The sequence below is a fragment of the Thamnophis elegans genome, chromosome 9, assembly GCF_009769535.1.
Source record: "Thamnophis elegans isolate rThaEle1 chromosome 9, rThaEle1.pri, whole genome shotgun sequence".
NCBI lineage: Eukaryota > Metazoa > Chordata > Lepidosauria > Squamata > Colubridae > Thamnophis > Thamnophis elegans.
In genome coordinates this window covers 68,337,620-68,396,326 of record NC_045549.1, presented here as the reverse complement: position 1 = coordinate 68,396,326, position 58,707 = coordinate 68,337,620, and the positions used below count along the sequence as shown (strand labels likewise).

At 42.4% G+C, this 58,707-nt stretch overlaps 1 protein-coding gene across 1 annotated transcript; it reads right to left on the bottom strand.

Annotated features, from left to right (window-relative positions):
* Positions 1-9,342: 9,342 nt before the first annotated feature.
* RBPJ (recombination signal binding protein for immunoglobulin kappa J region) lies at positions 9,343-51,083 on the bottom strand. Its single transcript, XM_032223839.1, is given in 13 exon segments — positions 9,343-14,813; positions 15,458-15,468; positions 15,470-15,562; positions 17,242-17,397; positions 18,455-18,562; positions 18,564-18,596; positions 20,889-21,001; positions 21,135-21,272; positions 22,623-22,800; positions 26,294-26,459; positions 29,386-29,481; positions 30,916-30,954; positions 51,002-51,083. Coding segments are annotated over 13 exon segments (1,467 nt in total). The 5' UTR covers positions 51,022-51,083; the 3' UTR covers positions 9,343-14,497.
* Between the last annotated feature and the right edge of the window lie 7,624 nt (positions 51,084-58,707).

The window sequence follows — 58,707 nt, the reverse complement described above, 5'->3', positions numbered from 1 at the left end:
CTATCTATTATCTATCTATCTATCTATTATCTATCTATCTATATCTATCATCATCTATCTATCTATCTCTTTCTATCTCAATCATTTGTCTATCTATCTACTATCTATCTATCTATCTATCTATCTATCTATCTATCTATCTATCTAATCTTAGATAGAAAGCAGGTAAAAATGCAAGTAGAAAAATAGGGACCACCTTTGGTGGGAAGGCAACAGTGTTTCATGCGCATTCGGCGTTTAGTCATGCCGGCTACAGGACCACGGAGACGTCTTCAGCTTTGAAGCAGAGGTTTAAGGTTTATTGCATTTATATGCCGCCCTATTCCCAGAGGGACTCAATCAATCATCACCAGATGAGCACCACCCCCTAGAGTCAGGAATGACTAGCACATATGTGCGAGGGGAACCTTTACCTCAGTGGTGAAATTCAAATTTTTTACTACTGGTTCTGAGGGCGTGGCTTGGTGGGTGTGGCAGGGGAAGGATACTGCACAATCCCCATTCCCACCCCACTCTGGGGCCAGCCAGAGGTGGCATTTGCCGGTTCTCTGAACTACTCAAAATTCTTGCTACCGGTTCTCCAGAACCTGTCAGAACCTGCTGGATTTCACCCCAGCTTCACCTTATCTCTTTGAAGAAACATAACCACCTAAACTCAAAAAATACACAAATCTAGATTTAGTTGACTTTTTATGCAACCTGAAATCACCCCCTCAACCTCCCCCCCCCAAAAAAAAACCAACCTTGTCTCAAAAAGAACATTGGACTTGCCTCTTCAGATAAAGGCATGTTCTCTTTCGCTCCAGTCTTTCATTCTAAGCCAAGAATTCATAATGTTTGTTTTTAGTTGTCCTTGGGATCTGGCACTGGAGTGGCTACATTTCGGTTTTGTTCTCAGTGAATGTGAGATCTTCCCACCTGGGCTTGCTTTAATCTCTCGGTAGCGGCTTAAAAAGTCCTTTGAAAGTAGAAAGAGGGTTGTCAAATCAATAAATGCATTGCTTTAATTTTTGGATGGACACACCTGTTCCCAAGCACCTGTGCAATGATGGAACCGATTTTTGCTTTTGGTCTCGTTTCTTGCAAACGCGGTTAGGTCATAAACAATTCTTAAAGTTCCAGAGAATTCTTAGATACAGGTTAACAGGGTTGGAAGGGACCTTGTAGGTCATCCAGTCCAACCCCCTGCCTAAGCAGACCCTCCACCATTTCTGAGAGATGGCAACCCAGTCTCTTCTGGAAAGCTTCCAGGGATGAAGTTCCCACAACTTCTGAAGGCAACTTCTGCTCCATGGGTTGATTGTTCTCACTGTCACAAAAATCCCTCCTTATTTCTAGGTTGAATCTCTCCTTGGTCAGCTTCCATCCATTATTCCTTGCTTGGCCTTCGGGTGCTTTGGAAAATAGCTTGACCCCCTTCCTCTCTGTAGCAGCCCCTCAAATATTGGAAGACTGCTATCATGTCTCCCCTGGTCCTTCTCTTCACTAGACTAGATTATTGAAAGGCTATAAAGATTCAGTGCAATCTCCCAATGTTACACTAGTTCAGATTTCATGGTCTTTCATTGGCCATTCATTTACTTTCTTATCAACCCCTTCCAGTAGATAAGTCTACCTTTTCCATCTGAAAGTATCCAAATCAAGGCTCTTCTATCCAACTAAACCCGGATCGGCAACCTTAAACAAAGAGCCACAAAGGTCCTAACCGGAAGCCCCCCGTTCAATTCTGGAGCCGACCGAAAGTCTGGTTCCCCAACCACAGAGTCTCCTCCTAGCACGGCGTCCTTTTTCTTCTACCTATCTAACCAAAAGCCCTATCAATTGTGGAACTGACCAGTGACAGGGAGACACAGCAGGGGGATGAAAGAGCCACATGCGGCTCCAGAGCCACAAGTTGCTGACCCCTGGACTAAGCACTCACAATGAAAGTACCTGGGTTCCCAACAAAGTTGGGAACTCACCGTAGCTTGAAAATGTTTAAACATCATCCATTCTGGCTTCCAAGACAGACCAGGCAACAGAGCTTTTATAACCACGCTTCAATTTGAGTGGTGGTGTAAATCCAATTAGTAAATTGGAACAGCCCAAACCACTCATCGTCTCTGAATGAATAGATGGAATTATTCCCATGTCCATTAACCATCTGGTTTTATATCCTTATTGGTAGAATTGATGGGAGGAAAGTAGCTTTTTCTCCCCAGCTACTATTAACTCAGTAATATAAAAACATCGGTAGTACTGGAAAAAATGCACTGAAATATTTACATGTGCAACATAAATGCTGAATTTTCACCATGTCTGACCTTTGTTAATGATTTGCACACTAAGAAATACACCTAAGTTTAAAATCTAATGTTTAAGTGTCTGTTTTGCAAGAAAAGGTAAAAGCAAGCGGAAGACATGGAAATATTAGCATTTAGAAAATGCAAAGGTACCTGGATGAAATTGACCAAGGGTATAAGAATCAACCATTTGTTGTTTGATTGTAACTAATTACAATCAATAAAGGGACGCTCAGTGGCTAAAAAGCTGAGCTTGTCGATCAGAAAGGTCGGCAGTTCAGCGGTTCGAATCCCTAGCTCTGTGTAATGGAGTGAGCTCCCGTTACTCGCCTCAGCTTCTGCCAACCTAGCAGTTTGAAAGCACATGAAAAATGCAAGTAGAAAAATAGGGACCACATTTGGTGGGAAGGTAACAGCGTTCCATGTGCCTTCGGCGTTTAGTCATGCCGGCCACATGACCACGGAGACATCATTGGATAGCGGTGGCTCTCCAGCTTTGAAACGGAGATGAGCACCGCCCCCTAGAGTCGGGAATGACTAGCACATATGTGCAAGGGGGACCTTTACTTTTACCTTAATCACAATCAATATACTGGCATGTAATTGTGTGCCTGAAACCTTAGATAAGATTAGACAAGGGAGTTAAGATTTTGGAATTCTTTCTAAATCTTGCAAGCTTTCAGTAAGAAAGTTTATTGATCTGGCAAAAAGTTTTTAAAAGATTGGTTTAATTTGGTACTTACAATTATTTTTTTATAACTGCTATGTTGGGCTTCAAAAACTTTTAATGTCGAGGTAAAGGTTCCCCACACACATACGTGCTAGTCGTTCCCGACTCTAGGGGGCAGTGCTCATCTCCATTTCAAAGCCGAAGAGCCAGTGGTGTCCGAAGACATCTCCATGGTCATGTGGCCGGCACATCTAAACACCGAAGGTGCATGGAACGCTGTTACCTTTCCACCAAAGGTTCCTATTTTTCTACTTGCATTTTATACGTTCTTTCGAACTGCTAGGCTGGCAGAAGCTGGGACAAGTAATGGGGGCTCACTCCATTACATGGCGCTAGGGATTCAAACCGCCAAATTGCCGACATTTCAGATCTACAATCTCAGCCACTGAGCCACAAGCCGACGTTAGAAAGAAATTCAGCAAGAATATTTGAAATTAACTTGCTTTGATAAGGGCATCATGCCTTAGCACAACCTACCTATATTGGCAATTGACTCATATTTATGACGTCCCAGGGTCACGTGATCCCCTTTTGTGACAGGCAAAGTCCACGGGGCAATCCAAATTCACCGAACGACCTTTTTAGTAACTTCACCACTGCAGCGATCCCCTTCACAACGGTGGGAAGAAAGGTCGCAAAATGGGGCAAAATTCACTTAGCAACTGCCTCACCTAGCCACAGACATTTTGGGCTCCATTGCAGCCGTAAATCAAAGATTATCCGTTATCTGGTCTTTTGAAACATTCTCTGAGCAAAGCCATGCTTTGCATGCAATGTGTGAACTCCCGCAATGTGCCAAGCCATAATTAAGGAAATACACACCGCCACCTTGTGGCTAAGCAGTGGAGTAGCTCTCTTTTATCATATCCTTCTATATGCCGGGGGGGGGGGGGCACATGGAAAATAGCTTTACGTTAGGCCCAGGGGTCAGCAACCAACGGCTCTGGAACCGCATGTGGCTCTTTCATTCCTCTGCTACGGCTCCCTGTTGCCAGTCAGCTCCACAACTGGTAGGGCCTTCGGTTAAGACAGGTAGAGGAAAAAGCACGCCACGCTAGGAGGAGACTCTATGGTGGGGGAACCGGACTTTCGGTTGGCTCCAGAATTGAATGGGGGGGGGGCTTCCAAATTTGGTACACAGATTACTCTCTGGAAACAAATACTGTGGGGGTAAGACACCCCTAACACGCCTTGGTGTGTATGTTCTGTGTTCTGACCACCCCTCTTCACACACCAAAGCACGCCGAGACAAAGATACTTCAAGGATTTATTAACACACAGACTAGACCTTGGCAGCAATCCAGCACAGACCAGACCTTGGCAGCAATCCAGCACAGACTGACCTTGGCAGCAATCCAGCCTGCCCAAATAGCCACGCTAGCCTCTCCAGCTCTAGTAAATATGTTGATTCCTGCGACGAGCGTGTGGAAAGTCATTCCTTTTATAGTCTTGAGAGGAGCCTAATTACCACCAGCTGAGTTCAATTATCTCCTGTAACTGCTTAACTGTTCTTTACGCCTATTAGCCCTCCGTTGCCGGGCATCCAGGACCAACTCCCTTGTCTCCTCCCCACTGCTCCAATGCATGATGTCAGGATCACACTCCCTTGTCTCCTCCCCATTGCTCCAAGGCTTGACTTCGGGAGCACGCTCTCTTTGGCTCTCACCGCTGCTCCAGGCCTCAGGCGCCTCCTGGTGGGTAATCAGCCTCTCTGCGCCCTGCTCAGAGTCCGAACCCTGTCCAGGGTCCTCCACATCTTCCAGAGCCAACTCATAGGGCTCCTCGCTGTCGGAGTCTGGTGGCAGCTCCAACGGCTCCTGCTGGGCCACAACAGTTGCTACGATGCAGCCTGTCGTGCCTTAAAATGGATTCTACCATACTGCCATAAAATGGCTTCTACTGTACCGCACAGTGGAGTTGCCATGGTGATAGCTTCACAGTACTCTACAAGGGGGCTCCCTCTGGTTAAGGGGGAAAAATCCAACATTAGAAATTACGTTTGATCCAGACATTTCCCCCTGATAAATAAATATCTGGGCACTAGTTATAAATAAAAGCGGGCAGAGAGCTCAGTCAAATGACGCGTTTTCCCAACATCACCTCGGATTCTCTTCTCAATTTTTCGCAAATATACTTCTTAGCTAACATCCAAATTTTGTCTTGTCATTCTTTCTCGTAGTGGACTGATTCTCATCACCTATACACTAAGGGCAAAGCTAATGAATGTATCGTAGAACCAGGGGTGGGATTCAGCCGGATCGGTTCACGCGAACCGGATGTTAATTTTAATCTGGTTTGCCAAACCGGTAGTTGCAAGGACCTACCACTCTCCTCCCAGGAGTCTCCGCACAGCCCATTTTGGATGCCAAGTGCAGGACCCACACAGAGGCTCTGGGAGGGCGAAAAACAGGCCTACCGGAAGTACTGGAAGTCTGAAAATGGGCCCGTTTGCGGCCTCTGGAGTCCAGGAGAGGCCATTTTCGCCCTCCCTGAGGCTCAAGAAAAACCTCAGGAGCCTGGGGAGGGCCAAAACATCCCACCCGCCGTGGTGCAGGAAGCCAACTAAGCCACGCACCCATGACAGTGAGAACGCTGAAAAGACTTGCCTCCAAAAGTTTTGGGTGCTCCAGTACTGGAGGTTTTTAAGAAGAGACTGGATAGCCAGTTGTCTGATATGGTATAGAGTCTCCTACTTGAACAGGGGGGTTGACTAGAAGACCTCTATGGTCCTTTCTAACTCTCTTCTAAGATGCTGAGTAACAGCAAAAGGTTCTTTTTAGACAAAGAAGCATGAAGGCGTTATTTCCAATCTCATAAAGCAAAGCAGATGTGGACATAATTAGTAGCCGGAGGGGGGACCACAAGGAAATCTTTGGGATTTATAATCAAGTGAAAAAATATTAAAAATATGCAAAGCCATGATAATTCACTTCTACTGTGATTTGAAAAACGACATGGACAAGTCCAGAAAAATACTAAGAACTACTTGTGAACAACTTTCCTTTCCGGGGAATTCCATGCCTAATCCAGAAAGTAAAAATGTAGACCTACTATAATAAAAATGTCTACCAAGAATAAACGTGTTAGTATAGAGCGAGTGAAAGGAATCCAGGTAAGAGAACAAGAATCAAGCAAATAGAAGCAGTAACTGTTATAAAATAAGGAAGCCAAGTAGAATAATGAAATGGGAGGAAAGAGGCAGACTCTTTACAGTATTCCCAGTTCTGAGCCACCTCAGGGGCACAGTGAATGCACGAAAGCCAGGTGGGTGACTTTGGATCAATCACCAGGAGACTGGGAGTTCTAGTCCAGCCCTAGGCACAAAAGCCAGTTGGGTGACTTTGGGTCAATCACCGGGAGACTGGGAGTTCTAGTCCAGCCCTAGGCACAAAAGCCAGTTGGGTGACTTTGGGTCAATCACCGGGAGACTGGGAGTTCTAGTCCAGTCCTAGGCACGAAAGCCAACTGGGTGACTTTGGGTCAATCACCGGGAGACTGAGAGTTCTAGTCCAGACTTAGGCACGAAAGCCAACTGGGTGACTTTGGGTCAATCACCGGGAGACTGGGAGTTCTAGTCCAGCCCTAGGCACGAAAGCCAGCTGGGTGACTTTGGTTCAATCACCAGGAGACTGGGAGTTCTAGTCCAGCCCTAGGCACGAAAGCCAGCTGGGTGACTTTGGATCAATCACCAGGAGACTGAGAGTTCTAGTCCAGCCTTAGGCACGAAAGCCAACTGGGTGACTTTGGGTCAATCACCAGGAGACTGGGAGTTCTAGTCCAGCCCTAGGAATGAAAGCCAGCTGAGTGACTTTGGGTCAATCACCAGGAGACTGGGAGTTCTAGTCCAGCCTTAGACACAAAAGCCAGCTGGGTGACTTTGGGTCAATCACCAGGAGACTGGGAGTTCTAGTCCAGCCCTAGGCACGAAACCCAACTGGGTGATTTTGAGTCCATCACCCAGAGACTGGGAGTTCTAGTCCAGCCCTAGGCACGAAAGCCAGCTGGGTGACTTTGGATCAATCACCAGGAGACTGGGAGTTCTAGTCCAGCCCTAGGCACGAAAGCCAGCTAGGTGACTTTGGATCAATCACCAGGAGACTGAGAGTTCTAGTCCAGACTTAGGCACGAAAGCCAACTGGGTGACTTTGGGTCAACCACCAGGAGACGGGGAGTTCTAGTCCAGCCTTAGGCACAAAAGCCAGCTGGGTGACTTGGGGTCAATCACCAGGAGACGGGGAGTTCTCGTCCAGCCTTAGGCACGAAAGCCAGCTGGGTGACTTTGGGCCAGTCCCTCTCTCTCAGCCCAACTCACCTCACAGGATAGTTGCGGTGCGGAAAATAGGAGGGAATATTGTGTATCTTCACCATCCTGAGTGCTTTGTAAAAATAATGAAGGTGGGATGCAAATAAGTCAAAATAAAATAAAGTTTAAGTTTATCCCAAGATAATGACATTTTAGGGAACTGCAGTGGCGCAGTGGTTAGAGTGCAGTACTGCAGGCTTCTTCTGCTGCTTGCCGGTTGTCTTCAATTCGGCAGATCGAATCTCGCCAGGCTGACGGTTGACTCAGCCTTCCAGCCTTCCGAGGTGGGTAAAATGAGGACCCAGATTGTTGGGGCCAATAGGCTGACTCTGTAAACCACTTAGAGAGGGCTGTAAAGCACCATGAAGCGGCATATAAGTCTAAGTGCTATTGCTATTCTGTAGAAGCAATTTATATTAGAGAGCCGAGGTAGCGCAATGGTTAAATGCAGCACTGCAGGCTACTTCAGCTGACTGCAGTTCAACAGTTCGGCTGTTCAAATCTCACCGGCTCAGGGTTGACTCATCCTTCCATCCTTCCGAGGTGGGTAAAATGAGAACCCGGATTGTTGTTGGGGGCAATATGCTGACTCTGTAAACTGCTTAGAGAGGGCTGAAAGCTCTATGAAGCGGTATATAAGTCTAACTATTGCTATATCAATACGTTTTTGCATAAAGAGATGAGAGCTTTAATTACAGACAGTCCTCAGCTTATAACAATTGAGCCCAAAATTCCCATTGCTAAGTGAGGCAATCGAGTCGTGCCTCATTTTACGCCCCCTTTTGCCACGGTTAAGTGAACCACTGCAAATTGCCGTGCATCATGTCGCCGTGAAGCCAGCCTGGCTTCCCCCGCTGACTTTGCTTGTTGGAAGCCGCCTGGAAAAAAGGTTATAATAATGATCACATAATCCCAGGACTGTCCTAAGTACATGCCAGTTGCCAACTGCCCAAATTCTGATCACTTGACCATGGGGATGCCAAGACGGTCGTGTGAAAGCCAGTTATAAGGTGTGGGTTTTCCCCCAGTGCCATTGTTAACTTTGAACGAATGGTTATACGCTGAGGACTACCTGCGTATCTTTACAATCACTGATGGTTAGGTAGCATCGTTTACTAAAATGCAGGATCTTTCCATTCACAGAAGTCCTTTAAGATTATCAGGTCTACTAAAATCTCATGCAAAGGTTCCCCTCGCACATGTGCTAGTCGTTCCCGACTCTAGGGGGCGGTGCTCATCTCCGTTTCAAAGCCCAAAGACCCAGCGCTGCCCAAAGACATTTCCGTGGTTATGTGGCCGGCATGACTAAACGCTGAAGGCGCATGGAGCACTGTTACCTTTCCACCAAAGGTGGTTCCTATTTTTCTACTTGCATTTTTTACGTGCTTTCGAACCGCTAGGTTGGCAGAAGCTGGGACAAGGAACGGGAGCTCACTCTGTTATGCGACGCTACGGATTCGAACCGCCGAACTGCCAACCTTTCTGATCGACAAGCTCAGCGTCTTAGCCACTGAGCCACCACCGAGCCATCTCAGGTACGTCTCCCCAAATTAAATGACCATCGTATTCATGCTCTAAAAACTGCCAGGATTTTCTTTAAAAAAATAAATAAATAAATACCTGAACTAGGTTGCCAATTCAAACTCCCCCCCCTCCCCATTTCATACAAAGCTAACTGCACTGGATTTAAATGAGATTAAAAGCAAATCTTTTTTTCCTCTTATTTAATAAATAATATCAAAAAAGTGAACTAGTCCATATTTACAATATAGGAATTAAAAACAATTTTGTCTAACATCTGCATTTTTAAAAAAATTTTATTTTACAAGCGGGAGGAGAGTTTTCAGATCCAGTTTACCAAAGTCCAGATTTTCTCGAGTTCTGGCATGGATTTTGTCTTTCTTCTACTTTGCACCTGGATTGGCTTGTTCCCTGTCAGGAAAATGCAACTGACTCCTGATATGGAGAAATAACATCAACATTTCAGCAAGTTTCTGATCATTTCAAAACCACTTTTTTTTTTGGGGGGGGGGGGGGGATATGACGAATTAAGTCACAGGAAGAGTAACATAACATTTAATTCATTCTTAACAAACTTCAGCAAATCTTTTTTCCCCCCTTCTTTAAAAACAAGCAAGTATTCAATGTGCTAATTTACACACCGTACACGTGACAACATACCTCTTATGATGGGGTTTTTTTTAATTCATTCCTGCAAACTGCTGTTGGGTTGCAGGCTTTTAATTTATTTATTGACTGACAAAACAGGTCATTTGAGCCGTTTGGGTTTTCTGTTGTTTTTTGTATAAAAAAATGACAGCGAAAACTTCTTCAGTCTTCTTATTGCTACGAAACTTTACAGGTGCATCATTTGCAAAATAAAAGGTTTTTAAAAAAAAAAAAAAAAAAAGAGGACTGCATGACCAAGTAACACAGACGAACACCAGAAATATGTAATAACTAGAAGCCTGCGAACTGTAGCAAATGGTTATGGGCGATTTCCTAACTGTCCCCGTTATGTTAAGGTTGCTTGGAAGTAAATCCTACGGAGTTCAGAGAGGCAGACTGTCGTTTATACTGCAGCCTATTTACCTATGCAAGCACACACACTATCTGTAAGGAAAAACTTCTCTCTCCTTCTCCATGCCTAGAGCTCTACGGAGCAGCTGAATGCCCACCAAATTAGACAGCAGACAACTGAACGTAAAGTTTTGCAGGGATTACCGATAGCTACGTATCCCTGCTTGGCCAAGACATCATGTGGAGTTGTAATAAAACCACTGTGAATACATCCCTCCACGCTGCGTGTGAATGCTTCCGAGTTAGCACTCAAAAGAGAGGGCTATAGATGTTTCTCTCTTCCTCTTTTCTCCTCTAGACCCAGAGCCATGCGTGAATTATTATTGAACACATGTTGGAGGGCCCAAACAACATATTGAAGCAGTTGTGCCAATTGCAGCTTCGATGGAAGAAAAACACGTAGATGAGGAGGAGGAGGAAGGAGAGGAGGAGGAGAAAGAGGAGGAGGAGGAGGAGAAAGAGGAGGAGGAGGAGGAGAGGAGGAGGAGGAGAAGAAGAATGGAAACCTATTTTTTGGACACAGAGTTCCACTCAATCCTACAATTACAGTGTTTGAAGGTAAAGAACGACGCAAAGTAGTAGACAATTCTGATATTCCATCATCTACACAGCTTTCGAAAAGTGGAAGTAAAACAGCAAGATCGATCAGTGAAAATGGGTTATTTCATTCTGCAGTGAAAGCCACCTTAAAGCTCTTTGGTCCAAATTGGACTGCATTGCATGAAAAGGACGCTTATTAGCCGCCTTATTTCGAAACCTTGACAAGTGAGAGGCTATCGACTGAATAAAAAGACAGACCTTTCTTAAAATGCAGCTGCGATGCTCGCAACTTAGCTGCTCCCAGGCAGAACAAAGCAAATTCACTGTTTTTTTTTAGGTTATCAAAAAAAACTTGTTTCCAACAACAATTCAAATTAATTATCCGCTCCGTTAACAATGGAAGCATCTGGATTGCAATTAGGATTGATTCACGGGTCACAAGACTAGGCAGGACCTTTTTAAAAAGGGGAGGAGAAAAAGGAAAAAAGGGGGGGGGGGCTTCATCAGACATGTAGTTTCATCATGAGCCTGATGAATTTAATAATATCCCCACCTAGTAGCTATCAGAATTGAACGGGTGCTGTAAAATGGACTGCTGGTTCTCAGCTAGTTCCGTCTTTATTCCGCGATAGCTAGCAGGTTAGCCAGTTGCTTTGTTAAGAGAACAGAGGATGATGGCAAGTTTCATTCTTGGGAAACAAATGCAACATGAGCTTATTTGAGGTTGCTGTTCTAAGAACTGAACAAATACTCCGATGACGTAAAGAAATGCAGCTGATAAAAGAGATAAGACTGACTCAGAAAGTAAAAACTAGGCCACATGAATTCTTCTCAGGGCAACAAGGCTCCGGAGCCTTCCCAAATCTACAACACCTACAAAGACAATTATTCCCCCAATAAATCTGTAAAAGCTAAGGTTAAAAGATGCTGTGAAAAAATATACTAATCCTCCGCGCCCCCTTTCTCCACAATGCTCTCATAGTTGTTACAGGTAAGATTAAAAAGAGTAGAGAAGGTTAAGTTTGTCTGTGTTCTACCAGAGTCCTTCAAAAATGCAAAATACCGAATGGTATTCTGCTCAACAAGGGCTGAACAGAACTAAACAAATCAGCTGGCGAGCCATTTGGAAAGAAGTTAATGCTGAATTATGGCAAAGAAATCCAAAAGTTTGCCAAAACGTCAGTCTGTGAAGGCTGAAAGGCTTACAGCAGTTTTAATCAATTCTGTACTAGACAATTAAGTTCTCTAAGGCTAAGGAAAACCTAGGATGCCATCAGTTTTTGGATCCTCAAAACAGTTGGCTAAAGGTTTAGTAGCCTATTCCACAAAAAGTGCAGCATTATACTCTGTAGAACTCTTAAGCATACACTACACAAGGGTTTCCTGTGTACATCACAACAAGGAACAATGAAACAGGAAAAATATGCAGGCTCCTGGGAGGAGGTTCAAGCAAGTGATAAGGCCACAATAAATCCTTGCCTTTGGTCATTGCAGGGAACAAGATGAGGCAAGGTGGAGATTGGTTATTATTAGGAACCAAAAATTAACAAGCATGTTATTTGGAAAGTATTAAATTGAATGGAAAAAAAATAGCAAGCAGGGAAGTCTGAGTTGGAAATAAAAGACTAATTTTTCGATAGTGGCACCGAATCGATCAACTGTGCTTAGCAGCTGCAGTCTTCAACTAAGCAGCCTTTAATTGGGGAGAAAAATCGAATTGTGCGTGGAAATCGTTCATGTACTTTGCAGACAAAGCTTTATTTTTAAGAAGTTTAACATCGGTTACTGTACTAAGTCTTCCGTCTATGGAACAATGAAGATTTATAATGAATAAAGGATATCCACCTTTTATGACAGGGGAAAAAAATGGGACTAAACTCCGATGATCCTAATTCTTTGCTTGCAAATAAATTTATAATTTATTAATTATGCAAAAGAGGGCAGGATAAAGACAGCACGTGGCAAGCGCCTAACCAAGTACCAAAACGGATGCATCTAAGTGCAAGTCAAAGCCCAATTAATGAATTTCAACACCCACCTACCCTGTTATGGCATTTGAGAATCCGCCAATATGTGATGCAAGATCTACGTAACTAGACTCAGCACGCAACCTTCTGGATCATCTACTTATCCATCGAATCCAAGTCACTAGATTTCTAAAACACATAAGTTTGAGGAGACGCCACTCAACGGAAGCTAAAACTCGTGGGACCCTTGAGGCACGTTTTGGAATTCTTCAGATATTTCTTGCAAACGGCTTCAGTCACTGGAAAATTTTTGAATACCAAGGAATCTTATCCATTGGGGGATTCCAAAATGATACAAGCAATTACACCAATGTTGGAAATTAACTGACTCTCCCATTAATGCACAGGTTTTAAAATACGTTAGTCGTATGGGGCCCATTGGTAGGGCGGCCTCTCTGCTGTTTAAACCTCAATGACTGTAGAAGAACACAATGGTCTAATTTGGTGCTGATTTAACATGCAACTGAGAGACGAATTGAACGTTGCTTTATGTAACTGGGGAGGAAAAAGGGAAGAATAGCCAACATCAGTGCTTTTGCAATCAGAAATTAAGGGGAGGTGGGGGACAATCTCTTTACATGGCAGGAAGGGGAGGGGAGGAATACATGGACATTAGTTCATTAAAATGATGTAACATGGGAGGAGAGCGAGGGTAATTTCTCACAATTCCCAGTATAAAATAAAGCACCCAACAATTTGTGACCCATGTTTGAAGTGAATGCTGACGCCTGCTTATGACAGAAAACATGCAGCCGGATAATGTTATTGGGAGCAGACTAGTTTTTTTTTCTTTTTTCTTAAAAAAAAAAAATTCAAATTATGCACATGCACACATACACGCACACATAACTTACAATTAATAGCAAATTATGTACAGGGGTAACCAAAAAAATAAAATAAAAAATAAAGCCACCTTGACAAAATCCTGAAAACATTTGTTTTTTCTGAGGCATGTATTGATGGCGGAAAGGGAAAGAACAAAATCCTTTTTTTAAAACACTCACGTACATTAAACACAAGGGCAGTTCGAATAACTGCACAAGAGGCCACATTTCTAATGTTAAAAACCTCGGGAATCAACGTTATAAATACATTTTTTTTTTAAAAAAAAAGAGAGAAAGAGAAACACGAAATAAGAACGATGCACAACGATGGGGGGCGGGGGGGGGGGGGGAAGGAAGGAGCTCCGGGGTCAACATACGTTGCAAGTATGTATTGCAGGCAAGGCAGAGGCATTTCTTTTAAAGCTTTTTGCACAAACTTCATATAACTCTTAAAAAAAAATATGCTGGCCTTTACAAGGTTCTACTTGCTGGAAAAAAAAAAAAAAATTCAGAATTCAGTTCATAAAAAGTCACAAGACTTCAGGTTGTTTTTTTTTTTTAAAAAAAATGCGACGGTTCCAGCCACAGACCGCGCAAATATATGGAAGAATATGGTAATTAGATTATACAAGCATGGTCAGGCTTGGGACCCAAATATACTTCAGAGCAAATGCTCAAGAGGAAGAAAAATAATAATAATAATAATAATAATAATAATATAAACTATTTGGTAACAAAAACGTACTATATGTTGTGATACAAAAAGGCATGGTGAAAATGTACCTTTTTCTCTACTAAAGTGTTCCTTGGTCCATAAAAACCATGTTTTGTCCATGTTTTACTAGTTCAATTTGAATCTCAGCCACTTTTGTTTAACTGCAGTCGCGTGTCCATTTTTGAAGAGACAAACTAAAAATAGATATTTTTTTTCCGTAAAGAGGGTTGCTGTCGCCCCCCACCCCCAACGCATTTCATTTTTATTGTGGCTTCGAATTGAGATCAGCACTTGTAGGTGATAAAAGTTCATACAGCGACAAAGAGGGGGGGGGAGTTGTATTATTTTTTTTCTCTTTTTTTTTCTTTTCTTTCTCCTTCCCCCTTGGGGGAAACCACGAAAGTTGTTCGGTTTCAGTCTTTGAAGCACTTGAAAAGTTGTGTGGGGTTTTTTTGTTTTTTTTTTAAAAAGAAGTTCCCGCACATAGAGCGGTGGGTTAGGAAACCACGGTGGCTGTGGACGACGTGACGCTACTGGGGTTTGTGCTGACATTTGTGTACCCCCCCTCACTGTTTGTGTTCGATTCGCTGGCGGCCAGGAGGCTCGAGTTGGCGCGGAGGATGGCCCCGGCGGCACTGCAGTGCGGTCGGGGGCCGGGCTCTGGGGTGTAGGTGAAGGTAAGGCTGGTGGAGTAAATGATGCCGTCGTTGCGCACTAACGTGACCGGAACCTGGACGGGCTGACGGACCCACCGCCATCCTTCCCGGAAGGCAGAGATATCTGGGACGACACACAGCATGCTCTCGGCACATCTAGAAAAAAGCGGAAGGCATTAACTTCCCCCCCAGGAAAAAACATCTGCTGTGACATTTCAAATTCGTATAATATTATTTTATTCATTATTTGATTTTCTTCCATTAGTTTTATTTTTTAGTAGCCGATAACCCGGCATTGCGTGGGTATTTATTTATAGGGGGAAAATATCTGGACCAAATGTAATTTCTAAGGTGGATTTTCCCCCTTACCAGAGGGAGCCTTGGAGTACTGGGAAGCCATTACCATGGCAATTCCACAGCGCTGTACAGTAGAAGCCATTTTACGGCAGTACAGTAGAAGCCGTACGTATGTATGTTTGATGTTTTCATATTCCTGTAAACCACCTTGAGTCACTGTGTGCGAATAGTTAAATATAAATTTAACCGCTGTGGCATTTGCTTAATGAGTGGTGGGGAAAAAAATGAAAAGCTGTAAAATTGGATGCAAAAACCTGCTCACCAACATGACTTACTACCATAATTCCAGGCACAACTGTGATCCTAGGTTGAGGATTACTTGTGTGCAAATTCATGTAATTTTATTATTTTAGTTAGGTAAATGATTGATGAATGTCTTCCCTTTACAGAGTCCCAAGCAAGCATCCAGGAGTTACATCAACATTGCAAAGGTTATACGACACCTGTACATCGTTTTCAGCTTCCACATCCCCAAACCAGACACGCAAATTTGGAGTGAAGTTCTGCCCGGTTAGTTCCAGCATTGCTACATCTCCACCACCATTGAGCTGTGAAAATAAAAGGAAAGATAATGAACTATGTTTATCATGTGAGACAAGCACAAAAATGCAGTGATTCCAGAGAACCCCTATTTCAATTAATGGAGCTTTTTCTTTTGGAGGGGGGGGGGGAGACAGCTGAATCTTCAGAAGGGAAATTTTCATCCTTATTACCAGTTGAATATTTTAAAAGGATATCAGCTTCTATTGGCCGTCCCAGGTAGACCAGTGTTCTGACCGAGGCTTCCCAAGAGCATGAGGCAAACTCCTTGTCCTGACAAAAAACCCTTTTATTAATTGACTGTGAATTCTGCTCATTCACAGCTGGCAAAGTCTTTCAAGGAGGATTTACAGTCACAGACCTTATCTGGCTTGGAGAGCTGCCAGGCTGATATCTGCAAAACTTGGCAAGGAATTTCGGAAAGTCACGAACCAATTAAGCGAACTGATTTTCTCCTGTAAACTCTACTCCCCTTTCGCTCCTCTTTTATTTCCTCTGGGAGGAGCCATTCATCATCCACCTGTGGCCTTACTCCCAAGTCAACCCCTGTCCTTTACCTGTACCCTTCGTCTGGCAACTCTGCGCATTCGCACACTGGGAACAGGCTCCAGTTGTTCGTCTGCCTCCCCAATGTCTGACTCTGAAGGCAGCTGATAACTGGCATACGGCTCTGGCCCCTCTCTGCCTCTGACACAGAGCCCTCATCAGAGCCTTCCCCAGACTCCGGGACTGGCCCATCTTCCTCCCCAACCTCCTCACTGTCCGAATCTTCTGTCAGCTCCACTGGCTGCTGGTGGGCCAAACAACCAGATAGGAAACACAATCAAATGAGCTAGCTGTACTTGTAAAGCTGCAATAATAGAGGGTGGCACAATGGCTCAGCGGTTAAGACGCTGGGATTGTCAGCTGGAAAGGTGGCAGTCTAGGTTTGAGACCTGAGCACCACACGACGGGTGAGCTCCCGTCCTCGCCACAGCTCTGCAAACCCAGCAGTTTGAAAGCAGGCAAATGCGAGCAGATAAATAGGTACCACTTTGGTGGGAAGGTAACAGCGCTTTGCGACATCATGCTGGCCACATGACTGTGGAAATCTCTTCAGACGGCGCTTGCTCAATAGCCTGGAAACGGAGATGAGCGCCACCTCTGAGAGTCGGCAACAACTAGTAGAGTAAAATCACAGGGACTCACCTTTTACTTTTACATCAATAGAATGTTGTTAAGTCACAAATCGCCTGCTATCTTTTTCACAGCTTGAGTAGTTGCGATTTCTTTTCTGAGTCCCTTTCTCTGCCCATTATTAGCTGAAGGCTATGCCCTCTCTTATTTGATTGTTTCCTAGCCAGCATCTCTTCCCTTATCCACCCTTCACTTCCAGATCACTCTCATGTACTATTATATCTTTGAAACAAGAAATAAGACTATTTCTTTCTTAAACTGAAAGAAAGACTGCAATACCCAAATAAAATTTGCAAAAGACAGAGAAAACTTCATGTTTAACAAATACAAACACCGTGCCATAGATTTGGTTCTCCTGGGTCTACTTCTAGATTCATAAAGATGCAAGTTTCAACAAATGTTTTCAAAATTCAGGTGACAACCAACCAACCAAATAAATGGCTAATTCTCTGTAATCTCTATTATACACCATGATCAAGCAGGAATAGCTACAAAGAAAATTCTGGCTTACCTGAAGACTTTCTACAACAGGCACAGGTGTTACAGGAGCATGGACGGGTCCCATGCCCTCATAAAATGTATATTCTGCTTTATCTGTGCTAATGATTGTCCACGAAGCTCCATCATTAATCATCTCTTTATTTGGTTCTTTGGGGCAAGGAGTGGCCTTTAAAAAATAATTGCCAGACACTTGAGAGCGCATAAATAAGGCAACAACAGAGGCTTTCAATAAGACATCAGGTCCAAAATGCAGACCATAGCTCTATATGTTTTCTTCAGACTTGCCCTTTTCTGAACAATTGTTCTTAGTTCCCTCCTATCAAAACCCAGCAACTTCCTTTTCAAGACTACCCTTTGCCCAACTTGCAGTTTCAACTGCAATGCTAAATTATATGGCAGGAAACAAGGAGGAGTGGTCCTCTCTCACATTAAGGTGCTTCTGCAAGTAAAGTATGCAGTACTTTGTTGTTAGATGCCAAGTCATGACCAACCCATTGCGACCCCAAGGACAATGTTCCTCCAGGCCTTCCTGTCCTCTTATCATCCTCTGGAGTCCTTGCGCCTACTGCTTCAGTGACTCCATCCAGCCACCTCATTCTCTGCCGTCCTATTCTTCTCTTGCCCTCAATCTTTCCCAGCATGAGGCTCTTCTCCAGTAAGTCCTTCCTTCTCATTAGGTGGCCAAAGTATTTGAGTTTCCTCTTCAGGATCTGGCCTTCTAAAGAGCAGTCAGGGTTGGTCTCCTCTAGGACTGACCGCTTTGATAGGCTTGCAGTTCAAGGAACTCGCAGGAGTCTTCTCCAGCATCAGAGTTCAAAGGCCTCTATGCTCCTACTTTCATTGCAACTGGAAAACCATAGCCTTGATTATATGCACTTTTGTTGGCAGAGTGATGCCTCTGTTTTTAGTATGCTGTCTAGATTTGCCATAGCTTTCCTCCCCAGGAGCAAGCATCTTTTAATTTCTTGGCTGCAGTCCCCATCTGCGGTGATCTTGGAGCCAGGAAAATAAAATCTGTTACAACCTCTGATTCTTCCCCATCTATTTGCCATTCAGTATTACAGTCTTACAAATATAAACCCTATTGCCATGTCATGCCATTTTAAGTTATCAAAAGGTTTGGAGTAGGTGCTATAGTCCTCATGGCCCTAATTTTTAGACATGCCCACTGTCTAAAATATCACAAAATAACATAGACTATAGTGGTATATGAAACAACTTACTTGGAATTGGATAATTCTCTCTTGGGAAAGGCACAAGTACATTCGTTCAGTATCTTTAAGGTAGAACGCACACTTATGGAGCTGGGATACTGGATCATCTGCGTCTAGTTAAAGCGGTTTGTTTGTCCACTTTCCGTATTATCTGTCAATAAATACAGTTCAATATTTAGAAAGTTTTTTTTTTAAAAAAAAAACATCACCAATAGCATGAATGTATCATTTTGGATGGCTGTTTCCTCATGTATTATCAGTTGGCAATGGATTTCAAAACTGTTGCTAAGGAAGTGTGGTTATTTATTTATTGTTATTGTTATTATTTATTCATTAAAATGAAACTCGGTCAACTGAACATTTAAAAATGTATCACAAATATCACTGACTGGCGCTGATGGTTGATACAGGTTGCTGCCAGCATCCTAGGTATCAACCAAGTACATTCTTAAAATGAACGATGTTCCGAGTAGCACAGTTTTTTGCAGCTCCACTGATGTTATTGCAGGAAGCTGCAATTTCTTGATATTTTGTAAATTCTTGGACATGGTACCAAGTGCCCTGATGACAATGGATATCACTGTCACATGTTTAATCCATAATTGCGTAGTTTCAATGGTCAGATCACAATATTTCGTGATTTTGTCCAGTTCTTTTTCTTCAACTCTCGCATCTCCTGGTACAGCAATATCAATAAATTGTACGCTTCAGTTTTCAACAACTGTGGTATCTGGGGTGTTGTGTTCCAAATGAAAGTCCCCCTTCTCATTTTCGACAACTTTTTCCACTTTATGTTCCCATGGCTTTTTAGATACAGGTAAGTTGTATTTTTTACATAATGACCACTGGATTAATTTAGCAATTCTGTCATGTCTAGCTTTGTAATCAATTTGCACAATTTTGCTGTACTCACATAGGAAATGTGAAACAGCTTCAACTTTGTCATTGCAAAGTTCACAGTTTGGATTGTAATAATAATAATAACAACAACAACAATTTTTGAATGTTTTTTTTTAATTTGAATAAATTTTGAATGCATTTTTAAATGTTCAGTTGACTGAGATCCATGTTTAATGAATAAAATATATATTATAATAATTGTTATTATTATTAATGTATAGGTGATGTCATATTAGACAGGGATTATAAAGCTATTGCAGAATAGTAGTTTTGCTGCCTGTTTGCCAACTCTGATGGGCACATGCTTATGCGCTTCCCAAGATACCCCACAGGAGGGCAAGCTGGCTTCACACCAGAAAGAAAGCAATAGCAGTAGACTTATATACCGCTTCATAGGCCTTTCAGGCCTCTCTAAGCGGTTTACAGAGAGTCAGCAATTGCCCCCAACAATCTGGGTCCTCATTTTAACCCACCTCGGAAGGAGGAAGGCTGAGTCAACCCTGAGCCGGTGAGATTTGAACCGCTGACCTGCTGATCTAGCAGTAGCCTGCAGTGCTGCATTTAACCACTGCGCCACCTTGGCTCAGTGAAAGACAAGTGGTTCTTTTTGCAGCAGCATCCGAGGCTCCCCTTCTTTCCCTCGGAGCCGCCTCTCAAATGGGCGTTACAACTGGGAAGGTTCAGAAACCGGCAGGAATCTGACTGCCTGCACAGAGCACCAACTTGTATCCCCACCGAATTGATACCTATTTATCTACTCACACGGAACACGCTTAAACTGCAAGGTGGGTAGAAGCTGAGGCAAGTGACGGGAGCTCACCCAGCCATGAGGTTCACAACAACCAAAATAAATATAAATATGCTGTGTACAATAAAAAATGAAATGAAATAAAATACACACGTGGCTGGAGAATTATAAAAACGCAAACAAGAAATGGACTCTCTCTCACAACTGGAATCTAGGTTTTGAGACGGGACCAGGTTTTCAAAGCTTAATAAAAACCAGCAGGATGTGGGTTGTGGGCCAAACTAATCTCAAGAGGGATAATGTTGCAAGAGTGGGTAGCACAGTATTATCCTCAAACACTATTCCAAAAATCTACATTTTAACAAATGGCACCGCCTGCTGCCAATTACCTCCAAAAGACCCATTAGATCACACAGGGTGGCCTCCTCCGGGTTCCGTCTACTAGCCAATGCCACCTGGCTACTACCTGTGGCAGCTCCGGCTCTCTGGAACGAACTCCCCACAGGGATTCGGACCCTCACCTCTCTCCAGGCCTTCCGAAAAGCCGTCAAAACCTGGCTTTTGCCGGCAGGCCTGGGATTGATGAGTTCCCTCCCCTCTCGACTTGTGTGGTTGCATGATTCTTGCTTATTTTAATTATCTGTATTCTGTGCTATGTTCCCCTTTTACCCTTTTGAGTTGTTCGCACCCTGAGTCCCTCCCGGAGAAGGGCGGCATACAAATAATAAAATTCAATCAATTCAATTTTTAAAAAATAATAATTCAGGACCATATACACTGAAAATGTAAATGTACCAATCTTGGGAGCGCCATGCCAGTAACCGAACAAACAAGTTTGACCGTCTGGCCATAATGGATATAGCCATCTCGGACTGTGAATTCCTCTCCTTCGGATTCATCATCGTCCACTGAAAAGGAAAGAAGAGGTATATCAGCACGCCAGGCAAACTTGAATCCGTTTCCAAAAAACATAATGCTACTTGTTTCCCAAACTCAGGAAAGATTACGCAAAAACACAGAAGGGGCTTCACTTTTACTCACAGAGATGAATGTAAAATGCTCCCCATTGTTGTGAGCTGGCATGAAAGTTCCCTCCTTCTACGTGCAAATATCTGGTGCTAACTGTTTGGGACCGAAGTCTATTAAACAGTGCCACTTTTGTCCCTGATGCGATGCATACTGCAGGAGAAAAACAAAAACAGAGCCTTTATACCAGCTTTAGCCTTAGACAGGAAAGAAGTGCTGGCAGTGAAATGAGTACTTCTACTAATCTGAAAATGCAAGTTTCTTCCAGCTATTTACACCCAGCTGAGGATATGCATCTTTTCTTTGGTTGTTTTTATAAAAGGGAATCTCCCATCCTAGTCAGTCAATAAATAAAAATATAAAAATAGAATAAACTAGTCTAGAATGGTATCCTTTTAGCTGTTTATCTTTAGAGCCTGTTTTACATGGGTCTTGAGTAGAAGTAGCGCTCAGCCTTATATACTACTTCACAGTGCTTTTACAGCCCTCTCTAAGTGGTTTACAGAGTCAGCCTCTTGCCCCAACAATCTGGCTCCTCATTTGACCAACCTCAGAAGGATGGAAGGCTGAGTCAACCTTGAACCTGGTGAGATTCGATCTGCCAAATTGCAGGCAGCCAGCAGAAGTAGCCTGCAATACTGCGTTCTAACCATTGCGGCACTGCAGCTCAAGCATTCTTTAGAACAGAGGTATCCAATCTTCACAACTATAAAACTTACGCTTCAATTCCCAGAATTCTTCCAGAAGTCCCCTGTTGTGGGATTTCAACTTCAAGAATTCCCTGCACTGGCTGGGGAATTCTCAGAGTTGAAGTTGACAAGTCTTAAAAAGTTGATAAAGTTGGACAACCCTGTTTTGAAATATTGTTATCTCTTTGATCAGGTACCGTATTTTTCGGAGTATAAGACGCTCCGGACTATAAGACGCACCTACCTTTTTGGGGGAGGAAAGCAAGAAAAAAAATCTTCCTTTGCTTCCCAGCATCTATCTCTATTCACCTGGCCCATTCACCGCAGCCTGTTTGCCACAGCAGCCCATTTACCATGGCCCATTTGCTGCCGCGGCCTGTTTCCTGCCACCCATTAGCCGCCATGGCCTGTTCACCGCTGGCGCAACCCATTCGGCACAGCCCATTTGCCATTGCCTAGAACCGGCCGAAAATTCGACACGCGAAGGATGAAGGACGGGGGCCGGCTGGCCTTCAGCAACATTCAGTGTTTTAAGACGCGCCACAATTTTCACCCACTAAGTGCATCTTATACTCCGAAAAGTACGGTAATCTCCAAAATACAACGCACATAATTGTTGCCCCCTTGTCTGTCCAATTACTGAGAATGTTGGAAGCTGAAATCAAAAACTTTCTTTGTTGCAATGCCTGGAAGTTATTTGATAATGGATTGCTCTACCAAAGGCCACAGTCTTACGAGATGAATGGGAAACTCACAAACTCACAGCACATATGCGAAACATGGACCACAGTCAATGAAGCTCGCCTGCCAATACTTACAGTCTGCATTTTTAGCGATTGTTTCTTTTTTGAAGGCTTGGAGATGACTTTGATCCGTTTACTAAGGAAAACACCGATATCGTCACTATTGCCATAGAACATTTTTACAGATAACATGAAGTGCTTTCGCTTGTCAGAGTCTGATATGTACAAGGTTTTAGCTGTGCAATAGTTCTGTGGATAAAGAGAGACAGTAGTTTAGTATTTTCAAATGAAGTGCCGTTAAAGGTAATTATGCATAGATCGGAGGTTTTTAGTACCATGTTTCCCCAAATGTAAGAGAGGATATTATTTTCTTTTGACCCTCAAAATAAGCACTTGGCCTTATTTTCGGGGAGGTCTTATTATTTTTGAGGTGCAGGAGGTGGCGGTTGTGGTCACCTTATGGCTGCTGCTGTGTTGCAATATTTTCGGGGAGGGCTGAATTTAGGGGAGGGCTTATTTCAGCGCATGCGCTCAAAAGCCCAAGTGGGCTTATTATTTGGGGAGGTCTTATTTTCGGGAAATATTTTAAAATTCAAACGGTATATGGCTCCAGTTTATTGAATTTCAGCAAAAAAGGTTAGCAGCATGGTGAGAATTGCAAGTATATGTGTGTTCCCGACTTCACAAAAAGAAAATGAATGAGTTGGATCAGCATCAAGTATTTGTAAAATAAATAAGTAGCTGGTACACATATTCCTGCTTTCTTTTTTTCCTACAAAAGGGAAAATTAAATGGAAATATATTGCTTTTTCTGTCATTTAAACCCAAAGCTTTAGTTGATTTCTTCCAAATAAGACCGGATTGTACCATCCAAACATGACAACATGTTCAGCTTGCTTGGGAACAATCAGAGAGGATGTAGAACTTAACTTCCCTTCCCCCTCTTTTCTTTCCTTTTCTTTCCCCCTTTCCCCTTTCCTTCTTATAATTGTGTTGTGATTAATTTAATCATTATCATCTTCTTCACCTAACGACCCATAATCCCTTGAGAGGTGGAGTCTGGGCAACTGAATGGAGCTAGCAGAGTGTTTTAATGGCCGGATGCCTGTCCTGTCGCCAATGCGGAGTTTTGTTCAGCAGATATATTCTTATTGTGCCCAGAGAGAGAGAGATACCTAAGGATTGAAGTCACAGATAATGAGGCGAGAGCGCCACCTCTAGGCCACTGCACCACTCTGTGTCATAAATCTTGTTGCGTTGTATTAATACAGTAATGTTGATATAATTCATTACATTCTTTAGGCATCTTTATACAATTCACTCTGCGTGAAACAAAAGCAAATATTCTCCGTGTGGTATAAATCATTTGTTCATTATAAACTAGGATAAAACAATAATGCTGCCTTATTATGACATGGTAACATTATTATGACTGTGTGTTCTAGTCCTGCTTTAGGTATGAAAACCAGCTAGATGACTTTGGGCTAATCATTCGCTCTCAATCCCTCATCTCACAAGTGGTCAGGAGAACAGGAGGGAGGGAGGAATATTAGGGATGTTCAACACCCTGAGTTATTATAAACACAATAAAGGTGGGGATTAAATAAAAATAACATCCCCATGAAGTTACTGGACCAATTCGTTATTGTCAGTGATGAAATCATGAAGTCATATTAGATCAAGAATTCTCTCTATCATGTAATGCTTAGTAATCCCTGCAATAGAAGGAACAGTCTCTCGCCATGAAACTATTTTATCTTTTCATTTTCTCTGATAAACAGGCGATTTCATTTTGCTGAGAGAAACAAAGCCAGCAATGTCAGAAGATGTTTTCAAACAGGATATTTAGTAATCTAACTCCCTTTCAGTGAGTAAAAGCAAGGAAAGTAGTATTTTCTTTTATTAGCCAGAATGTTTCCACATTTATCAGCATCACTATGACATGAATTTTGTTCAACAAAGAAAGTTCAGCATATAGGTACAGGTAATCCTCGTTTACTGACTACCCTCAGACAATGACTATTTGCAGCTCAATGGTGGTGAAAAAGTAAACTCTACCCAATGTCCATATTTATAACCTTGGCAATGCTCTCTCTCTGGCACATATTCACCTACAATCAGTTAATACACCCGGTCCTGTTTTAATCTATTTATCCCAAATTGCCAAAACAAGCTATCACTTTCCGAGCTGCTTTTCCCACAGCACAAAGTGCCAAATGCAAGTTAACAAACTCAGCTCGTAACCTTCATTAGCCGATTAGAGCCCTCCAGCTGATAAACTTTGCCTGACACTGACAAGACCCTAATCAGTTTCATGATTGTCTGCCCATAAGTAGTTCACAGGCATCCTGCCAGGAAAACATCTGGCACTACTTCGTTCCTTTGATGTGTGTTGGATGCTAATGTGTACACATTAGAGTGTGCAGAAATGAATAGACTAACATTGGCAATTAAGGAGAAAGAACAAATTGACGATTATATGATATGGGAAATGTTTATCAATGGTTGGAGAATAAAAAAGGAAATTGGAAATAAAAGAAGGTAAAAAGAAGAATAAAAATATATTGAGATAGAGATAGGAATAAAATGACAATTGTTAGTATGAGTATTGTGATAATAACTATGTTTAACCTTATTGTATTGTATTTTTATTAGAAGATTTGTTAAGAGGGAAATGAAGAGCTTTACAATGTTTAACTGTAAATAATTCCATAAATTATAATTTATGGAAGAATGTTGCACGTAAATATTTCTACCCAGACATCACACTCTTATGGAAAGATGGACTGTTTATATTTTTAAAGTGGAAAATAAATTAAAAACTTAATAAGATTTGTCCTTTTACCCGGTTTTCTTGTGAGTCGAGCTTTAAAACCATCCCCACCATTTGGGCTCACCCAGATGTTTGGAGCGATATCCTGAGCTGTGGTAGGGCAGTGGTTAGAATGCAACATTGCAGGCAAACTCTGCAAACTGCCAGCAGTTCGATTCTTCACTCAAAGAAGGTTGACTCTCAGCCTTCCATCCTTCTGAGGTGGGTAAAATGAGGACTCAGATTGTTGCCGGGGGGGGGGGGGGAATATGCTGACTCTGTAAACCGTTACATAGAGATGTAAAGCAGTATATAAGCCTAAGTGTTATTGCTATCCTCCTGAGGATGCAAAGCAAAGGAAAGATGTAAAATCATAAGGGCAGTTGTGACTGTGTGATTTTTCACTCAGCAACCACTCTGCTTAAAGATTGAGATGCCGGTACAATTGCAGTCACTAAAGAAGTATGAAAACAGGATTTCAAAAAACCCTAACGTGTTTCCCCGAAAATAAAGACAGGGTCTTATTTTCTTTTGACCTACGAAATAAGCGCTTGGCCTTATTTTCGGGGAGGTCTTTATTATTTTTGGGGTGCAGGAGGCAGCGAGCATGGTCACCTCATCACTGCTGCTGTGTTGCAATATTTTCGGGGAGGGCTGAATTTAGGGGGAGGCTTATTTCAGCGCATGCGCTCAAAGCCCAATTGGGCTTATTGTTTGGGGAGGTCTTATTTTTGGAAAAACAGGGTGTGAGACCCTCTAATTATTAATTTTTGCGTAAAAGCAGGATAAAAGCCAAAAGATACTCAGCGGCTACGAATGAACAGAGAAGACACAAATTTAATGCATCGGCGCTTTGAACCAATTTATTACTCACACTGACCATGATATATAGGTAACCGGTTCGCAAACTATACACCACATTCAACCCACCTTTCCTTCCAAGTTTAACTGCTGCATCTCTTGGTCACTATTTCCAATCCCAATAAAGGCGCATGGTTGAGACTCTTGCTCGGAACAGCCATCTCGCTCCATTTGTTCTTTTTTTTTCTTCCATCCACTTCCCATAAGGTAGACGCACGGAGGAGGGCAAAAAAATCTGGACGACAAAAGAGCAGAATGTGAGATTCACCTGGAATGTGCATTCCCTTCCAGAGCGAGATCATTGGTATCCAGAGCAAAATTCCATTTTCGAAGGAAAACGCACCAAAAGGAATTCTTAAAGATCCAACTCATCCTGGGCACGAGGATTTTTTTTTTTGGAACTATTACCATCTGACAGACAGTACAGGATAATAAAAACAAGGACAAATAGGCTGAAAAATAGCTTCTATCCTTGAAGCCTCTGGAGCATGAAAAACCGGCCCTACGGGCAAACCGGAGGTTTGGGAACTGACTTCCGGTTTGCTCGTAGCACCATTTTTCGCCCCTCGGAGCCTTCAGGAAAGCCTCTTGAAGGTTCTGAAGGGTGAAAAATGGACCTATGTAGAAACCGGAAGTTACTTCTGGTTTGCTCATATGGCTGGTTTTTGCCCTCCGGAGCCTTCAGAGAAGCCTCCTGAACGCCCCTGAAGACTCTGGAGGGCAAAAATAGGCTCTACCAGAAGTCATCAGTTCCAAACTTCTGGGTTCTCCATAGGTCCATTTTTCATCCTCCGGAGCCTTCAGAGGCCTTCAGGAGGCTTCCCTGAAAGCTCCGGAGGGGGGAAATCGGCCCTACGAACAAACTGGAAGTGACTTCCAGTTTGTCCGTAGGTCTGTTTTTCACCCTCCGGAGGGCATCCGGGAGAGGCTGTTTTCACCCTCCTCACGCTCCTAGAAAGCCTCTGGAGCCTGGGGAGGACAAAAAAACCATGCCAGGGCAGGGGTCGGTGCTGATTGCACGCATATGCGCGTGGGGGCGGGTCATGCACATAGCATTATTGGTGTGGCAAGCCCACGCACGCACCCCCCTTGTGCTCCCCCCCTTTTGGCACGGGAGGCAAAAAGGTTCACTTTCATACCTAAGGCAGGACTGGAACTCATGATCTGATGGTTTCCAGCCTGGTGCCTTAACCAGTAGCTCTATTTTGTCGCTGAGCTATTTCCGGTAAATCCAGAAGGGGAAAAATGGAAGATGGAACTTAATTGGCTTCCCAAAGTCAGAAATATACTTACAACTTTTTCAAGTCCTAGTTTTATCCCCAAATCCAATCAGATGTAGGATTTGGTTTTGTTTGCTATTTCTGCAGGCTTTTCTAATAAATGAAAATTTTCTCTTGTGGTAGATTTGGAATTAGTGGGAAGGTAGTGCCTTTAACCACATGAATATTTACCAACTAGGCATGTGTTCTTTTAAAAATTAAAATATTTAATATTTAATCATGGCTCATATCTAATAGTTGTTTTTATAACATGTATATTCCCGAGAATGTTTGTACTGCCTTTTGAAAAATTAGATGCTTATTATATCTTCCAACTCTAGACAACAGACTAAAAAGCAGAGATCACCCTGCCAACAAAAGTGCATATAGTCAAGGCTATGGTTTTCCCAGTTGCAATGGATGGCTGTGAAAGTTGGACCATAAGGAAGGCTGAGCACCAAAGAATGGAGGCCTTTGAACTATGGTGCTGGAGAAGACTCCTGCGAATCCCTTGGACTGCAAGGTGATCAAACTGGTCAGTCCTAGAGGAGATCAACCCTGACAGCTCTTTAGAAGGCCAGATCCTGAAGATGAAACTCAAATACTTTGGCCACCTAATGAGAAGGAAGGACTCATTGGATGCTGGGAAAGATGGAGGGCAAAAGAAGAAGAGGACGACAGAGAAGGAGGTGGCTGGATGGAGTCACCAAAGCAGTCGGTGTGAGCTTAAATGGACTCCGGGGGATAGTAGAGGACAGGAAGGCCTGGAAGTACATTGTCCATGGGGTCGCAATGGGTCAGACACGACTTCACAACTAACAACATCTTTCAACTTATAGATTTTTAAACTACAAAAATGAGGGGAGACAATTTGAAAGAATATCAGTAAGAATTTAATCTAAAGTACTACAACTGAAGCAGTTTTCCCAATTCCTGTAACCCAGTTTTGCTTAGGGAGACCAAGAAAAACCCAGGCAAGACCTTTATTGTTACTTTTTTTGTTGAACACATTGGCGTACGTTAAAAAATGAAATACTGATGCATATACAATACAGCCACTGTTTTTAAAAAAATCTATTTTGTTGTAATTTATTTGGTTGATAGAAATATATGCTTGTTAAGAACTTATTTAAAATGGTCACTAGATGGTGCTCCACCCAAGGGGTGAATGTAACAAAGACCATTTAAAATAATCCAGAGCAATCTTTGCATTGCAAAATCTTAAAGGTTCCTGAACAGTTACGTTTCAGGATTTTTTTAAGCTACAGTTTGTCAACTAATACTGTAGAAATGAAAAAGAACCTTAAAATCAGGTAGCGTATTTTAAATATCTACAACACAAAATCCAGAAATTTTACACAATTCTTTCTAATCTCATTAAAGGTTCCCCTTGCACATATGTGCTAGTCATGCCTGACTCTAGGGGGCGATGCTCATCTCCGTTTCAAAGCCGAAGAGCCAGCGCTGTCCGAAGACGTCTCCGTGGTCATGTGGCCGGAATGACTAAATGCCAAAGGCACACAGAACACTATTACCTTCTCACCAAAGTGATCCCTATTTTTCTACTTGCATTTTTACATGCTTTCGAACTGCTAGGGACAAGTAACGGGAGCTCACTCCACATTACGCAGCTCTAGGGATTCAAACCACCAAACTGCCGACCTTTCTGATTGACAAGCTCAGCGTCTTAACCACTGAGCCACACGTCCCTTAAATCTCATTTACCTTCTTATATAAAAATTGCCCTGCAGGCTTCCGAGGCAGGAATTCTAGGAGTAACAATCTATAACACCCAAATAGAAAAGGATTGTTGAAAGCTGCTTCCCCTAAATAACTTTTAAAAAAAAATTAATTTTCAATTGCAAAATAGCCCAGTGCATAATTCAAGATACCCGTCGCTACCTTTTTTCGTTTCCGTAGGATTTCTGAGCCACTTTTGCATGAAGTATTAGGACTGTTTGATCACCGCGCTCCTTTAAATAGTTCCTCATAGCTTCCCTAAGAATTGAAAAATAAAGGCCATCAAGTTCATTAAAAAACAATTTATACAGATATCTTTTAGAGCATCCCAAAGGCTGACATTGCCATGTGTCTGAACTGCGTGCAGCTCAGTGGTGGGTTCCGGATCCCGGTGCAACCGGTACGGTGCAACGGGGCCCGGCATCCACCACATGAACGCGAGCAGAGCGCGCATGCATCCTTACCTCCTGTGACGCTCCGCGACACCTCGACACTCCAGCTGCTCAGCGGATCGTCGCACAGGTGCCGTAAGCTCCATGCGCGTGCGCGAAAGTGCCAAAGAGCTCAAATACAGGTAAGGAGGCCGTGTGGGCCCTCTGGAGCACTGTACCAGAATGGTACCCAGTGCTCCCGGCAGGCACCGGTACGCCCGTATCGGGGCGTACCACCTGCAACCCACCACTGGTACTGCTGTATCTCTCATCGAGCCTGATAAAGCTATTAGGGCTCCCTTTGCTCCAATTCTCACCTTGTCATCCCACCCCACTCCACCACTTATGACCATAATTTGGGGCTCAATTACAGTTGTCAGCAAATCAAGGGCTACCTGTAGCTATCAGGTTAATTCCCACCAGTGTCAGTGGACAGGCTACAGTTAAGGGATGTAATATTAAGGAAGGGGTGCTCCAATTCAATGTAGAGAAAGTAAAGTCTTACTCTTAGGCAAGAAAAACCAAATGCCCATATGACATGGTGAAACCAGACTTCTTCTTACAGTAACTGTGAGTGGGATCTTGGAGTCTTAATGGACAACCATTAATATGAGCCAGCAATGTGTGGCAGCAGCCAAAAAAGCCAATGCAATCCTAAATTGCATTAACAGAGAGACAATAGCAAGATTATGTGAGGTACTGAAAATCCTTAGTAAGACCACATCTAGTATTGCATCCAGTTTTGGATGGAAATTGATCATGGAGAGTTCAACCTAGAAATAAGGAGAAATTTTCTGACAGTAAGAACAATCAACGATAGAACAGAAGTTGCCTTCAGAAGTTGTGGGGAGCTTCATCACTGGAAGCTTTCAAGAAGACTGGACTGTCATGTCAGAAATAGGGTATAGGGTCTCCTGCTTGGGCAGGGGTTGGACTAGATGACCTACCAGGTCCCTTCCAACTCTGTTAACCTGTAATCTCTGCAGTAACAGATAGGACGATCCTGGTCTCCACGTTTTCCATAAAGGATCAAAGTAAGGAGTAATATTAGCAGTTTTATGAGGGTGCAGGTGAAGCTGCCTACTCCTGTAGGGAGAACGACGGAACTGAGTTTAAAAGCCAACAGAACAGATTGCCTGCTGTCATAGCAATGAGGGCTTCAATGATCCCTCTTGCGTTTCCAGAGAGGCAGCGGATATTATAACACACACCACTGGGGAAGAGGCCCACTCTAGGCCTGAACATGAGGCCTGAACCTTACCTGGTGAGCCGCTTAGGTGGAGGTCGCTCACCGAATTTCCTGTAGGAAAAAGGGGAAAAAAAAAATCATGAATTACAAAATGGGCATGAGATACAAGCAAAATGGTGCCAGTGTGTGCCAACTTGACTGTGGACTCTCTCTTTTCTCCATTCCTGACGTGTTTTGCCTAAGGCAAAGCCAGGAGGATGGAAGCTAAAATATTTTTCAAAAACTATTCTTTCTCAGTGATCAATTTACCTGATAATAATAAAGCAAAGATAATAGCAATAAGAATAGGCACCCTTGGGGGACAAAATATCTAGATCAAGGGTCTCCAACCCTGGCGACTTTAAGACTTGTGGACTTCAACTCCCAGAGTTCCTCAGCCAGTAAAGTTGCCAAGGTTGGAGACCCCTGATCTGGAGCACCATTCAAACACCACTTACCATTGCAAAATCCTCAATTACAAAAGTCAGCTTTACTTGGAATGGCTTAGGTCCAGCCGAAGCCCAAAGACGACACATGAGATCCAGTCAAGTCCAGTTCTTTATTTGCTTCACCTAATAGACGAATCTGACAGACGATAGCTATAACAGCTAACTTATAATATAATCCTGGGAGATCCTAGGGTGAGGCTATCCTGAATCTTTCCCACATGTCCTCATCCAATTCAGGACTGGGCAGTCACTTCTTTGGGCGCTTCCTTGGTGAGTGCAGCTTCCTCCCTTGGAAGCACAGAGCTATGGTTAACATTAAACACCCCCCAACACACACACACACACACACACACTTCTCCACCCGCATAGCTTCCATCCTACAACATTTAATATTATTAAGCGCCATCATCTGCCTATCCCAGATCCATAGGAAGAACTCGACTAAATGCCAAATCTAAACATCTGGATGGTTGTGGGAGCAACCATAATAAGCTACTATGGTATAGAGCCGTGATGGTGAACCTATGGCATGTGGAGCCATTTGTTAGGGAATGCGAGGTGTTGCCCTGTCAGCTCCAGTGCGCATAGACAGGCTGGCCAACTGACTTCAGCCTTCATTTTTGCCCATTTTTCGCCTTCCAGATGTTTCAGGGAAGCCTCCTGAATCCTCCAGAGTGCTGGGGGGGGGGGAGGCCATTTTCGCCCTCCCCATGGTCCTAGAAAGCCTTTGGCCTGGGGAGGGTGAAAAACTGGTCCATCACGGGCCAAAAGCAGGAGGGTGGGGAGTCACGTGAGCAATCACTGGTATAGAGGGACACGATGGCTCAGTGGCTAAGATGCTGATCTTGTCGATCAGAAGATCGGCAGTTCAGCGGTTCGAATCCCTAGCGCCACATAACAGAGTGAGCTCCCATTACTTGTCCTAGCTTCTGCCAACCTAGCAATTTGAAAGGACGTAAAACATACAAATAGAAAAATAGGGACCACTTTGGTGGGAAGGTAACAGTGTTCCGTGCGCCTTCGCCATTTAGTCATGCCGGCCACATGACCATGGAGACGTCTTCGGACAATGCTGGCTCTTCCCCTGCATGTGCAGGGGAACCTATCCCTTTACCTATGGTATAGAGGTGAATGTGTTGGCCTAGAAACTAGAGTGTAAGTTAGTCTCATTTTAGGCATGAAAAACCAGCTGGGTGACTTTGGGCCAGTCCAACCCTCCTCACAGGGTTGTTGTTATGGGGAAAACAGGAGGAGGAAGGATTATGAAAAAGAAACCTTTATGGGGAAAAGTGGGACAAAAATAATCTGGTTGTTAAAAAATGAACTAACTGAATCCCAATTGGACCTGATTATGATTTTTAAAAGGGTACAGATTAAAAGAAATGGGGGTTGCCAGCTGCCATCCCTGTTAGACCTCAAACCGTATCGGGTAGTTCACCCAAAGTTCAGCCAAAGCACATTAGAGCTCGGCATAAAATACAACTTCTGTATGGTTTGCCAACGTCTGAAATACATGTTATGGTTAGGAAAGAGTAGGATATATGTAGATGCTATGCTAAAGATAACTGCAAGGAAACACAATCCTTTGTCTGCATAAATACAGATGCTTAACGGAAGAAAATCAATCATTATTTCTACAGAAATAACAACTCCAGATTTACGTTACAAAGAAAGATGTCTTATTCCCTGATGTCACATAATACAAAATCGGGAATGCTTGCAAGGTATTTGTTGACTTACAACCGTCATTAGTAACCATTAGAGCGGCGCTGAAAAAAGGACTTATACTGGTTTTTTTCACCCTTATGACCGTTGCATCATTCTCACAATCACGTTTTGGCTCATATTTGTAACGTTGTAGTGTCTGGGATTATGTGATTGTCTTTAGGCCTTTCTGACAAGCAAAATCAATGGGGAAGCCAAGTTTCACCTAACAACCAGGTTACTAACCTTAATAACTGCATGATTCATTAACAACTGGGGCAAGAAAGGCCTGTAAAATGGGGCAAAACTCATTTAACAATTGTCTTGCTTTGCAATAGATTATTTTTTTGGCACAGCAACCAATTGTGCAAGAAATATAATCTCTTTAGTATACCCTGTCTATTAATAACTTCATATGCTTCAAATTTAACTCAAGTTTTGGGGGGGGGACTTTGGTAGATGTTTAAAAAGTAATCAAAATGTGCTTTATTAATTATTTGATTTATTCTGAATAAAGCACAACTGGATGGTAGCATCTCCTGGCTGTTTAAAGGAGAAAGCAGCCTCTCCAGCAGCTGAAATAAGAGCTGGCACCCAGCGCAATCCCCGGGGGTAGGGCTGAGGCTCTGGGCCCGTGGGGGGGAGGCAGCATGCCCGACAGGGCCCTCCCCAACCGCCGGGGTCAGTAAACTGTCCTTGGGGGCCGCAGCTGCAGAATTTAGTAATTTAGAGAACCTTTTAAAATGCCCTATTAAACCAAATGAGGACCAAATTGGAATAAAAGTAAATCCTACCATGGGATAATTCTCACAGTTCTTGGACCAGAAAAGACTGAGAGGAAACTGGGATAGGACTGGAAGGCACCAGTATTTAAGCGTTACTCTCAGTCTTTGGACCAATCAGGCTTTGAGAATACCCACATGTGACCATTCCCTCCCCCTCCTCTGGAAAAAATACAAGGTAGTCCCTCGCTTAGCAACTAAGCTGTGGGGGACAATTGGGTTACGGTGGTGATAAACAAGTAATTTCTATGATCAGGCTTCGTGTGTACGACCTTAGCAGGTTCTGTAAAGCAAAAGAAAACTGAATTAAGAACATAAAAGTCATGGTTTCCCTTAGCGACTGCTTGCTATCAACTGCTGAACTGGCTGTTCTGAACAGGGCTTCCCAAAAGCATGAAGCAAACTCCTAGTCCCGACAAAAAACCCCTTTTATTATTGACTGTGAATTCTGCTCATTCACAGCCGGCAAAGTCTTTCAAGGGAGGATGTACAGTCACAGACCTTATCTGGCTTGGAGAGTCTGACAGGCCTATATCTGCAAACCTTGGCAAAGTGTCTCAGAGAGCCACAAACCAATTAAGCAAACAACTGTCTCCTGCAAAACTTCCATGTACGTTCAAGGACAGGTAAAACTGCCCTTCACAGAACTTTTAAAGGACAGGATTTCCCCTTTTTTATTACAAACAACTTATAAGGTTCAAGGTTCTATTTACAGCAATGGCTTCAGTACAGAATTAGTACAGAAAATAATCATCTTGGGTGAAATCAGTGGAGCAACATAGGAAAGTGCCTCAGATTATTGTAAAAGAGTAACTTCTGAGAAAGTAGCATGTAACTATACTAATCCTAATTGAAGATTAAAAGGTAAAACACTGGTGCAAGTTCATCGTGGTGACTGCATTTATTCAGTATCTAGCCTTATAGAAATTTTCTCCCACCCCTCCATCTTAGCATTCTAAGTGACAATCTGGAACGTGTCAGGCATTACCTCATTCATAAATTAATCAGGGTCAAGATTAGCTCTACTTAGCATCCAGGTTTAAGGTAAAGGTTCCCTTCATGCATATGTGCTAGTCATTCCCGACTCTAGGGGGCGGGTGCTCATCTCCGTTTCAAAGCCAAAGAGCCAGTGTTGCCAGAAGACATCTCCGTGGTCATGTGGCCAGCATGGCTAAATGCCGAAGGCGCACAGAATGTTGTTACTTTCCCACCAAAGGTGGTTACTATTTTTCTACTTGCATTTTTTACCTGCTTTCGAACTGCTAGGTTGGCAGAAGCTGGGACAAGTGTTGGAAGCTCACTCCATTACATGACGCTAGGGATTCGAACTGCTAAACTGCCGACCTTTCTGATTGAAAAGCTCAGCGTCTTAGCCACTGAATCCAAAGAATAGTAGATATCTAAAAACCAGCAGAGATTTCACAATTCTATTACTTTTAAAGTACCACCAGCCAGTTAAAAAAAGGTCTGGTTACCTAGAGAAACCAAAGGAATTGTTTATCCTCTTCACTCTATGGTAGGACAGAATGCAAGTGACTTTTAGGTTGCTATATTCAGAGAGGCACCTTGGATGCCAGCCAGGTATAAATTGAGGCATCTGAGTATGCAACATAGAAAAATGGTTACTATTTAACAATTCAAATGTGTACAGGTAGTCCTGACTTATGACCACAGCTGAGCCCAAAATTTCTGTTGGCAAGTGAGACATTTGTTAAGTGAGTTTTGCCACATTTTACGAACTTTCTTGCCACAACTGTTAAGTGAATCACTCCAGAATATCCATTCCACTACATAGGTTTCCTTTCTCCTTTCCTTTCCCTCTTCTTCTTTCTTTTCTCTTTCTTTCTTTCTTCTTCTTTCCTTTCTTCTTTTTCTTTTTCTTTCTTCTCCCTTTTTTCTTGTCTCTCTCCTTTTCTTTCTTTCTCTTTCTTTCTTTTCTTTCTTTCCTTTTGTCCCTTTTTCTTCTCTCTCTCCTTTTCTTCTTCCTCTTTCTTTCTTTCTCTTTCTTTCTCATACCTTTCTTTTCCTCTCCCTCTCCTTTTTCCTTTTTTCTCTTTCTTCTCTTTCTTTCTTCCTTCTTTCATTCCTTCTTTCTTTTCCTCTCTCCTCCCCTTTTCTTTCTTTCTTCTTTCCTTCCTTCTTTCTCTTCTCTCTTTTTTCTCTTTTTTCTTTTCTTTCTTTGTTTTTCAAATTCAAAAATGCTAACCTTCCTTAAAGAGGGGCTTTGAGCAATGTAGGAAAAAAAAAGATTCCTGTTCAAGGCGCATGTGACAACCACGTCTAAGTTGGCCTCTGTCTTTAATGGAAGTTACTCCTGGACATAAAACCACTGAAGGTCAGCAGGACAGAATACTTAACATTGAGTGTTAACATATAAGTGGGAAGATCAGGTTTCAGTTTCTCCTTAAATCATAAGGAAACTGATGGTCTGAGATCAGTCATCATTTTCAGATGAAAAGACATCACATTAGCATTATTCTTGTAGGCGGGGAAAAACCTATGAATCTAATACATTCTGCCCTGAAATCTTTAAGATGTTTTAGCATTAAAGAAAGATGTCCTTGCATCATTTTTCTATTAGTATACATCTGATATAAATTTAGCAAAAAAATCCTACAATTTTTGCTCGGTGTAGGTGGAAAAGAATAAGAGCACAAAAATTTCAATATGTATCTCTATGTATGTATGAAAAAAAAACTACATATATATATCTATAGATCTACCTGCACACAGACACAAACAAACTACAGTCTGGTGTTTTCTCCATAAACTATGCTAAACTTGTATGATCATTTCTGACTGAGGCTTCCCAAGAGCATGAAGCAAACTCCTTGTCCCGACAAAAAAAACCCTTTATTAATTTGCTGTGAATTCTTCTCATTCACATCCAACAAAGTCTTTCAAGAGAGGATTTTCAGTCACAGGCCTTATCTGGCTTGGAGAGCTGCAGGCGATATCTGCAAACTTGGCAAGGAGTCTTGGGAGAGGCATTGACCATTAAACGGAACTAATTGTCTCCTTTCGCTCCTCTTTTATTCCTATGGGAGGGGCCATTCGTCATCCACTTGGTTGCCTTACTCCCAAGTCGACTCTTGTTCTTTAGCTGTTTCCTTCATCTGGCAACTCTGTGCATGCACACACTGGGAAACACGCTCCAGCTGTTCATCTGCGTCACTGATGTTTGACTCTCAAGGCAGCTGATAGCTGGCATGCAGCTGTGGCCCCCTCTCTGCCTCCGACACAGAGCCCTCATCGGAGCCTGCCCTGACTCCAAGACTGGGCCAGGTTCCTCCCCAACTCCTCACTGTCCGAATCTGCTGCCAGCTCTGCTGGGCCACAACAGATCATGTCAACTCAGTCATTCCATTTAAGTTCAAGGACAGGCAAAACTGCCCTTCACAGAACTTTTAAAGGAAGGATTTCCCCCCTTTTACTACAAACAACTTAAGAGGTTCAAGGTTCCATTTACAACAATGGCTTCAGAACATTAATACAATATTCCTAACTTTAGCTGATTTTTTTTTTAAAAGCTTACTTCATAGTAGGAAAGCTTTCAGTCTCCCGCACTGCACCCAAAGTCCAATAATTTCTAATCTTATGTTATAAATTAACCATATCTTCTGTGCAATTAATATGAGCTGCTTGTTCCTTGGTATTCATTGGTCAATGTACAGGCTAGAATTAAGCATATTGTAATAATTTACAAGTTTACTGGCTAGAATTGTCTCCCCTCATTTTGTAGCTTAAAAATCTATAAGTCGAAAGATGTTGTTAGTTGTGAAGTCGTGTCCGATCCATCGTGACCCCATGGACAACGTTCTTCCAGGCCTTCCTGTGCTCTACCATCTTCTGGAGTCCATTGAAGCTCATGCCGACTGCTTCAGTGACTCCATCCAGCGACCTCATTCTCTGTCATCCCCTTCTTCTTTTGCCCTTTAACTTCCAACATTAGACTCTTCTCCAGTGAATCCTTCCTTCTCATGAGGTGGACAAACTATTGAGGTTTCATCTTCAGGATTTTGGCCTTCTAAAGATGCCATATTTTTCTCTCTCCATAGTATTGCAGTATGCATATTCACATTCATCTTTTCAGTTCTTTCTCAAACAGAATTCTTTTGAAAACTTCAATGGAACAATTAGCCTGGTTTGATTGAATTTTGAAAGCTTTGAATAATAATAACGTAATAGCTTATTAAAGGCTTGGCTAAGATCAAGTGTAATAATGATATCATAATAGCCAGCATGGTGAATGCAAAACATTAACTAGAAATTGCACTGTGCAACACAGTTCCTCTTCATATTGCTGTACAACAGTGGTGGGATCCTCTCGATTAACAACCAGTTTGGTGATCACGCGATTTGCACACAGGTGCACAGTTTGAAGAAATCTTCACTTCCGGTTTCTTCAGAAGAGTAACACAACTGATTTGCACGGCAATCTGCTCTGCCACACAATCAGCTGAGAAGATAAAGGTAGGAATATAACGCTGGTGGGCGGGAGGGCCCATCTAATTGCTGGAGCGAACCAGTTCATGTGAACTGGTCCGAACATGTAAAATCCCACCCCTGCTGTATAGTAACCATAATCTCTACAACTGACTCAAAGATAGCATTCCCCCAAGATGATTGATGTGCAAAATATTAACTACTTATTGTAGAAAGCTTCCCTTTAAAAACTGAATTACAGAGTCATTAGCTTGGAGACATAAAACAAAAGATACATTCCCCAAGGTTCAGACCGTATAAATCCCATTGAGCATTTCACACACAAATTTCTGCCTTCATTTATTTCCCCCATCCACACAGGTCTCTCGCTCCCATTCTCAAAACAATTCAAAAATACATACTGGACAGATAGCAATAGCAGTAGACTTATATACCGCTTCATAGGCCTTTCAGGCCTCTCTAAGCGGTTTACAGAGAGTCAGCATATTGCCCCCCAACAATCTGGGTCCTCATTTTACCCACCTCGGAAGGATGGAAGGCTGAGTCAACCCTGAGCCGGTGAGATTTGAACCGCTGAACTGCTGATCTAGCAGTAGCCTGCAGTGCTGCATTTAACCACTGCGCCACCAATGTCTCTGACAAAGATACCAAATGAGATCATCCCATAACAAGGAATGTTGTCTTAGACTAAGAAAACCAGGAAAAATGCAGCACAGAGTTCTTGAGGCTCTCTGAGTTCGGCTGACATAGATTTTGTTCCTGGACTATGGTAGGTAACATCTTCAGCACACAAGGCAAAATGCAGTGTATTGCCACACGGGGGAGCTTACACACCAAAGGAAAAGAGCATGCCAACAAAACCAACTCTTTCGACATATATAAAACAGAAATGCAAATATGTTCTTAACTGCAGAAAATCTCACTAAGCTCAACTAATTGTACAGTGCGCTAAGGATAGGAATGATAAAATATTATTTTCCCAATGATTTCGAACATGCGTTTTGGTGGTATCTTCCAGTAGGCTGGTTGCTTCTGAGAGCTTCCTGTTGCATATATCTAGCAGCAAGTTCTTCAAAATGATATGTGATTCATTACAGGTAAAGGTTCCCCTCGAACGTATGTGCTAGTCGTTCTCGACTCTAGTGGGCAGTGCTCATCTCCGTTTCAAAGCCAGAGAGCTAGTGCTGTCGAAGACGTCTCTGTGGTCTGCATGACTAAATGCCGAAGGAGCATGGAACGCTGTTACCTTCCCATCAAAGGTGGTCCCTATTTTTCTACTTGCATTTTTTACATGTTTTTGAACTGCTAGGTTGACAGAAGCTGGGACAAGTAATGGGAGCTCACTCCATTACACAGTGCTAGGGATTCGAAGCACCCACTTGCCGACCTTTCTCATTAACAAGCTCAGCGTCTTAGCCACTGAGCCACCGTGTCCCTTTTACTGGCATATTACCAACGTGCAATTATTTACTGTTTTTCAACTTTTGGGTTATTTGTTACACTGATACCTCACCATCCTATTTGAAATAAAACAGTTTACAGAAATTTAAAACCTACAAGATACAGAACAAGTCACCCATCCTTTAGGGATCAAAGTTACATCAGCACTGAAAAATGTGACTTATGATCGTTTTTTACACTTATGACTGTTGCGGCATCCCAATGGTCACATTCGGATACTTGATAACTGGTTCATATTTATGATGGGGCAGTGTCCAGTGTCATGTGATCCACCTTTTGTGACCGTCTGACAAGCAAAGTCAAGAGGGAAGCCAGATTCACTTAACAAACACGTTACTAACTTAACTGCAGTGATTCACTTAATAACGGTGGAGAGAAAAGTTGTAAATGGGGCAAAATTCACTTAACAAACATCTTGCTTAACTACCAGAAATGTTGGGCTCAACTGTGGTCCTAAGGTGAGGACTACCTGTACATTGAAATGGTTACTTCCTAAGTGTTATAATGTACTTATGAGAAGAAATATGACTGTTCCTATTATAGGACTTTTTATACATAAATATAACATTGTATGAAGTAGAGTACAATATTAGGAAAGCACCTAATGGGAAACTAAAAATCTCCTGACCTAATGTTTCATCATATTCACAAATTCAATAGACTCCAAATATCCACTTTAATACATAAAGAAGGGTGAAACTTATTTCAGCCATGGGAATTTGAGAGTTACATTGGGCAATCATTCTCCCCCAGTGTAACCCTTCACCACTAAGATTATAGTGGGAGAAAAGGTGTTAGATATGCTGCCCTGAGTTTCTACGAATATACTAATCGTTACAATATAACTCTTAAGAATGAACACATACCAAGAGCACAAAGGTTTTGAAGAGGCATTTTTTTAAAAAAAAGTAGGTAGGTGGGTAGAGGAGGAGAGAGAAATACAGTAGGTAGGTAGGGAGAGAAAGAGAGTAGTTAGTTAGGTAGGTAGGTAAGTAAGTAGGTAAGTAGATAAATGAATAGAGAGAGAAACATAGTAGGTAGGTAGGGAGAGAATATAGGTAGGTAGGTAGGTAGGTAGGTAGGTAGGTAGGTAGGTAGGTAGCAATAGCAATAGTTAGACTTATATACCGCTTCATAGGGCTTTCAGCCCTCTCTAAGCGGTTTACAGAGTCAGCATATCGCCCCCAACAACAATCCGGGTCCTCATTTCACCCACCTCGGAAGGATGGAAGGCTGAGTCAACCCTGAGCCGGTGAGATTTGAACAGCCGAACTGCAGAACTGCAGTCAGCTGAAGTAGCCTGCAGTGCTGCATTTAACCACTGCGCCACCTCGGCTCTTAGGTAGGTAGGTAGGTAGAGGGATAGAGAGAGAGAAATATATAGAGAGAAACACAGTAGATAGGTAGGGAGAGAGAGTGAGTAGGTAGGTTGGTAGATAGAGCTAGAGAGAGAAATAGAGAGAGTAAGTAGGTATGTAGGTAGATAGAGGGGGAAAGAGAGAGAGAGAGAAATACAGTAGGTAGGGAGGGAGAGAGAGTGAGTAGGTAGTTAGGTAGAGGGATAGAGAGAGAAAGAAAGAGTGGAATACAATAGGTAGGTAGGTAGGTAGGGAGAGAGAGAGAGAGAGAGAGAGAGAGAGAGAGAAAGAAAGAGTGGAATACAATAGGTAGGTAGGTAGGTAGGTAGGTAGGTAGGTAGGTAGGGAGAGAGAGAGAGAGAGAGAGAGAGAGAGAGAGAGAGGAGAGAGAGAGAGAGAGAGAGAGAGAGAGAAGGTAGGTAGATGTTTCCAGGTGCATTTATCCATGGGCTGGAGAAGGAAATTGCTGACAATCTGCAGCACCTAAGACTTTGTTTCTGCTGGCATAGCACTTGATCAATCTAATTCTCATTAATCACGTTAAAGAGCTTTCCGAAAGGCAAAAAAAAAAAAAAAAGTTTTTGCTCTCTGCAACCTCCCGAAAACGGGCCCATTTTTTTAAAAAAAGGCATGAATAGCCTTGGAGGAGCTTACAGAGTACTCCGGGGGGGTGCAAAAACGAGCAAAAAATGGTCTGTTTTTTGCGAAAACGGGCCCGTTTTTTGTCAAAAAAAAATTGCGTGCTTAGCTTTATGGTGGCTTATAGAGTGCTCCTGAAGGCTGGGAGGGTAAAATTGAGCAAAAAACGGCCCGTGTTTTGCTCATTTCTGCCCTCCCCAGCCCCCAGGAGCTCTCTGAAAGTTTCCTAGAGGCTATGCATGGCCATTTTGGTGAAGGGGGGCGGGGCTTCAGGAGACAAAAAATGCTGTATTCGATGTATAAGACGCACCCAGATTTTCAGTCTCTTTTTTGAGATAAAAAAGGAGTGTCTTATACATTGAAAAATACAGTAATTAAATAACCTTATAGTACCATTTATTTTCTTAATAAATAACTCAAGGTGGCAATCATACCTAATAGTACTTCATTCTATTTTTCTCACAACAATCCTGTGAGGTGCATAGGGCTGAGAGAGAGAGAGAGACTCGACCAAAGTCCCCCAGCCGACTTTTATGCCTCTGGCAGGACTAGAACTCACCAAGTCCTGGTTTCTAGCATTAACCATTAGAACAAACTGACTGTCCAATATAAATAATATCTTAAATATTGAACTACACTCCTTGCATTTACTTAATTTTCTTTTTTCAGCATTGATTTTTAGTTTCCTTCTTCTAAGATATTTTTTCCCCACTTGTCGGTCTAGCTTTTCACCCTGGGAATAAATACCATTCAAGTCCTAATCATAATGGACCCTGCTTAGCTTCAGAGATTCAGACCGGATCTTCAAGATGTCTCCACCGCTTAAATCCTGGTAGCCAATCAGAGGGATTTTTAATGATTTAATGAGAGCTACTAGAATGAGCCTTTAACACGTATAATGAATGATACACAGAAACAACTATATATTTTCAAACTTTGGAGAGAATATATTTCTTGTTTTGGATTGTTATTGCTTATTAGTAACCTATGACTATCACTAAGTGTTGTATCTTATGATTCTTGATTAATATATTCTATGTACACTTAGAGCATATGCACCAAAGACAAATTATTTGTGTGTCCAATTACACTTGGGCAATAAAGAAATTCTATTCTATTCTATTCTATTCTATTCTATTCCATTCCCTCTAACCTCTTGAACTGAGTACTGTGTTTCACTGAAAACAAGACCCTGTCTTATAATTTTTGCCACCAAAAAGGCACCAGGTCTTATTTTTGAGGGGGGGTGTCATCCACTGATTCACCCATGTGTGCGCCACCCAGCCTCTTTTTCGCTGTCAAGAGGCCTTCAGGAATTTCTTCGGCTTCAGATAGTTGTACCCAGGCCTTGCACACCTCGGCCCATTTCTTCTGCAGCCAGCAAGGCTTTTCTGAAGGCCTTTGTAGCTGATAACAGAGCCCCCATTCGATCCTGAGCTCTGTTATCAGCTACAGAGGCCTTCAGGAAAGCCTTTATCACTGCAGAAGAAATGGGCCGAAGTGTGCAAGGCCTGGGTGCAACTATCTGAACATAAGTAATAGGGCAACTCCACCCCACCATAGCTTAATTTTTACCCATGCACCGTGGAGTAGGCGGGGTCCTACTCTGTTTCCCTGAAAATAAGTCAGGGTCTTATTTTCTTTTAAAACCCAAAATAAGCACTTGGTCTTACTTTCGGGGAGGTCTTATTATTTTTGAGGTGCAGGAGATGGCAAGCATGGTCACCTCATGGCTGCTGCTGTTGCAATATTTTCAGGGACGGCTTATTTTAGCACATGCGCTCAAAAGCCCGATTGGGCTTATTGTCCAGGGAGGTCTTATTTTCAGGGAAACAGGGTAATTAGGGCTTATTTTGGGGGTAGAGATATATTGGGTGCACATGTAAAAATCAAGCTAGGACTTACTTTCTGAGTAGGTCGTATTTTCAGGGAAACACGGTAGCACTAAAATATCCACAAATCAATGCGCCCGCTGAAAGATTATAGTAAAATTGACAAAGTGATAGAGCTGGTTTGGTGTAGTAGTTAAAGCAGGGTGGAGCAGGAAGATATTTATGTATTGATTAGGTTTGTGTCCACCCATCTCATCTAGAGGCGACTCTGGGCAGCTTACAAACATTAAAAGTTGGTAAACATTAAAAAATAAAATATATAATAATAACAACAGAGGAGAGTTAAGTCCACTTTCCATTATGGAAGGTCACTCGATCACTTTCACTTTCTTAGTCCCACTTACTTCACAGGGTTATTATTGGAACTGGAGTGGGGAGCCCTGAATTGTAAATAAAGAAATCACATTTAGGGAATACTACACTCCTGTAAAGTGTCCAATATAATACAAACCGCAACATTTCACTGACAAAATGTCACTGAAGTATCAAAGCCCATATTAATCAAAAATTAAATTAAGTCTTAAATACATTTCCTTGTCCTTTTCATCCTGTTTTTTTTCAGTGAGGTTATCTAGCACAGGGGTCTCCAACCTTGGCAACTTTAAGCCTGGCAGACTTCAACTCCCAGAATTGGGAGGCTGGGAGTTGAAATCCATCAGGCTTAACATTGCCAAGGTTGATGACCCTTGATCTAGGAAGTTATCCTATCCTTTTAAGAAAGCCATTGATAAAATAAGTTCTTGAACGTCAACATACTGAAAATTCATGGAAGAAAACATATTTAAAGGTTACTAAAGGTTTCCAGTCAAGATTAATCTGCAACGATCTTTAAAGTGAAGCCATATCACACCATTACAAGCTTAAAGAACATTACAAAAATGGCATTGAGTATTTTTTTTCTTTAAGCTGAATGCTTGCTTTGGAAAATATTTTACCCCCCAAAAGTTCATTCTAGTCTTTCTGAGTAAGTCTACTTATAATGCCAAATTTTAAATATAATCAATTTGCTAACCATTTCTAATACTTTTATTTAGATCTTTGGTTTGTCCTATCAAAATGTCAATGAGTAACCAATGTGATTCACATACAATTGCTACTGGCATGCAAATACTACAACTAATGAGGGTGACTTAAAATACTTGTAAGAAAGCTCAGCTTGAATGCTAGTAGTTTCTACTAAAGGATGAGGTGGCTCAGTAGCTAAGATGCTGAGCTTTCGATCAGAAAGGTTGGCAGTTCAAATCCCTAGTGCTGCGGAACGGAGTGAGCTTCTGGTACTTGTCTCAGCTTCTGTCAACCTAGCAGTTTGAAAGCATGTGAAAATGCAGGTAAAAAAACCACCTTTGGTGGGAAAGTAACAGTGTTCCATGCGCCTTAGGCATTCAGTCATGCCAGCCACATGACCACGGAGACGTCTTCGGACAGTGCTGGCTCTTCGGCTTTGAAACTGTCTCCTAGAGTCGGGAATGACTAGCACAAATGTGCGAGGAGAACCTTTACTTTTACCTAGTTTCTAGAAAGACATGCACAGTGACAACCAGTATATCTACTCTTTTTTTAATTAAATAAACTTTAAAAACATTGGACACAGAGCAACCTTTCTAGCTTTGTCATTTCCATACATATTTTAACATAGCAACAAATACAATTTCTACTTATCGTGCATAGCTACATTGATCTTATTAACATTATCCAGTTCCAATTTTACAACAGGATTATCAACTCTTGATACCCAAGACAAGAACGAATCTCAATTTTTTGAGCAAGTGAAGGCTCTAAAGTAAGAAAAGTTTTTGATTTAAGAATACAAGGCTACACAATCACAGGCAATTCCAACTCTCATGAAATTCCCTTTGGAGGAATTAATTTACAAAATCATCTCTTACATCACTTCATGTTAACTTGCCATGTTATGGCATAAATTCTTGTCAATTGGTTTTTGGTTGTTGTTGTTTTTAAATAAAAAAGGTGCCTGCAAAACCCTAGATTTTCTTTTCTAAGTGCAAACTCCTCCCTTAAAAACACAGACCCCAGCTGTTAACAAAATTATCTCATTTCTTTGCTGCTATGGCCCTGAAAACAGCAAAGCTGCCTACCCATGCAATAAAATATCTGATATTTGTCTTTTGCAAGCTTGTACAACTGTGTTTACGTAGTATCTAGAATAACTACAGAAATTAGCTTATCTATGTATTTTTTAAAAAGCTTTCTTGGCTGTTCACCTGAGGGAAACTGATATAAGGCTCATGTAAGCAATTATGTACATCTACGGCTTCTTAAGAGGCTAAAATGTTATAAAGAGTGCAGTTTTTAAAAATGCTACATTTAATGAAACCTGCTGCAATTGTTTCTTAGAAAAGTGCAAGGAATCTCTTACTGGAGAAGAAAAAATATTTTTCAGATTTAATCTGACAGGCACATACCTTTTTGTTTACAAATCTTAAATTACAACGCACTGGCAGAGAGTAATTAATAGCTTTGCATTTCGACATAAGGGAACATAGCAGAAAATAAGCATCCTTTTTGTTTTCCTTGAAACTTACTAACAACACTAAAGAGGATGTAAACACTTGCGGCCCCTCCCCCATGTCACTGTACATAATGCTTTGAATGCTAGAGACCGAGAAACCTCACATTGAAATCTCAGTTCAGCTAAAGGCTCACGTCATAAGGTTGCCATGATTCTGAATTGTTTTGTAGAAAGGTTAGATACAAAGATAATATCTTGGATTTATAATTCACATGACACTTTAAGGTTAATCCTTTCCTGCACTATTCTGCCTAGAATGATTCTAGCATAATCAAATCATTAGTGTAAACTGCTTAATAAAATGGGTGCAGGTGTTTAATACTGTCACACAATACACATCAAATTCCATAACTTATTACAAGTTTTGCAACGTCACTAAACTAATCGTGAAATGTTATAAGCCTGTAGGATATGGCTTTCAATCGGAATCCTGAAGATTCTGAGTTTTTTAAAAAAATAAAAACCATGTAACGTTATAATTAGAAAAAACAACTCATTTCTTATCACACACAAGTTTCTGAAAGTGGTGTGTGTGGCAAGGTTAATTTTCATGTTTGGTGTTTCTTCCCTTAAAAAAACCTCTCAAATATAGGCATTTCAAATTATTGCGCGAACTGCCCGATTTGTTTTGCAAATGGACATAATACATCCATTTATATCTGTTGTACATTCTGGGTCTACAGTAATTCAAATCACTGGCAATAAAACCAGACGCTCTTAAATTATTTGGATTCAGGAAACACGAAAGAATGTCTGTGCTATTAAGAAACGGATTTGTCAATCTTGGTCACTTTAAACTGCATGGACTTAAACTCCCAGAATTCTCCAGTTAGCCAGGCTGAGAAATTCTGGGAGTTGAAGTCCACACAGCTTAAAGAGGCCAAGGATAAGAAACAATGAGACAGACTACTTGTTGGCCATCTGTTAAGAACATTGACATTTCTGAATAGTTAAAGGGTGCCTTCACTGATAGTTCATGCGCTATGGAATTATGAAAGAGATGTGGCTACGTAAGTTATTTAGGAATATATTTCTTTGACTTTTAACTGAAAGATTTCAGAAAGCCATTTCTTTAGGTTTTTTAAAAAAACTTTGTACTGATATAGGGTATTTTTCATTACCGTGTTTCCCCCGAAAATAAGGCAGGGTCTTATTTTCTTTTGACCCCCAAAATAACCGCTTGGCCTTATTTTTGGAGAGGTCTTATTATTTTTGAGGTGCAGGTGGTGGTGAGCATAGTCACTTCATGGCTGCTGCTGTTGTGTTGCAATATTTTCAGGGAGGGCTTATTTTCAGGGGAAGGCTTATTTTAGCACATGCACTCAAAAGCCCAATTGGGCTTATTATCCGGGGAGGTCTTATTTTGGGGAAAACAGGGTATAAACTACTCTTATAAAAAGATTGCCATTTTGAAAAGCATATAAGAAAAACATTACATAAATATATCATGATAGGCTTTGAGGTTCAAGATATGTTCCAAGTATTTTAAAGATCAGTGTAGGAAATTGCCACAGAAACACTCTAAGCCGCTTTATGTACTATGATGAAGTTTTCTAATTTGTCTAGTCTAAGCTTTTCACTATGATCCCTGCAAATGTTCAGGAGTAGCAACATTCAAAGATCAGAAGTCATCAAATGATGTTTATCTTTCTTAATCTGCCTTCCTAAATATCAAACTGGCAATATTTGTAATGTTCATGCTATCATCATTCCTCAAATGCCGATATTTCATAAGGTCTAACTGCTAGTCTATTTTTCATTTTTAAATGTTTTTTCAATTGACTGTTTAATAAAATATTCAGATTCTCTATGAGATTGGCAATATGTAGATTTTCTATGACATATTGGCAATATGCATTCTAATATCTCATTTGCAAAATAAAAAAATGTACTTAAAGAATTAAAAGATGTCAAAAGCATTGTGTTTTGAAAGCTAATGAAGTCCAACCCACAACTGAAAAAACAAAAAAAGGAACAATTATTAATCTAATATAAATGTATTTGCAAAGATAACTTTTTTTCACTGGGCAAATTCTGTAAATTTATCTTAAAGTGCTTAATTTGGAAAGCATTATGAGCTGCTTTATTCTACCATCAGGCAGTATTCTAAACTCCCATCTTTTCTGCAAAGCTAAGCTTTTCTCCACAATCCCTGCAAATGTTCAGGAATAACATCCAAACACCATTTCATAAGAACCTTAGAAAGCACTAGAACAAAAAACAAGAGTGTTTTTTTAAAAAAATCAATACTTCGCCGGCAATAGGTTTAATTTAACCGTCATGTTTATGGCAACAAATATGGGATTTTCCCAACTCCCACATATAATTTATTTAAACTGTGATAATTATCCATTAGTTGTGATATCAGTGATTAAACAAAACAGCAAATAGTTTATTTTATTATATGTACATCCCAGAAAAGTTGAGATATAACTTCAAAGTCTGTTTTATTTGGTTATCTTAACTTTTGGTACCCAAGGACATGATTTCAAAATAGAAAAAATAAATCCTGACTTTTTTTTTAAAGAGGAAAAAGTACAAGACCAACGGACAACCATAAATAAAAGAGATACAAATTCCTTTTAACAAAAGTGTTACAAGTAATAAAACTGAGCGAGCAACTATTACTACAGTGGATAACACAGAATCAGCAAGTGATGACAGTTCTAATAAGCAACCACAGCATACTAATTTTTTACAGAATAATATTTATATCACAGAGACAACTTCACATATTTTGAAAAGATTTGTGAGGAAGACAACTACTATAAGCAGCAAATCATGCTCTCCATCACTGAAATTTAAGTAGTTTCAGGTAATACTGATTGACCCATCCTTTATTTATAACAAGCAATGAGAGCTCTAAATAGAAAACCAAAAATCAAAGCCGGAGGCCCAATCCCCAGCCCTCATCTCAATATATTTTAAGGCTCCAAAGGTTGTATACTACTGGTATTTGCAGAAGCAATAATATTCAGAAAACAAATTGGGGATAAAACATAAGAGGAGGCAGCCATTTCTGCTTAATATAGGAGAACCCCTACATTTCACAGTGGAACACATATGTGACCCCAAACTGTCCATGAGGAGTAATCCACCATTATTACATCTGTCAAATTTATTTGAAAACCTATTTCAGGGAAGCAGCTCAGCCCTTAAACAGGTTGCCAACCTGCTGCAGGAAAGATGGGGAAACTAACCACGTTATGCAACAAATGTGACCCATTACAGCCAGATAATTATAGGGCTGAAATGACAGCTCTCCCTTCAGAAACTCCCAAGTCTTCCTATTGAAACTCACACCATCTGAAGTGAGTCAGGCCTCTCCTAAACTTTCATTAGTGATGGTTAATAAAGTTTGCCATGGTCCACATGGTCATAGAACAAAACAGAGTAAAACAGTTGGGAAGGAACCTTGAAGGTCATCTAGTCCAGCTCCACCAACCCAAGCAGGAGACACTATACCAGTGGTTCCCAACCTTTTTTTGGCCATTTCCCACCTAAGCATCTCTAAAATACTGATCCCCCCCCCAATATAATTCTTATTTTAGTCAAAAAGTGAACTTTACTTAAGTGGAACCTAAAAGGCCATTAACTTTGTTTAAACAAGGTTAATTGCCCCATTAAAAATCAAATTGCCCCGGCATGAACCACTGCACTACACCATCCAAAGTGAGTCACATCTTCCCTAAACTTTGATTATTGATGGTTAATAAAGTTTACCATGGTATGCATGCTCATTCTAGAAAAGAACAGAGGGTTGGGAAGGGATCTTGTAGGTCATCTAGTCCAACACCACCCCCCCCCCCGCGCCTAAGTGCCTACACCATTTCTGACAGATGCCAGTCTAGTCTCTTCTTGAAAAGCTTCCAGTGCAGCAGGGAAATCGAGGCACCCCCCAACAGTCCAAACACAACAAATGAGGAGACACAAGCAGAGAAGAAGCCAAACAAACTCCCAAAGGGGAAAAAGAAATGGTGTAGGACAAACCACACTTTTTGAGGGTGCAAAAACAAAATAATAATAATAATAATAATAATACCCGGAGAATTTTATAAGCTACATCAACAAATTGCAGCTTCCTGCAATAACACCAGCAGAACTGCAAAAAACTACACTACTCGGAGCATGGTACATCTTAAGAGGTTGATACCTAGGACGCTGGCAGCAACGGGTATCAACCAGTAGCACCAGTCAATGGTATTTGTGATGCATTTTTGAATGTTCAGCTGACGGACTTTCATGTTTAATGAATATAGTATATATAATAATAATATAAAAATAATAATAAATAATAGCCGGTACTCGAAAAAACCGGACCCCAAAGGCGGGCACGGTGCAAGGGATGCTCCCAGTCTTAAGCCTCCCTGAGGGGACGGACGGACGGGACAGCCGCCCCCCTCGTCTCTCTGGAAAAGCCGGCCTCCCTCACAGGGTTGGCGTTTCGCAGGAGGAAAAGGGCTGCCTCTAAAGCTCAGGGAGGAACCCCTCATAAAACCATACAACAAAAAGGCGGTTTCACGTGTCTAAGCCTTCACACGTTCCCGCGGGCGCGCGAGGAGCAGCTCTGCCTTCCTCACCCCAAACCTCCGCGGGCCCGGTCCTCGGGAAACGAGCCACCCCGAACTCCTCAGCCTCCACGAGCCCGAGACGCGGCCTCCCCGCCCGGCCGGTCCTCTGAGGGAAGGAATCCCCCACACCGGGGATGAGGAGGAAGGGGGGGGATGTCCCCGAAACAGGGAAGGCCTCGCGCGTCCCCGGCGCCCAAAGCCCCCGGGGGTCTCGCGTGAGGGCAAAGGCGAGGCGACTCCGGAGGGACCGTCCCGCGCAGCCACCACTCCCCCCCCCCCGTACTTACCCTGTCACAACAGGCGCCATCTTCCACAAACTCTCGCCAAAACTCCTACTCTCGCGAGAGGCGGCCCAGGGGGCCTGCCGCGCGCGCGCCTGCGTGAGGGCATACGAGTGCGCGAGCTGCCGCGCGAGCGGGTGCATCCTTCCCCCTTTCCCCTCCCGCGCTTCCACAAAAAAGTGGCCGGCAGGCAATGCGCACGCGCGAGCTTTATTATTATTATTTTTTTAAAAAAAGAAGGGCGGGGCTAATGGGGGGGGGAACAGAGGAGAACGCAGCGTTCGGTCCCGCCCACTCCTTTACTTACAGGGCTTTGCTCTCTGGCTGTCTCTCCCTCTCTCTCTCTCTCTCCCTCTCTCTCTGTTTCCCCTTCAGGCTGAGGCGCAACAGGCGTGGGAACTGGGCTCCCATGTCTCGCGAGACGAAAGGATTAGCCGGGCGGGAGAGCCAAAGGGATCCCCCTGGTCGCCGATCCGGCGTAGTTACACCGGGGGGGGGGGGGGGAGATACGGAGGGGGGGAGCGGGATGAACCATTCGCCCGCGATTGGAAGGGGGGGGGAGGAATGCCTGCGTTATGTGCTCTGGAAGAATTTGTGCCGAAAGAAAACGGAGCGCTGCGGGGCGGGACCATTTCGGGGAGAGAAGGGGGTGGTGGTTTAGGCTCCTAACTGAATGTGATTTGAAATAAAAAATAAAGAGGTTGAAAATAAAAATAGAAGAATAACCACTTGAGGACTGAATGAAAATGAGAAGAATATATAAAATAAAAACAACGACGAAAAGTTTCCACGAACAAGAATGAACTATCAATTTTTTTACTGATCAACAACAACAACAACAACTATTATTATTATTATTATTATTATTATTATTATTATTATTATTATTATTATTATTATTATTATTATACAATTGTATCACAGCGGCCAGTTGTTTTGCCGGATTTGGCATTGGTTACTAGTCGGGCCCCACCCAGGGGCCTAGGACGTCGTAACGTATTTTTGCAATATGCGTGCAGATCCAAGCAGTGCGGCTTTTTGCATTTTGTCAATTTTTAACTGTTTTAAATGTAATTCCAGTGCTTTTGGAATAGCACCCAGTGTGCCAATTACCACTGGAATTACCACTGCTGGTTTGTGCCATAGTCGTTGAATTTCGATTTTTAAGTCCTGGTATCTTGCGATTTTTTCATGTTCCTTCTCATTGACCCTGCTATCACCTGGTATTGCGATGTCTATGATTGTGACCTTATTTTTCTCAACCAGTGTGATGTCTGGTGTATTATGCGCCAGTATTTTGTCTGTTTGTTGTTGTTGTTATTGTTGTTATTATTATTAACCTTTATATATAATCCAAAAGGGTTTCTAATCTTCCTTTCATGGGTGCCATTCGGTATTCATATCCAATTATTACTTATCATAACACTACACGTTGTATAACGTATTTATATGTATAGGTACAATATAAGGAAATGAGATGTAAATTGTAAACAATGATTTGGGAAGAAGGATTGTAACCTTATTTTTCTCAACCAGTGTGATGTCTGGTGTATTATGCGCCAGTATTTTGTCCATTTGTATACGGAAATCCCACAAGATCTTTACCATCTGATTTTCGGTGACTTTTTCAGGCTGATGTTCCCACCAGTTTGTTGCTGTTTTAATATTATAATTTTTGCACAAATTCCAATGGATTCATTTAACCACAGATTGCAAGAAAAGTCCTAGAATGGGGCAAAATTCCCTTAACCAACATCTTGTTTAGCCATGGAAATTGTGGTTGTAAGGAGAGGGCTGCCTGTATCGTGACCCGTCAAAACCGCGGTCCACAAAATCGCGCTCGACGAAAGCGCGCATTTGACGTCATCACAGCACGACGAAAAAAATTAAAAATTGAAATAAAAATAAAATTAAAGCAAGCCGATTCACATAAAGGTTAGGGTTAGGTTTAGGGTTAGGTTTAGAGCGTTAGGGTTACGTTTAGCATTAGGTTAAGGGTTAGCGTTAGGTTAAGGGTTAGGTTTAGGGTTACATTTAGGGTTAGGTTTAGGGTTAGGTTTAGAGTTAGGTTGGGGGGGTTAGGGTAAGGTTTTCACTTTATTTTTACATTTATCGATCACAGCGCAATGTTTTCGTCACACTGTGATGACGTCACGTACGCGCTTTCGTCGAGCGCGATTTTGTCGTCCGCGGTTTTGTGGTGGAACCGCCTGTATTCTAGACTTTGGAGAATTTCTGTTGTGGCCTGCCGGCGAAGCTGACAGCAGAGTCAGACAGTGAGGAGGTTGGGGAGGAACATGGGCCAGTCCTGGAGGCTGGGGAAGGCTCGGACGAGGGCTCTGTGTCAGAGGCAGAGATGGAGCCAAGGCCCTTTGGCAGTTCTCAGCTGCCTTCGGAGCTAGACAGCAGTGAGGCAGAGGAACAGCTGGAGCCTGTTCCTAGTGCGCGCTTGCACAGAACTGCCAGAAGAAAAGAACAGCTCAGAAATCAGGGTTGACGTGGGAGTAAGGCCACAGGTGAACAGTGAATGTCCCCTCCCATAGGAAATAAAAGAGGAGCGAAAGGGGAGTGGGCTTTTGCAGGAAGCAATTCATTCGTTTGTTCATTCATTTCAGGAGTGAAAAAATCTGTCCGTGAATCTCAGAGACTCTGTGCCAAATCTTTCCTTGCACAGCACTGCATTTGGCAGCTTTCCAAGCTAGATAAGGTCTGTGGTCATAACTTCACCTTTGAAAGACTGTTTGCCAGGCCTTTGCTGAATGTGAGTGAGAGGAATTCACATTCGTTTAATAAAAGGGGTTTTGTCGGGACCAGGAATCTGTTTCATGCTTTTTGGGGAAGCCTAGGTCTTCAATCTCAACAATTTCAGAGGGCAGGAACAGAAAAACAGCCATTTCTATTGGTTTTGTCCAGTGTGAAAGACCACATCCACCCCTGAATCTGGTCTGATTCAACTGATTTATTGCTAAAAGCGTATGCATAGGAATCTTCTGACTTCATGGTTAGCACTTGCTTAAAGTTAGATAATGAAATTCAAGCGAGGGTGGACTTAATTTGCTACGTAGGGATTCTAGGCTGATCCTTCTTTTGTCTCCTTTTTAAGCCCCCATGTTCTACTACACCTATACAATCACTAGCTTAAAAATAGGTCAGGATAGTACTTGCCCCCCCACTTTATGTGGACTCAATGTATTATTGTCCCAGCTAATATTTTGGGTCTCTCCAGGGTGATGGGATTAAGACATGGCCCTCCAGGACATAATAGGATTAAGCCATCTAGCAGTAGGGTTCACTGCATTGCAAAATCTCCTAAGGCCATTGTCTCAGCAAACTTCAACCAAATCTATCTCAGACAAACATGACCCCACATGGCCCCACGGCAATCTGACAGCAGCCAATAGAATGCCTGTCCTTGCACAGGAACAGAAAGCTCAAGTTCAAAGCCCAAGAGAACACCTTCATTCATGAAAAACAGTTTTCTTAGTTTCTCCTAACTTTGCATTCCATTCCTACAGCACATGGCAGAATCTTCCCTATAATACTCATGCACAAATTCCTTAAAGCAAAGTCATTCTCGGCAAATGATAGTATGTATGCTCTTTCAACTCAGCTAACTATGAATGATGCCTGGATGTCTGCCACATCTGTCTCTAGATGATCATTCCAATGTGCTTCAGATCCTGCTGTTGCAGTTCTAATTATTATTTTTTTTAAGTTGGAACAGCCCTCTTCTTGAACTTTCAAATAATCGCAAAAAAGATCCATGTTCAAAACAGGATTTTATTACTTTCAACAGGTGTGTCAAACTTACTTTTAAATCAGTGTAAATCAGTATCATAGTAGAATTATATTTACAAAACTATACATAGGATATCTGGTGATAGTACACTTCTTTCTTCCTTCCTTCCTTCCTTCCTTCCTTCCTTCCTTCCTTCCTTCCTCCTTCCCTCCCTCCCTCCCTCCCTCCTCCTCCTCCTCCTCCTCCTCCTCCTTCCCTACAAATGTCTCTCTCTGTGTGTGTATGTTCTAGCATTACTCTGAAACACCGTGAGCAATTTCAACCAAACTTGGTACACAGATGACTTACTCTCTGGAAACAAATACTGTGGGGGTAAGACACCCGTAACACCCCTCCAGGTGTGTGTTCTGTTAAGATACAGCCTGTTGTGCCTTAAAATGGCTTCTACCGTACTACCATAAAATGACTTTTACTGTACAGCGCTGTGGAGTTGCCATAGTAATGGCTTTACAGTACTCCATAAGAGGGCTCCCTCTGGTAAGGGGGAAAATCCAACATTAGAAATTGCATTCATGGAAGGAGGGATAAATAAATACCGGGGCAGTGCCAGATTATCAGCTAGTATTTTTTTTAATGAACCTCTTGTCCCATTTACCTACTATAAACCTGAGTATGTATATTTTTCCTTAAATGGTGCTTTTAGAAAGAAAAAAGGCACAAAAGTAATATGAAAGATAAGTTACACCAGCAGCTGTTGGAAGATTGGCTCCAACAAAGGATGGTCATCCCAGGACATTCTCAATTTACCTTGCTAACTTGACTTCTACAGATAGTTGAGAGTCGAGAGAAAGGGGCTTATGGATGGGGACAACTATTAGAAAGAAACACTTTTTATTAAACTGAGAACAATGGTAACTCTGTGGAAGGAATAACCAATGGGGAGGGGGGAGCCCACAGTGTATCTTATCTTTAACTTTTGTGAATTTGTAAATTACAGTGTTGGCAGAAATATCCTTCTGGGGTTCAGTTCCAAGTGTGGAAAAAGACACTGGAAACATGGTGGGTGCTTGGAAAGATGGTTTAAATGGTGGACAGGACCACATGCCTTGAAGATTGTTGGGAGTATACTCCTAGTGTTGGGTAGGCAATATAGATTCATATACAATAACAAATGGTCGATGTTGCTTTAAATGGGTGAATGTACTTATCAGCTGTAATTAACTTTACAATCAGCTGCAATTAACTTTGCAATAAGAGGGAGTCAGGAAAGCTCACTCTCTCTCTCTCTCTGCTTGTCCTATGCTTGATAACTACTTGCTCGCTTGATGACTGGAACGTGAACTGCGACTGTAAGCAATTGTTTGTCCTTTGAATTGTGTTTTGGACAAATATCTACTATCACTGCTTGTGAAGCTATTAGTAGTAGTAAAGCTACTTGTTTTCACTAGCAGTGTCCGAGACTCTATTCGTGTGTTTCTTCTACTAGCAACGTTCCTTCTCTCTAGCTATACATTCCGCTGGCTACTTTCTGTCTCCCAACAGAGATACCCCTAACAAAGATGTTGGGTGAAGAAAAAAGGGGAGAGATGCTAAGAGTGCCGGGGTTTTATGCCCTCTCTGGGCTTTTGAATTTTGAGCTTGTATGTTCCTCTGTTTCTTTCTTACTCATTTAAATTTAGGCAGCTCTTACCTTTAAAGAGCTCTATTGTAGAAAGGGTCAAATACCCAGAATAAGCTTTCCGATTTTGTCTAGTAAATCCTTGGGCCAGATTGGTGAGATATCAGCCAGCCTCTATGATCTACAACAGCGGTCACCAACTGGTGGTCCATGAGAAAATTTTGGTGTTCCGCAGAAAAATTATTTGCATTTTTTAATATTGCACTAAACCAGGGGTCCTCAAACTACGGCCCCTGGGCCGGATACATGCAATGTTTGTGTTGCTGCAGAGAGTCTCCCCTTCGGGGTCTTTTTGTGTGGGTCAGAGGGGGGCAGAAACTCCTACATGGGGTTTGCTTCAGCCTCCTGGTACGGGGCTTTGGGTGAAGGCTGGAGGGAAGTGCCGCTGATAGCAAAGAGCCAGAGGGCCTCGTTCCAGTGGGACTGCGTCATGGCCTGGAACTGGCTGACCATCTCAGCCTGCTGAGCCCCCAGGCTCCGGCACCTGCACTCCCACAGGATTTCCCTCTGCTTGGAAAGTAGTCCTCAGTGAGGTGCTTCTGCTGAGCCTCCTCCTCGGTCAGATCCAATTTGAACTGAGCTGTTTTGCCAACTTTTTCTTGTGGTGGCTGCTTAGCTCCAACAACTGCTTCCTGTTGGGGCCGTAAGAAGCCTGGGTGGACAGGCGAGGAGCTGCTGGAAGGGGAGGGGCGAGTAGAGGATGGCGAGGCCCCCCTTGACATGAGTGACATCAAGTTTCCCATGCCCGCCTAGCCACGCCCACCCAGCTGGTCATTAAGCAGATCATATTAGTGGTCCGCGGGATTTGAAATTATGAATTTATTGGTGCCTGAGGCCCAAAAGGTTGGTGAGCCTTGATCTACAGCGAGCCAAAATTAAGGAAGTACACACCACCGCACAAAGGCTTTCTTAGGAAAGACAAATCCCTGTCTTAAATAAAATTTAAAATTAATAAAGTTAAAGACAATTAAATAGTCTTGGATCCGAATCATTATCCTGCCTATTGGAATTTTTCTCCCTGCATCTCGGGGAATCTTTTATCATATTTTGACATGGTCAAGGGCATCTGTTTCTTCTTCGGTTGAACTGTGCATAAATTAGATTAATGCATCCGGAAGCATTGACTCTCTCTGCTGAGCACCTGGGCATTGTGAAAGTCTGAGAGGCACAATGACTCACACTTCACAGGATACTGGATAGACAGACTCTCTAAGTCTGGTAATGACAAGGACATTCTAACCACAATTAGCTCAAGACAGAAAGGTTTATCTCATTACTGTTCCCCCGAGAGAAACTTTCTGCAGAAAAGATTTTTTTTTCTTGTTTCTAAGTTTCTGTCTAATTCAGCACATCCCAACCTCAGCCACTTGACAGCATACTTTTTCTCTTCCAGGATACCTGAAATATAGATAAAGATAATGGTAAAGGTTCCCCTTGCACATATGTGCTAGTCGTTCCCGACTCTAGGGGGTGGTGCTCATCTCCGTTTCAAAGCCGAAGAGCCAGCGCTGTCCGAAGACGTCTCCGTGGTCATGTGGCCGGCATGACTAAACACCAAAGGCATACGGAACGTTGTTACCTTCCCACCAAAGGTGGTTCCTATTTTTCTACTTGCATTTTTACATGCTTTCGAACTGCTAGGTTGGCAGAAGCTGGGACAAGTAACGGGAGCTCACTCCATTATGTGGCGCTGGGGATTCGAACCGCCAAACTACTGACCTTTTGGCATCTTAGCCACTGAGCCACCGTGTCTCAGCCAAGTAATATAGATAGTCCACTTATGTAATTAGGTAGTTAGGACTTAGGTAGTCCACCACAAGGACTACCTAATATAGGTAGTCCTTGCTTAACAGTCGAGCCAGCTATCGAGCCAGTTACTACCAGTACAGCCTTACTGTGCCATACCAGCCAGAACCCACCATTGCCCGGGGGTCAGGGCTGGGGCTGGCCCACAAGGTGCTTAGATCAGGCCCATGGGGCCGCCCTGGAAACAGCGAAGGACTGGCTTCTGCTTCGGAGGGAGCTCTGTTGTTGAGGGTTGCAGGAGGCTGTCACAGTCACAAACAGAGCCCAGGATGGCCACACGTGCCCCCACCCCCAGCTCCATTTTCATTGGCAGATGATTGCAGGAGGTTGTCGCAGCTAAAAACGGAGCTTGGGAGCCTGTTTTCACTAGTAGAGTGCTTGGGTAATCACAGGCGCTCCCAACACATGTGACATCAAGCTGGCCATGCCCACCATGGCCACGCCCACCAGCCACACACACACACACACACACACACCCAAGGTCAAATA